Here is a 72,089-nt window from a genome sequence, read left to right on the forward strand (position 1 = left end):
CAAGCGTTTAAAAGTTCCCTGTTGTTCCATTTCATATCGGCCCTCTTTTCCTTTAAAAGGAAAGGGAGCAAAAAAAACCCTGATCCTGGGTAAAATTGTTCTCAGAGGAACACCCCCTATAAAGGTACCGATACTGTACTGGGGTGGGAGAAAAAAAAACCAGACAAGTATGGGCAATCGTGCCCTTGAAAAAGAAGGCGCCCTTGGCGCCCCCGTTTCAGAGTACCTCTTCTTAATCCCGATTGGTCGAGCATGCTTCCTTAATAAGCCAAAGAGGTGGCGGTGACGTCACGTTTGCCCTCGGCTACGCCAGTACCGCTCAGCCAATCACGATTAGGAGAGGCCAACGGTGGTTGCCGATTCAAATTGAACGGCGGGTGGGTCGCGAAGCCGTTTCTGCTGGAGTAGATGCGGGCGCTCTAATCCGGTGGGGTCCCAACGGCCTTTCCTCTCACGCGCCTCCTGGTAAGTTAAAATGGGGGAGGTAGAAAGAAAGCGGCGCCGGAGGCTGGCTGGGATTTCAGGCGGCGTTTGGGAAGAAGCAGCTAGAAAAACGGTTAATGTTTATCAACGTGCTGCGTTGTTACGGACTTTGCCGTTTTCCTGGAGTTCCCCGGCTCTGTTAAGGGAAGAAGGCGGGGGTTGTTTTTATGGCCAGTGGTGACATCCAAATTTTTTTACTACCGGTTCTATGGGCATGGCTTGGTAGGCATGGTAGGGGAAGGATACTGCAAAATCTCCATTCCCACCCCACTCCAGGGGAAGGATACTGCAAAATCCCCATTCCCACCCCACTGTGGGGCCAGCCAGAGGTGGCATTTGCTAGTTTTCTGAACTATTCAAAATTTCCACTACCGGTTCTCTAGAACCTGCTGGATTTCACCCCTGTTTATGGCCGCCCTGAATCGTGACGACGATTTTTTAAAAAATTTTTACACTGTCCTCCCTCATTTAAAGCACGATATTGTGGTTTTACCGGCATCGAAACGGTCAATCTTTCCTGTTCAGCCCTCAAAGGGAGAGATTACAAAACGGCGTAAGGACGACGACGAAGCAAATACAATACATTGACAGAAATACAATCTATTGTAATACTTTTTGTTGTTGTTAAGATTCCTTGTAATGTGCAGTTTGTGATCTGCTTTTCCTGGGAAAGCAGCTGAAAGCAGAGGAGTATAGAAATGATTCAGATGAGGTTTATTCTCAGGAATGAGATCAGGTCGGAGGCTTTACAAAAATAATAGGTTTGGAGGAGGGGGTTGAAGGCAAAGGAGGCACGAGGGGAGTGAGGCATTTTAAAAAAACAGGGGCCATTTAGGTATCTAAAGCAGGGCTCTCCAACCTTGCCAACTTTAAGCCTGGAGGACTTCGACTCCCGGAATTCTGGGACTTGAAGTCCACCAGGCTTAAAGTTGGCAAGGTTGGAGAGCCCTGATCTAAAGGCAGCAGAACTTTGGAAGTTGAAGTTAGCCAGGTTTAAAGTTGCCACGGTTGGAGTCCCCTGATCTAAGAGGGGACTACCTTCAAAGTCTTCTGAAAGTTTGTTTTGGTCAGACCACCCTCAACATATACCTACTGTATCACCACATTTGCTCGTTTCAGTTCTGCTGCCTCTAGATCAGGGGTCTCCAGCCTTGGCAACTTTAAGCCTGGTGGACTTCAAGTCCCAGAATTCTGGAAGTTGAAGTCAGCCAGGCTTAAAGTTGCCAAGGTTGGAGACCCCTGTCTTAGATTAAAGAGTAAACAAAAACCCAGGGAGGAATTTTAACATGATCTGCTCAGGATGGCAGGTGATAGGTCAGTTGACTTTGGTTAGATCAGTGGAAAATGAGAAAGAACTTTAGTCACAGCTGAAAACATGAAACTGCCGTTGGATGTGGTGCAAAGATGAAATTTGGACATTCCTCCTTTTGGGTAAAGGACTGTGATTTGGTTGCTACAGTATACAGGAGGAGGACTTAAGGAAAGGCAATTTTGCTCTTGGATTTAATGGTGGTGAAATATTTAAACAAATATATTAGGGCTTAAAGAGATTTGGGGATGAATGGAAGAGGAATGTTCTGTAATTGGAGCTACAGGTAATAAATATCTAGGACCTGATGTAGGCCCTCTCGGGTGACTAATTCATTCATGGATATGAGAGCGAATATACAGGATACAAAACACATCCTTAAGAAATGCCAATGGAAAAAAGAAAAGCAAGAGCCTTCCTCCATCCAATATTATAATCTGGTAGAAGGACAGCATTACAGCAAGCAGCTGAATGTGTTAGCTGGTACTGAAAGCAGCAGTGCTGAAAACATAGAGGTCATTTAGATAAGAACAGTTTAATTGGACCATAGAAACCAGAATCAAATTTTGAAGACACAAATGGGGAGGGTCAAAAGAGGTGTTAGGGAAACAAAACTAAGTCGGACATTTAAGGAGCTCAGAGGCTAAGGTAAAAGGCAAAATTGGACAGTGATTTAAATGGGTCTGTTTGTTGTGCCTTCCAGTCAGATTTGACTCCTGATGAATGTCTGGACAAGTCATTGCAGGTTTCTTCCTACAGTTGAGAGTGACCCAAAGTTATGTAGCTGGTGTTGTGCGTAAGGCAAAACTAGAACTCTAGCCTGATACCTTAATGAGTACCCCAATCTGGCTTGTGCTTTAAATATACGTACCTTCATGTTATTATTGATAATATAGTGGCATGATTAAATACATTAGAAGAATTGATAGCTAATTATTATGTTGGAGGATGATAATAGTACGGTAGATATAGAATAAAAGCTGGGAGGTAAAATCAGTGGAATGCCTGTAATCAGTTTGTCTAATGTAAGCTTTGATGCTTCTTGTTCCCTTTCCTTTTCTGATCAATAACAATAATAACTCCTTCACTTCCCTCTTACACCAAATCCCTTGGCCCTAAGGGCAGCAATCTTGCTTGCAATTATTACTTCCAGTATCTGATAACAGCTACTTTTCCATGTCTTTAGAAAATACATTCTTTTAAGTCCTTATCTAGTAGGTGCTTGAGGCTGCGGGAATGTAGGAATTGAAAATCATGTTTTGCCTGTGCTTCTTTATAACTGAAACCATGGAACATTATAATTTTAAATTTGTGATTCTCGAAATAAGCATTTAATAATGGATATTTCAATTATCCCCAAAACCACTCTGAATCTAATCTGCCAAGAGATAAAGGCACAATAGTTCTTGTCCTCTTACCAACAACTTTATTTCTCAGAAAATGGAAGACAGGACAAAGGGGGGGGGTCTGCTTATTCTAGAAGTGATTCTCTCACCAAGGGGAGGTAATTGGTGGACAAAATGATTGGGCAAAAGATTACCTTTTGAATTTTAATTGAATATTACCTTTGAATCTGTGATATTTGCGAACGACCTAAGATGAACCAAATCTATATACTGGATTTTAGAAAATAGGATTTTGATAAGCTCCAGTGGAAAGTAGATTGAATCCAATAGTTTGAAATCTTGAAGAAGAAAAGTGTCCAGGAAGAATAAGAAATCTTTTGAAAAAAAATATTGAATACATAGTCACATTTTTAAAGAAGAAAAAATAGGAGTGATCTATAAACATATTGAGAGCCAGTTTGGTGTATTGGTGAAGGCTTCAGGCTAGAAACCATGATCTCCTGAGTTTGAATCACACCTAAGGCACAAAGCCAGCTGGATGATATTGGACAATCACTTACTCTCAATCCTAAGAACAAGGCAGTGGTGAACTATTTTTGAAAAACATTGCCAAGAAAACTGCTGTTCTGAATGAATTCCAAGTCTTCAGGGCCTAGAGAGGCAATGTCCCTACTTTCAAGAAGGCAAAGAATGAGGACCTGGGAAACAGCAAAGTTGCTAGCTTGATATTCATATTGAGTAGGATCCTTGAACAGATAATCAACAGTACATTAATTAGGACTTGAATAGACGTACAGTGATTTACAGGAACCAACATGGAATTATCATAGATTGTAACAGGCTAATTTTACCACTTTATAGACCAGGGGAACATTTAGACCTAGTGAATCTGAACTTTGGCTAAGTTTCAAGTTGTTTGTAATATTCTCCTTGGTAAAATTATGCAATATAGATTAGGTAGCGCAGTTGGCTGAGAAACTACACTCAAGAGTACTTGTTAATGGTAATCATTCATCATTTCTATCAGTGACTTTGATGAGGTAGTTCAGAAGTTGCTTATCAAGTCTGTAAATGATACAAAGCTGAGAGAGATAGGTTTTCTCTTTGCAGGAGAAGGAATATATTTAAACTCTAGAGAGGTTTGGGTAATGATTGAAATGAGTAGAATTTAATCAGAAAAAATATAGACCCCTCCATCTGGGTAGGAAAAATGGAAAAACAAAAGCAAGGAATGGGACTTGGCTTGGCCAATTACTTCATGTTTGCTCAGTAGAGATGTAGTAAATCCTGGCCAGTCTTTCTTAATGGGCACCAAATGTCTGCTGGGGGCAGGGAGCTGCTTTCTGTCTTTAAAACATGTTTCTCCTTTAGGAAAATATAATATTATGCCTTTTTAATATTTCTCAAAATATTTCATTCTTTTAAGAGAGGGGGAGGAATAAATAGTGCATGTGAGTTTCTAACTACTTTTTTTTTTTGCCTTTTAAAAATGTATGTTGAATAAATAAGGACCCTTTGAATATATTAGACCCAGTGGACATATAATAGGATTAACCCATCTAGCAGCAGAGCTCACCACATGGCACAATCTCCTAAGGGCATTGCATCACCTCAGCAAACTTCGACCAAACTTATCTCAAACAAACATGACCCCACATGGACCCATGGGAGTCTGACAACAGCCAATAGAATACAACTTCTTGCACAGGAACAGGAAGCTCAAGTTCAAAGCCTAAGAGAATGTATAAAGACCCCTTACTCAACTCCATGTGGTCAGCTCCACCAGAATCACTCAGGTGCTTCTGCTTCATCAATAAACCATCTTTCCAATCAGCCTGCATATTTTCAGTGTCTTTCTCCTAGCTTGGAACTGAACCAGATGGATATTTCTTCCAACACTTCTACATAACTAAATTAGTAGAATTAATTAGGTATAAAAGTCAAGAGGTGGACATTTGCAGAAAGATAGTAGGAAACTGGCAATGCTAATACTGACCTATGGTATGTCCATACTGTGTTTTCCCGAAAATAAGGGCCTTATTATCAGGGTTTTTATTATTTTGGGGGTGCTCATGGTTGTTCTGTTGTGCTGCTGCAGCAGCGCAACATAGCCACTTGTCAGCTGTTCGCCCGAGGCCGTGCCTGTGTCCTCACGTCCCTGTGCCCGGCTCTTTGGGAGCCTGCTTGCAAGAGAGCAGCGGCCCGGCACCTCTTGCCACTTGGTGCCCACCCAGCAAACACACACCCCTCCGGCCAGGCAGAGGCCACTCACCGACCGAACAGTATCCCATAATCACGATGTGGGCGAAGCCAGTGAGCACCAGGTCCTTGAGGAGACTGCGCCACTGCCATCCCAGCACTTCCTCTGCAGCTTCCAAACCCAGGTTGAAAGCTGCTGGAAGTGGAGAACAGGCTGGTCAGGCCAGCCCCCTGCTGCTGAGTCTTCCGGGAGCTGGGGCAGCTGCATGGACCTGGAACCATAGAGCAGGAAGTCTAGACTCCCCATGTGGGGCTGCGGCTCCCTTCACCCTTTGCCGGCTCCCTGCCCCAGCTGCTGGAAGACTTTCTGCCCTGGCTCCCGAAGACTTGGCAGAAGGCGGCTGGCCCAACTGGCCTCTTCACGGCTTCCAGCAGGAGTTTGGAAGCCACAGAGGAAGCAGCTTCCAAAGCGCCTTCCTCAAGGACCTGGTGTTCACCACCTTCACCCACATTGTGATCCTGGGATACCACTCGGTTGGTGAGTGCTGCTCTGCCTGGCCAGAGGGGTGTGTGTCTGCTGGGTGGGCACCAAGTGGTAAGAGGTGCTGAGCAGCTGCTCTCTTGCGAATGGGGTGAGAGTTTTCAGGCGAGATGGATGGATAGATGGATGGAAGGCGGGCGAGTGCCAAGGATGCTGGGGCAGCTCCCAATTAGCTCAGCTGATCCGCAGGTTGCCATTAAGAAGCCCAGTTGCCATTAGCTGACCAGGGAAGGGCTGACTTCTGTGCTGCCCATGCCCAACCCTTCACTAGGGCTTATTTTCGGGGGAGGGCGTATATTTATGCCCACCCCAAAAATCAGGCTTGGCCTTATTTTCAGGACATGTCATATTTTCAGGAAAACACGGTAGTAATAGCACTTAGACTTATACACCTCTTTACAGAACTTTTTACAGCCCTCTCTAAGCAGTTTACAGAGTCAGCATATTGTCCCCGACAATTTAGATCCTCATTTTACCCACCTCGGAAGGATGGAAGGCTGAGTCAATGAGCCTGGTGAGATTTGAACTGCCAAATTGCAGGCAGCGGAAGTAGCCTGTAGTACTGCACTCTAACCACTATGCCACCATGGCTCCTTTTTATTGCATAAAATGGAAAATAAGTAGCTTCAATTCTAACATATAAGTTGCGTGCATTTTATATAACCAGATTTATTTATTATTTTTATTTATAATTGAATTTATATACCGCCCTTCTCCCGAAGGACTCAGGGCAGTTAATAGCCAGTTTAAAAAACACAATATAATACAAGTTAAAAACACTATAAAATTAATATAATTTATGGCCAAAATACTAAAAACTAACAATAACAATAAAACTAAAACCCCATTAAAACTACATTTTTAGGCTAGCCCTGCTCGATGGAATAAAAGAGTCTTCAGCTCACGGCGGAAAGTCCAGAGGTCGGGGAGTTGGCGAAGCCCCGGAAGCAACTCATTCCAGAGGGCAGGAGCCCCCACAGAGAAGGCCCTCCCTCTGGGGGCCGCCAGTTGACATTGTTTAACTGACGGTACCCCGAGGAGGCCCTCCCTGTGGGAGCGCACAGGTCGATGGGAGGCTGTTGATGGCAGTAGGCGGTCCCATAAATAGCCTGGTCCTAAGCCATGGAGCGCTTTAAAGGTGGTAACCAACACCTTGAATTGCACCCGAAAGACCACCGGAAGCCACGCAGGAGAGGTGTCACATGGGAGCCACGAGGTGCTCCCTCTATCACCCGCGCGGCCGTATTCTGGACCAGTTGGAGCTTCTGGGTGCTCTTCAAGGGGAGCCCCATGTAGAGAGCATTGCAGTAGTCCAGGCGGGATGTAACGAGGGCATGGTTGACTGTGCAAAGGGAAACCCGGTCTAGAAAGGGATGCAACTGGTGAATCAGGCGGACCTAATAAAAAGCCCCCCTGGCGACGGCCGTCAAATGGTCTTCTAGAGACAGCTGTGGATCCAGGAGGACGCCTAAATTGCGAACCCTCTCCGTGGGGGCCAATGACTCGCCCCCAACAGTCAGCAATGGAGTGAGCTGGCTGTACTGGGAAGCCGGCATCCACAGCCACTCGGTCTTGGAGGGGTTGAGCCGAAGCCTGTTTCTCTCCATCCAGACCCGTACGGCTTCCAGACACCGGGACATCACTTCAATGCCCTCGTTGGGGTGGTCTGGGGTGGAAATGTACAGCTGGGTGTCATCAGTGTACAGGTGACATCGCACCCCAAAACCACGGATGATCTCACCCAGCAGCTTCATATAGATGTTGGACAGAAGAGGTGAAAGGACTATCTCATGTGGCACCCCACATAGGAGGCGCCTCAGGGTCGACCTCTGCCCCCCTGCCAACACCGTCTGCAACCGGTCGGAGAGATAGGAGGAGAACCACCAGTAAACGGTGCCCCCCAACTCTCAGCCCCTCGAGCCGCCGCAGCAAGATACCATGGTCGATGGTATCGAAAGCCGCTGAGAGATCTAATAGGACTAGGACAGAGGAAGAACCTCTGTCCCGAGCCCTCCAGAGATCATCAACCAACGCGACCAAGGCCGTCTCCGGGCTGGAAGCCGGACTGGAATGGGTCTAGATAGACAGTTTCATCCAGGTACTGGGGGAACTGTTGTGCGACCACACTCTCAACAACCTTCGCCACAAAACGAAGGTTGGAGACAGGACGATAATTTGCTAAAATGGCTGGATCCAGGGAAGGCTTCTTGAGGAGGGGCCTCACCACCGCCTCTTTCAAGGCGGCAGGGAAGACACCCTCCATCAAAGAAGCATTAACGATTCCCTGAAGCCAGCCGCGTGTAACCACCCAGGTGGCCAGTACCAGCCAGGAGGGACACAGGTCCAGTAAACATGTGGTTGCATTCAGCCTCCCCAGATTCTGATTTAAGCTCAGAATTGCTTTGTGACCTCACAGAACCTCTGAATCTGGGCATTCCTAAAGATGTTTCTCATTTGGAAGAGGAGATATGTTTGTATTTGAGAGGTTAGCTTTGATTTGTAAGACAACTAGTTGTTAGTTACTATTCTTTTTGTGTGTGTGAATATTGTGGGGTTTTTTCTTTAGCTCTAAGACACATGGATACAGTATATTAGTGATAAATATCCAAATTTATACGAACAGATTTCCACTTATCATTTGAAACTACTTATCATTTTCTATCTGAAATTTGTTTTGAAGGGTTTAATTTTGAACTATTAGAAACATATTCGGAAGATGGTTAAATATAGATTAGATTTAAGAATATTTAAAGAAGAGATGGATTAGATGACAGTGGACTAGAGTAGCGGTCCTCAGCCTTTCTGGCTTGGGGACCTGGGGGAGGATGGTTTTGTGTGAGTGCTGGGCGCATGCAAGTGCGCATAGCTTCATTTGCACAAATGGGCATGCATGCCGGCCACTCAAATGGAGCTTTGTGTGTGAGCACCCATCGCTCACAGAAGTGGAACACACACACACACGCACACACACACACACACACAGGGAGAGGGAAGGAGGCTGCAGTCCATTAGTGGGCTGGGGCTTGGGGACCCTTGGATTAGAGGGAGAGTGCGCTTACTCCAGGAGAGCGGAGCAGCCTCCTCAAATTACCCATTGGATACTGCTATTGCTTATATAAGTAGTCCTTGACTTATGAACATAATTGATCTTAATAGAATTAGTCACAAATCATTATGGTTGTTAAGCAGGTCAGTGTTTAAGTGAATGTATCCAATGGGTAATTTGTGCCAGAAACTGGGTGGAAAACATTGAAAGTTGTGGTCATGGGGGCTACAGGATGCTGCATATGGCTTTAAAGGTTGCCAAGTGCACAAAATACGATGAGAGCTTCAAAATCAGGTTGTAAGCACCTTTTAAACAGTCTGATAAATTTGAACAGTTGCTAAACGATCAGTTGTTAAATGAGGACTACTTGTATAGAACTGTAAATTTAGTAATACTGGGTTCTGAAGTGGTTAAACTGCATAAATTGTTAATAATTTGAGGTACTGAAAGAAACAGCTCAATTGTTTTTGGGTTTTTTTGCTTCACACTTCCCAAATTATACACTTTAGTGGCAAATTTAGTTCACGTGTAAGCAGAATTTTGATTCACTGAGTTTTTCTTATCTTGCAATATTTATATGTCTTCAGATTGAATATTAATAGACATACAACCTGACTATATAGACACACACACACACACACACACACACACACACACACACACCCCTTCCCATTAAAGAAATACGTTTATTTTTAGCTACATGGGAATTTTTGAAACAATATATTTTTTCATTTGTCAGAAGTGTTCAGGTTTTTTATGTTGTCATTTAAAAGGCTGCAACTAGTTATGCAAGCAGATATGTTTTTAAATTAATGGCTTAGAAGGGAAAGGTCAACTATGCTTTTCTTTAAATGATTTGCCTTGCTTTGATATAATATAGTCTTTTCCACCCTGATATTCATTGGATGTATTGTTTTATAGCTTGCTTATTTTCTAGCCAGTATAGCAAACTAATACTTATGGGAACTGAAGTCCAGTGATGGAGAGAAAACTAAAGGTCAGAAGAAAAAAAGTACACAGAAAAAAGGGACAAAGGAATGGATTAAGACAGTTTGTGGCCCTTGAAGCTGGCTTATGATTGAGGAATTATAATTATTAAATGTATGTATTTAGCCTGACTCCTAACTATTATAGACAGATACAATTATCTATGAGGTTTAGGAGCACGGTAATTCAGTAATTAATAACACTGAATGGTATTAATTAATATTCATGTTAAGCCTCTAGAGTTTAGAATATATTTTTGCTAAGCTCCCTCATTATGGTAGATCAGAGGGAGGTTTTCCTTGAGGGATGAGTGAAGAGTGCCAGGAGTGCACCAAGAGCATAGACTTCTCAGCAAGGTCATCCCAACTGTCCAGCTAAAGTAAGAAAGTATCTCTGTTGGGATGTATGAAGATGATGGATTCAGATTATCACTTCAGTGTCAGTAATAAAAGCATCATTTCATACTACGCAGGAGAATGCAATAGTGCACCACTTCTGTATTTTACCAAGAAAATCACATGGCTAGACAATAAAAAAGTGATACTGTGTCAGATGATAATTGGCCCCTCAAATTGGATGGCATTCAGCATGCTACTGAAGAAGGGCTGAGAATCTTTGGGAATACTAATGATGTTTATGATATGCCTGGATTGAAGCCTTTGAGATGCCTGATTCCTGATATTGCCATGCAGGAAAAGGAAACCCAAAGCTATAAAGACAAAATTGCACTGGGTACATGTATTATAATAAGCATGATTGTGCTCACCACAGTGAAAGATAAACTGAATCAACTGTCAGTAACCTCTTCAGGTCAACCAGTTGAAAGTGACAGAAATCAAACGCTTTTGGTCAGAATATCATGCTTTTTACTACTGAGCCCATGAAAAGCAAAGAATGAATGGCATTGCTTTCAGGGTCAGAAAAGGATGAAGAGAAGACTGTACTTGGGTATAATGCCATCAATGACTGAATAATAGCACTTAGGCAATCTTGAATATGACAGTTGCTCAAGTTAGAGTAGCAGAACAGGAGGAAGTTCCTGTTCATGGGCAAGTTCCAAGTCAAGCTAAAATGAGAGAACATCAACCAGTTTCCATGATATGATGTTGAACCTACAATTTCAAGGAGAACTTCAGGGATTGATTGGAAGTCTTGAACTTCATAGGTAGGGAAGAAGACCAACTGTTAAAGGAAATCCAATAGGTTGTTACAGATAAATATGAAAAAAGATTGCTGAAGATTAAGAAACATAGATGTCAGAACAGACAGTAGAAAATTGCCTAGAAGAAAAGCCAAGAAAGGCAAAAGATCTCAGGGAATTTCAAAAAGCTGTGAGAAACAAACGACATTACAATGATATCTATAAAGACATCAGAGATGAAACTGACTCTTCCAAAGAGTCAGTTTCATCTCTGGGAATGCTATATGCAGAACAGAAAGCCATAGCGCAGACAGAACATGGTCAAACAGACTGACTCCAGTTTGGCAAAATAGCGAGACATGCCTATATACTCTTCCTTTATTTATTCAACCTGTATACAGTATATATACTGAGGATCAGAAGAAGATGAGTATGTTTTTAGAATTGGAGAAATATCAATCAATCTGTATTATGCTTAAGATACTTCTCTGATAGCTGAAAATGCAAATGATTCACAAGCTCTATGTCTATGGAGATTCTCAGTCATCCAGGTCATGGCTGTCCCAAAGGTGTTTTTTCGGGAGGCAACTGGACTTCCTTGTTTTTTCTTTGAGGGCATTTCGCTTCTCATCCCATATGCTTCTTCAAGAAGCTTCTTGGATGAGAAGTGACACGTCTGCAAAGAAAAACAAGGAAGTCCAGTTACTTCTTGAAAAAACACCTTTGGGACGTTCACAAGCTCTAATAATGAAAGTCATGGAGGACAGTGAAAAAAAGAATGGTACTAAGATTAAATACAGGTAGTCCTCAGTTAATGACAATAATTGGGACTGGAATTGCCATTGCTAAGTGATGTGGTCATAAATGACTGTGGGTCTTTAAGTGAGGACATCATATGCTTGTTGTTTGCAACCACATGCCAGCTCCCTCTTGGTCTTTGCTTGTCAGAATCTGGCAAATAATGTTGTACATGGTGACCCCATGATTACAGGGACACCAGAACTCTGATGACTGATCATATCATTTTTCAGCACCAATGCAAGTTTGAACAGTTGCTGAATGAGTGATCATTAACCAGAGACCACCTGTATGAAGAAGACCAAACTAATGACAACAATTCAGCGACCAATAAAAGATATTGATATGATAGTTTTTGACGTTTAGGATCAACAACCAACATCAAATGGTCCAGCAGTCAAGAAATTTGCTGCAGACTAGTTTGATATGGTAAACGTAGCTTTGTTTTGCCATTGTTCAGGGTCCCTCTTTCTTATAAAACAAGTATCCAAGGAATGTTGTATTCCTTCTTCAAACAGAATCCACAAGACTATGTAATATGTGATTGAATACTTATGCTGTTTTCTATGAGTAGAATAGATGGCAACAATCTTCCCTATTTTGCTTTCCCACAGAGAGGAAAATGCCTTTTTTCTTTTGGCCCTCTTATACTTTAAAATATTTGTATTTACATTTTGATATAGTTAAGGCACATACATTTAGTCTGTTAATAAAGTACTTTGTGAAGCTGTCTGCAGCTGGCTGCAGTGACTAGCTCTTGAAACTGAATTGAAATCAGTTATGTGTGAAGAGTGTGATTTGTAACATCCATTTTTTTGTAATTTAATAACTAACTGGTGCACAGACAGAAATACTTCAGTTTCCAACAGTGATCCATGCAAACATTGTAGACAAAAGATAAGCTAATAACCATCTCTACAGGAAATTGTGTGACCTCATTACTTTATATATAATTTGATTTGAAACAATTTTGCATATCTGCATTGTAGCATATTGTATACTATTTCATTAGTAGTGGCAAATATGCAAAACATAACATTCGGTCTCTTTTATTTTCAGCAGGTTAAACCAGATGTTCTTTGAGAAGACACAGCTTTTAATTCTGAACCTCATGCAGTACAAAATTTAAGAATAAGGTATTATAGGTATTACTAATATCCATATATTTGTATACCTTTACAAACTATTCTATTCTAATCTTACACTAATGTTTATTTAAAAACAAATGTTAGCTAAAATGTTATAAAGAAATATAACTTAGTTCTTGTCAGACTTCTCAGCAAGCTCAGCTGGAACAAATAACCAGTCACGCAAGAATATAAATATTTCTGATTATGTAGGAGATGAAAAGCCATTACAAAAGTATTCCACTGACTGTTCTCTTTGACTATAATCTGTGTTATATTCTTGAAACACTTTCTCCTGCTTGCTTTATGTAAGGTTACAAATGACTTGTTTTGGGGAGAACGGACAGGAATCATTTAATTTTTTAAAAAGAACACGGGGGGGGGGATGATACAAAGATATACTATCAATAGGTGACAAAGATGCTGCAAAAGTTAATGCTCAGTGTATCATAAATAGAATATAATTCTTTATTGGCCAAGTGTGATTGGACACACAGAAAATTTGTCTGGGTGCATATGCTCTTGGAGTACATAAAAGAAAAGATACATTTGTCAAGAATCTTAAAATACAATACTTAATGATAGTCATAGGGAAATAGTCAATGAAAAATTAACCATGAAAACTGGGACTAACTGTACGGGGTATGGAAGAGCTGCATATCTGAAGTTTGCATCATGAGCTATTCAAAAGATAAGCGAATTGGAAAGTCCTTCAATTTGATGACAAGACCGATAATGTCCAATTTGGGAACAAGCTAATCCCGACAATTGTAAACCCCTGCACTAGAGAATCAGGTTCCACTTTTTGAAACATCCTCCATAGTCTTCACCTTTTAATTTGAGCAGTTTCAATGAATAGATGAATGCTATATGCTGTATCACATTTTTTTGTTTATTTACAGACTTAACCCAAATGTGACTCAATGCAGCATACAATAAAATTGAATGATTAAAAATAAAACGTTAAAAAACATTAAACAATTAAAACAACCACAAGAAAGTACCTTCAAGACCTTACATTCAATGTAGTAATTTCATGGGCTCTCCACTTAAATGGGATCCCCCAAGCCTGCTGACAAAACCACAATTTCTGGAAAACCAGGCTTGCAGCCAATCTCACCTTCGTACTGTGTTTCTCCGAAAACACGACCCACCCCAATAATAAGCCCAATCCTAATTTTTTGGCGGGACGGGACGGGACGGGCTAATATTACCCCTACCCTGAAAAGCCTGGGAGGATGGGCGTGGCCAGCATGAGTTGCATCATGGGGAGGGTGCAAGTGTCCGGCTGCAGCCCACTGGCCCCTTGGGTTAGCGCAAATACCACTTTTGCCTTTCTCTTTCTGGGCCCAGCACTTCTGCTTGTTGGGCCGCTTTCCTGAAGCCGGCAGCTCCGGAACCAGCTGCTTTGCTTTTTCCCTCTTTTTAGGAGGCTCGCAGGAAGCTTTTTGGTGAATGGGAGGAAAATGCGGAGGGTTTTTTTTTCCTGCCTGCCATCCTTTCCTCAGTCTGTGGTGAGCTTGAGGAATGGATGACAGGCAGGGGAAAAAAAAAAACCCACCCCATTTTCTTCCCATTCCCCAAAAAGCCTCTATTCCAAACACTGAAGGTTCGGAATGGAGACGACGGTGCATCCAGTTCACCGAGTCTGGCCTGCTGCACCTCAAAAAAAGTAAGACCACCTCAAAAATTAGCCCATGTGCTTATTTTCAAGTCTAAATGAAAATAAGACTCGGTCTTATTTTCTGAGAAACACAGTAGAAGGATGAGGAGTCATGGTGCCGCAATGGTTAGAATGCAGTATTGCAGTCTTAACTCTGCCCGCAGCCAGGAGTTTGACCCTGACCGCTCAAGGTTGAAACTCAGCCTTCTATTCTTCCGAGTTCTGTAACATGAGGACCAGATTGTTGGGGGCAATATGCTGACATTGTAAACCACTCGGGAGAGTGCTATAAAGGGTTATGGAGTAGTATACAGATAGTCTTTAGTTTAAGACCACAACTGAGCCCCAAATTTCTGTTGTAAAGTAAGACAGTTGTTAAGTGAGTTTTGCCCCATTTTCTTGCCACAGTTGTTAAATGAATCACTGAAGTTCTTAGTAATATGGTTGTTAAATGTTACACATTTTCTTGTAAATATTTACTTCCTTAACACCTAAAGCTTTCCGCTTTGCAGTAGTAGTTCTATATGTTTTCTAGAGATATTCAGATATCAAGTACCCCGAGGCTTGTCCACTAAATGAAAGAAAGAACAGAGTTGGGGTTTTTTTCCCTCCTTTTCTTTATATTTGGGGATTTAAGTTTAGAGGAGCTGAAAGAGTTTTCTATTCCTCCTCTCCCCACCCCCTGCCCCGGAGATTGAATGTGGTAGCTCTTATGTCAGAAATGCAGTGCCTAAAGACGAGAAGTTTTTCCAAGGTCTGAACTCATTATCCAGTGTTGGAGGGGGGGAAATTCAATCTCACATAAGTCAGTCAGAGATCATTGGATTGTACCTAGATCTTCATTTCCAGCTACTGTACAGGACAATTTACATTATTTTTTTGCTGGCTGGGAGCCTTTCCTATTGCCTATTTCAAACTGTAACTCCTACATTGCTTATATAATTTAATGAATCTCTTTGTGTACAGTTTTGAAGTATACTGTTCATAATTTTTGCAAGATTTCTGATATTAGTTTGAAAGAGAAAACATAAGTATGCAGTTTGGCATCTCAGTCATCAAAACTTTATATATATAAACAAGTGAATATTGAATCAGAGGCTGAGTTTTTCATATTACAATTTGTTATAAACCCATAGCATGATTATACTGACTTTAAAATCTGAAATCATTGACAAGGGTTGCTGTGCCTGACAGAAGAAAAGAAAAGTAATCTTATCTCCAAATTATTTCAGTTTCATATGACAAAGATGGAGACGACAATTCTGAATTTACGGAATTTCTTTGACCAGCTCATGTGCCAAGCAGAAATTCTAAATGAAAACAGTGAATACCGTAAGTGATCACTTTTTATGGATGTTATACAGGTGAATCATGTTAGTCACCTGCAAATGTTAGAGACATACAAATAAATATATTTGAGGGTTCCTTCCTGCTCTGTAATTTTCTTGAAAGATAGGCGTGAATTTTTCCAAATATCTCAGATCACCTAAGAAATGTCTGTAAAGTAACTCAGGAAGCAGGATTAATTTGTTGGATGTCTTATGTATAAAACTAATCTGCATAACAACTAGTAGGTTTGCACAATGTGGTTTCTAGGCAACAGTGTGGAGCATGTAGTTAAAAATATTATGGTTCCAGTAGTTACACTATGTTCTTCCAGCTATTGTCTCAGGAAATCAGATTACCTTGCTATATATTTCTGCGGTTCTCAAAAGTGTCTCAAAGTCTATGCAGTGTTAGAGACACAACATCTGTAATAATGTGTTGGAAGGATTAAGAAGAAAATACTGCTTAATGAAAAAATTAGCCAATGCTTTATGAATATCACTTATCAGGATAGAAAGTTTATATCCACATTAGGCAGTGTTGAGCACCTAACAAATTAGAGTCTCTCCCCGCCCCCCGGTTCAATATTTATATCAGGGGTAGTCAACCTTTTTATACTTACTGCCCACTTTTGTATCTCTGTTAGTAGTAAAATTTTCTAACCGCCCACCGGTTCCACAGTAATGCGCCATGTATCCGACGTCTGCAAATGCCTCTCGCACATCGTGGATTGGGTTGGGGGGGGGGTGCCGGCTACCAGCTCTGCTTGTCTGTTACAGCTGGGTGGTGGTGGTGGGGGAGATGCGTGAGCTATTCTGGGACGAGGCTCTTTTGTTTGCGGTCGCACTATAGCGCCATTTAGTTTCAGTTACATAACGTGAACTAAACTTATGCACGGGCAATACAAATAGTATATTTTCAGAAATTTAAATTGTCACGAGGAATTTTAGAAAACCTAATGAAAATGTTTTTAAATAATGCTATGAATTTTTTTAAAAAAAGTCAATTAAATTAAAAAAAAGGAAAGTGCTTCAGCATCGGACAAAACCCCTACCGCCCACCATGAAAGCTGGAACGTCCACTAGTGGGCGGTAGGGACCAGGTTGACTACCACTGATTTATATAATTATCCATCAAGTTGCAAATCTAAACATCTATGATACTAATCAATGTCGATGAAGCATATTTTAAACTTTTTGTTGAATGTCTTTCTAATATCATCATCATTGGTTGTAATATAATCTGTTCACAATTTTGCTATAACTGCAGTTTTGTTTGTATGACAGGTGTCTCTTCATATTATATACATTGCTTTAGTAAGGTTATTGTTTATTATCACATGGTGTAACTGATCATGCTTAACATGGAAGTACACTGAATACCTGAACTGAAATCCTTGAATTGGATTATCGGAGGAAATGTGTTGACTGAATTCATGTTTAATCAGTAAGTTCTATTGTCTTCAGCTGGATTTATTGGCAGGAAAGCTTTACTTTTAGAGATAACTATTTCTCTTTCTGCACTGTTTTCTGAATAATCAGGGTGTGTGTGTTTTTTTTTAGCACCCTGGCATTATCTATTTACATCAGTGGATCTCAATCTCTTCTTCCACACAGATTCCTTTTAAATACCTCTTGTGTCCACAGTCCATGGCCCCCAAGCCTTAACTCAAGATTTAAATCATTACATTTCTTTAAGCCTTCGCTGAACCCCTGCAATATTACAGCCCCCCTCCCCCCCCCCCGGGTCTTCGGACAACAGATTGAGAACCACTGATTTAGATGATTATCAAACTGAAAGGATATTTAAGAAGGCTGTAGAAAAAATATATTTAACAAATTAAGTGCAAATGGATTAAAACTTCATTTTTCCCAGAATTTCTCCAACTGGCCAAGAATTTTGAAGAGTTTAGGAGAAAATGGCAGAAAATGGATCATGAGATGGCCAGATACAAAGATTTACTGATGAAAACAGAAACTGAGCGTAGTGCTCTTGATGTGAAACTGAAACATGCACGCAACCAAGTAGATGTGGAGATCAAGAGAAGACAGCGAGCTGAGGCAGATTGTGAAAAGTTGGTATGTACTGTATAACATTTCTGAGCTTCTCTTTCAAAAAGTGGCATCAGATTTGGAGGAGGAATGTAACAGCTTTGTTAAATATCCATTTATGTAACAATAGATATAAGCCTTTTTTTTTTACCAGAGGGTAAAAATATATTGCAATAATGGTATAAATGTAGGCTTCTTATCTGGCTGGTAAATCTATAATCTCTTGGTTTAATAGACCCTAATTTAGTATATTTCAGATATAATTTTTTTTAAATCCTGCAGTACACTAAAATAAGGATTATTTGGGGCAGCAGTCTTAAACAGTAGAGACTGCTTCCCTGAAAAATGGATGAGTTTCTATTTGAATTCTAAATGAGGGAGTGAAGGTACTAGGGTGATTGGGTTGCTAATGGAATATTCATACATTTAATATTTGAATTTTCATTGAGAAGAGAGGAATATACTAGAAAGATCAGACAGCTGGATGGGTTTACAATGGTGGCTTAGTCAAGGGTAGGAAGCAAAAGGGTTAATACTGGGAAGATCAGCAAGTAGCATGCTGGGCAGTGACTGGGATAGGAAAAACTCCAGGAAGAGAAAGAAAATAAATGGCGGGAACATTTGGATTTAATAGATAACCCTTTTACCTGAACAGTCGGTTTAATTAAAAATTTCTTGTAATGTGATTACTTGACTGCAATGGATAAATGTGTAATTATTTTAATTTCATTGGTGACATGGACTGTTTTCCAGTTTGTAGTACAATAGGAGTTCTTTTATGAAAGGGAACCTTTTGCTCAAGGCAAAGTAAAGAAGCCGTTTGGAAGCTTAACAATGATGAATGGATCCTTCTGCACCTATTTCTTAGATCCCTCCCATCTAATGTGAATTGTAGTTTCGAAGTGGCGTTTACAAGTTTATTCCACAGATACAATAGCCGCAATTACCCATTGCAAAAGGCTTCTTTTCTCTTTTGTGGGACTAAAATGGTGAATGCTGTTGCGATTAGTCAATGGAATTGGTAAGATACCAGCAAATTGCTTTATAGCTGAAAGAAATCTATTTGGAGTATATGAGCTTTCATACTGGTTAGCAATTGGCTCCAACAAAATCCCTTGGCTGTTTTAATCTCATGCTATAACTTGAGAGATCAGTGTATGTGCCTTGCATAGGGATTAGTATGGCCAGCAGCATAGTTGTGTTTCTCGGAAGGTTTTGCATATTATGTGCTTTCTGTGCTATAAATGTAATATAAAGCTACTTTTAATGTTTCTCAATTTGTAGGAGCAGCAGATTCAGCTGATCAAAGAGCTTCTCATGTGTGATTCATCAGGCAGCATACAGCTGAGTGAAGAACAGAAATCGGCGCTGGCCTTTTTAAACAGGCCTCAGATGTCCATTGGTGGTAATAAAAGGTAGATTGCTTGTGGTTTATTTCAGGTGGATCAGATTGTAATAATGTAATGGCTAATCTCTTCCTTCATTTTGGCTAGGGAACATTTTCCCAATCTGTTGAATTTTTTTCTTAAGAATCAGAAGTCAGAGATTCAACCCTATGTAAACAGAAGGTGCTTAAAATAGCAAGATGCAGTCCTTAACACATTTTTGTGCGTTTTGTTATTTTTTTATTATTATTATTTGCATTTATATCCCATCCTTCTCCGAAGACTCAGGACGGCTTACACTATGTCAAGCAATAGTCTTCATCCATTTGTATATTATATACAAAGTCAACTTTTATTGCCCCCAACAATCTGGGTCCTCATTTTACCTACCTTATAAAGGATGGAAGGCTGAGTCAACCTTGGGCCTGGTGGGACTTAAATCTGCAGTAATTGCAAGCTGCTGTGTTAATAACAGACAGACTTAGTCTGCTGAGCCACCAGAGGCCCTTTAAAATTTAAAATTTTCAAATATTAAAGTACCATGGGTTGGTTGCAAGTGGCATTATTAAATTTCAGGATGTCTTCTCTGTTTTTACTCTTAAATTGTCCTGACATACGGAGTGTCCTGACGTATGTCATTCTTGCATGGTATGGGAACAGCTCTGTAGCGGACAAATAACCTCTACAGAGAATCGTTAAAACTGTCCAGAATATCATTGGGCTCCAGCTACCAGCCCCTGGACGACATCTTTACATATCGCTGTTTGAGGAAGTTGCATAACATTCTCAGAGACTCTCCCCATCCTGCTTACAATCTTTTTGGACTGTTGCCTTCTGGCAGAACAGTTAAAACTCAGACCACACGTTTTCTGACTAATTTTTATCCCAGAGCTATAACATGCATTCAACAATGATCCAAAGGGCCACCATCAGTGAGCTGTTGGACAGCATTACTTGGTCTGTTGTGTGGGTGTTTGGGTGGTTTAGGTGTGGGGAATTTGTGGTGGGTGGGTGGGTGTTTGGGGATTGTTATGCGTGATGGACCTGGTCTTTGGGTGTTAAGTGAATTTTATTGTGTGGGTATACTGTGTATATACATACAATGACAATAAAGTTATTATTATTAAATTGTGGTAAGATATAGAGAAAAGTCACGGGATATATAGCTACATGAAAAAGGTAAAGAACTTACTTTATTGGAAGGTAGAAGTCAATCACAAAACTCTGGTTTTATTTCTTGAATTATATCCAAGAGGTTCTGTTTATCAGTATGTTAGCTTATGAGAATTGAATAGAATGGGACCAAATTGGTTGACAAAACTCAACAACTTTTGAGTTGGGAAAATGGCCTAGATCTAGGCAGGGGCTGCAGAGAAATATGTCCACTTCCTACAGAAGAGGCAGTAGGGCAGTAGCTCAGATAGTTGTTGACTGTCCCATTATTAGCCATTATTCCTGCTTCCTTCCAGTTCATGTAACTCATATTTTTAAGACATTGGAAAGAATTCCAGAAGCAATGTGCTACATTCTTTTATCTTGTTTTTCCTGGAAAATAGGATTTTCAGAATTCCAACTTGTATCTCAGGAAATATGTAGTTTTATATACAGGCAGGATGAATCCATTACTGCATAACTCTGGGTATGTTTATTCATCAGCTACACAAAATCTACCCAAATTCTATAAACGTATGATATGGGTTTTTTAAAAATAGTTTTTCTCCAATAGGGTTTTGGTGGTATCAAGACAAATTTAGGGGATTAGAGGGCACAAAATATAAACATATTAAATGTTTTATTTGAAGAAAATTTGCCTCCCATTGAGTTAGACAGTGGCATAAAGGACAAAGACCGTGTTGTCCCACTGAAACCACTGAAATGTAATGTTTAACCTGAGCTGTTAAGAAACTTTAAAAACGAATCTGTGACTTTTAGTCTTTTTTTAGTATTACTACAGTAAAGTTTTTATATCAAGATACCAAATCCCATGTTTTTCATGACAGAATGTAAAGAATTCTGAATATGTTATAACATTCTTTTCAAACTCTGCTATCTTATCAAGTACTAGATTACTACTGTATCTATAATAAGATGAGATTTTAAAATTTATGTGTGATTTTTATTTTAGGCTGTCAACAATAGATGAATCCGGTTCAATTTTATCTGACATCAGTTTTGACAAAACTGACGAATCATTGGTAATGTAACCATTATCTGAATTCATTTCTTGTACTGTCTTACAATAAATTTTTTTAAATGATCCTTTGTAAGATGTCTGTTATTGTGGGTGAATATTCAAAGTTAGGCATAAAAGAATGGACAGACTGAAAATGCATGTTTGCCATCTGTTTGATACTAAAGAGGTTGTTTTTTCTAATATCTAGGATTGGGATTCCACAATGGTAAAGACTGTTAGGTTGAAAAAAAGAGAAAAAAGGGTATGTATAGGTTTTTAAAAATTTATTTGTATTATCTAATGCAAAGAGCAGATTTCATTTATTATTGAAATTTACATTAGTGATTGTGGGTATGCCTATAATGCAAATGCTTTCAGCTTGGGTACATTTAAATCATATTTCAATGTACATAATTGTTATTTTTTCATTAGAGTTATACTTTTAAGTCTGAAACATTTTTTTATGCTCACAGAATATCCTAACAGCCAAGCATTATGTAGAGAATCATTTAATTTCCATACTTGTTGCTTGTGCAATAAATAGGACAATTCTGGCAAATATATTTAAGAAAATCTGATGTAACAGAATAACAGTTGGAAGGGAACTTGGAGATCTAGTCCAACCCCAGCTCAAGCAGGAAACCCTATACCATTTCAGATAACCATCCAGTTTCTTCTTTAAAAACTTCCTGTGTTGGATGTTGATGTGGAAATTGCCATCAGTTTTGCCAAATACCACGAAATCTTCAGGACAGTAAAACCTACAAACTTGAAATTTGCCACGTATGTTCCTCTTGCCTTCTAGGTGCTTGCTAAGAAAGGATTTTTCAAAATGACCATTAGATCATTAGTATTTCATATACAGTATTATATTCACATGCTAAGGAGTTAGACTTTCTACTCCCCCTCCCCACCTGAATGGAACTCTGTCCCAACTGCACTTATATTATAACATGCTCTGATGCTAAGGAGCTAAACATTCTACTCTGCCTCCCCACCTGAAAAAGAACTCTGTTCCAACTGCCAGTTGTCTTATATTAACACGCTCTGATGCCACCCCTTTACTAAACTGGGTGTGGGCATGGCCAGCACGTGACTCATCTGGTCTGTGGGCTGGGACATTCTACTCCCCCTCCTCTCTGTTCCAAGTGCCAGTTGTCTTATATTAACACTTTCTGATGCTACGGATCAAGCCCGAGCACATAATTTTGTAGCGAAGCATGGGCATCTAACTAGTACATTTAATATATACTTGAGATAACCTACCACCCTTCCCATTTAATTCTCTCTACTTTCATCTGTACAGGTTACTAGGTAAGGTAGCCAAAAAGTGTGTTGTCTCTGCATGTTCTGAGTGGGAAATGATAATTTGGATAAATTAATCACTTCATATTCTGCTTAGAATCTCTATAAATATAGAATTTAATATTTCTGTAGCATTTTCACTTCACTCAAGAATGCTGTCATGCTTTCACTCAGAGACTTACAAATGTGTTTCCTTTACAGCGCTCTTCTAGACAGTTTATTGAAGGTCCACCTGGTCCTTTAAAGAAAACTCGTTCCATTGGCTCTACAGTAGATCAGGTACGTGCTTTTACAAAGACTATTAGATTCCTTCCAGAAGTAGGTCTCTGATCTCTAAATACCACATATTTAACTATAGAGGGGATGTTCATTAGTATTCATTGCTTCATAGCTTTTTACTCACTGCAAATTCATCAGCAATTTCATGTTGCCAATAGGGCACTATTTGTGTGTGTGAGAGTGTGTGTGCGCTTTTGTTTTATTATGCCCAATTCTTGGAGAAAACCTGGACCACTAGTCCCTACAGTTTTCTTGGCAGGGTTTTTCAGAATTGATTTACACTTGCTTCATTCCTAGGGCTTTGAGAAAGTGACTGGCCAAAGGTCACCCATTGGCCTTTGTGCCTAAGGTGAGACTAGAACTCACAATCTCCCAAATTCTAGGCTTAGCGCCTTAACCACTGCACCAAACTGCCCTTAAAGTTATAAGTTAGTGTTCTCTCAGGTTCCTGATGTTTCCTGATGTGATGATAGCTATTCCTAGATATGCTTTCAGGTTTTAATTATGGTGACTAGGAATTTTGGGGTCTGTGGTCTGGACTATACAATGTATCGAGTATACAACTGTAAGGAATCTGTTGGGGAATATGGGATTTATTGGTATCATGTGGAAATTTCTCTTTTCTCATTTGAAACCAGAGTTTTAAATTTTGCTGCATAGGATGCTGTGTAGATGTCCAGATGGCACTATTAAAACATACAGGTCTTAAATATTCTGAAAGAGAGAGCTTCTTCCTTATGTTTCCTACATGCTTCTTGCAAATATTTTATTTCAGGGAAATGAATCCATAGTTGCAAAAACAACTCTCACAGTACCTAATGATGGCGGCCCAATTGAAGCAGTTGCCACTATTGAGACTATACCTTACTATGTTGGAAACCAAAGAAAGGCAGGTAAATGTGTCTATGAAATTTAGACTATTATGATTTCTTCTTTGTCACAGTTTTTAATCTGTGTTTGCCAGTAACAATGCAGATGCTGATAGAAATGAAAGCAAGGGGTTTCTGACAGTGGTCATCTTGAATTACAGTTGAAATTTGTTATCAATCATGTAGGACCATATTTTCTTTCCATGTGTAACACTACATATTTTTAATTTTCAATCTTTTCCTTCATTGGATTTTATATAACAGGAAAAGAAGAAACCTGCCAGTGTAAAATGTATTCATTCTGTTAAATCCATCCCACGCACCAGTTCTTTAAGAAGGTTTAAAATATCCTTTAAGCTTGAGCTCTTGTGCTGAGGAAAGGATGTAAAAGTAACTATTTGCTCCCCCCCCTCAAAAGTGAAGTATTACCTATTGTAATAGAATTGAGAAAAGAGAGAAATAGCTTTATCAGGCTAACAACACAGGTTAGAGTAGATTTATTAGTTTAAATTGGGAGTACCTGCTGTCAGTTTAATTCTGTATCAAAACCTGATTGTTCAAATTGTCTTTTTTTCCACCCAAGCCATCCTACAGCCTTGGAACAGTGACTCAAGCCTGGGAAGCAGGAAGGTTGGAAACAAATCTGAAACAGATGGATCTAGCACTCCTGGAAGCACTGGGACGAGACAACACGAATTTGTGTCCAAAACGGTGAGTGAAAGAGGCCTCTCAATTCTAGGCCCAATTCAAAGTTCATATTATTTTGGGTCTAAGATACTAGTCAACTGACTTTTTGTAGTCAGTCATATTCATTCTCTGATTGTCAGCTGAGGTTATGTTCTGAAAAAAGAGAATGAAACATGGCAGTTGCTATAATAGACACTGTTCCTGACACAGTGCAAATTTGTTTAATGACTTCATAATACATCAAATTTGACATAGAACCTTATCTTTCTTTGTAAAGGCTTGCCCAGAAAGCCATGTTAAGGGAGACATTTGCACATATATATTTTTTTGCAAGAAGTCAAAGGTTGGAAGGAAACCACTTTTTCCAAATGTTTAACCATACAGCTGTAAACTCATGCCCTATTTTCATTTCATTTTTATTCATTTCATTTCATTTGTTAATCAGATTACATATGAAAATATAGTTGAAAAGCAATCAGGTTTACATTTTGCATAGAGTTTAAATAATGATCCTGCCATAGTATTGTTCCTAGCTGCCAAATACCACAAATGCCTAGGTAATGTAATATAGCAATCTTGCTGAATAAGAAGCTGGTTAAAAGAGCAGTACTGTGGCTGCTACAATTTGCTTTTGTTACTCATAACTGGGATTTTAACAGTTCAGAATTAGTTATGATTAAATTTGTGTTTCAGAAGGTGGGTCAGGATGAAGTGATACACACCTACGCGCGCACACACACACACACACACACACACACACAATAATTAAACAAATTAGGGCTTGTATTTTGGATACTACAATACTTACTTTAAAGAAGCAACATGATGTACTCATATATACAAGTAAAATTATTTACAAAACCAATATGTTTTGCTATGTATGTAAAGAATAGAACAATAATTATACCGTGTTTCCCCGAAAATAAGACCCTGTCTTATATTTTTCTGAATCCTGAAATGGCCTTATTTTTGGGGAGGTCTTATTTATTTTGGGGCACATGGAGTAAGATGGGGCTCTTGCCGTCTTACCTGATTTCCAGCTCTGCGTTTAAATATTTTCGGGGAGGGCTTATTTTCAGGGGGAGCCTTATTTTAACACATGCACTCAAAAGCCCAATTGGGCTTATTATCAGGGGATGTCTTATTTTCGGGGAGGGGGAAATCAAGTCTTGACTTACTTAATTTTTCTCACCCTTATGTTTCTTTCTGCTTATGATTTATTGTAAGTTCTTCTTATATCAGTTACGGACACTGGAATGTGTATCTGTTTTCTCCTGGTTGCCTTTAACTCACGAATGTCTATATCCAGCATCTGAACCTCACTGTATACAACACAGTCCACCTTCCTGGTCTTTCCACACACTCACAAACTGCTTAAAAAACTGCTTTTTCTTCTGGTTTTCTTCCTTGTCCTAGAATTGGCATCTGTAAACTTGGCAGGCCAGGTCATTCCTCTGCTGAGCTGTCCATAAACCAGTTGATGTGCTCTCCAGCAGCATGTCTTGCAGCATCTGAAATGTATCCCTGCCCCCTTTCTCCACTTTCCCTTTCTCTCTTTTTAAAATGCTTTATACCTAAGTCATGTATACACCACTTTACAGATGCATTCTGCCATTTCCCCCTTTTCTGCCTACTTGTTCTTGGTCTTGTGAGGGCATCTGCCTTCCCTTAAAAGAAAACTACGTGACCTTTGTAGAGACCCAGACACCTTCCTCCAGCTAGACATTCAACTGGTACAGATAGATAATTTAAATAAAATAAATATGTATACAGTAATGACTTCACATGAATGTATCTTAGTGGCTAGTTGTCTGTGCCTGTTTATTGAATTCAGAATATTTCATTGCTTATTCTCAATCAAATTAGTTTACACATATTCTCTCTAGGTTATTAAACCTGAGTCATGTGTTCCATGCGGGAAGCGGATAAAGTTTGGAAAAATGTCCCTGAAATGCAGAGACTGTCGGGTAGTTACACATCCAGAATGTCGAGATCGCTGCCCCCTGCCCTGTACCCCTACCGTAGCAGGAACCCCTGTCAAAATTGGACAGGTACGCTTCTAAATAAAATACCTTAGTGCCTGATGATTGTATATAGGACCTCAAAAATAATAATAGTATTGAAGATTTAAATAGGTGAAAGACTGTTAGTTTGCTGTGAAAATGTTTTTTCTATAAGCAGCAGCAATGTTTCAAGTTATTTTCTGTTAAATAAAGCTACTGTTGATACAGCTACCAACTCTTCTTATGCTAGAATTTAAAGAAGCTCTTTAGATTCTAGATGCTGATAAGAAAGAAAAGAAAGAGACCGGAGTTTTAATATAAGTGCAGTGTGTATGTGTAAAAGCTTTCTTGCGATGTGTTTTTAATGCACATTGGTAACTAGAAATGCAAAATAAGAGGAGGACAGAAGAAAAAAAGAAACTGATATTTTGGAAAGGAACCTGTTTACTTATATCTTAATATTTATTGCTCATGTCTAAGTTTTTTCACAAGCATGTAATGTTTCAAATATAATCTAAGCAGTGAAGAAGTAATATGTAACATATGCTAAAAAACCTCACACTGTTACTGTCATTGTTGTACTATTAACATATTACAGTGCTCAGAAATATGTTAAATTTTTATTCTTGTATCTCTTGTATTGAGTTACTGAACATTTCATGCCATGTTTTTTCTTTTCGTAATAGCGCTATGGTACATTGATTTAGTTGATGGATAGAGTCTTAACATTTAAGCTGTAAAATCTGGCACTTGGTCACACAAGTTAAATGAGTTCCTTGTCTCTTGTTTTCTTACTATGCACTTACATGATGTATTTCCTAAGTGATTCTTACTAGTTTTACTGTCAAATTATATATTAAAAACCGACAAGACAAACTCTTGTTATTTCCCATTTCCCATACTTGTTCCTTTCTCTTTAGGGAGTTCTGGGGGATTTTGTACCTCTGACGAGTCCAATGATCCCCTCCATTTTAGTTCACTGTGTAAATGAGATTGAGAGACGAGGCTTGAATGAGGTAAACTAAACTTAAAAGGTATAAATCTTATGGAATTATTTGGAATGCAGAAAATATATATGCTTTCTGCTAAGACCTTCTATATCAGGGGTCTCAAACTGGAGGCCCATGGGTCATGCGTCATGTGCAGGCTACACCCACTCCAAAGGGAAAAAACATTGTGATACATCACGTGATGGCAATTTGACATGGCGAGTTTGAAACCCATGTTCTATATCCACCAAGAAGAAGCTACTTTTAGAATTACTGGGGTAGTGATTGTGGAACGCTAGCATGTTACATTAAAGCTGGAGGGATTTCAGAGAAACAAGTTTGGGATCGTGCTTTAAAAATCTTTGTTTCAACAGACGGGCCTCTACCGAATTTCTGGCTGTGACCGCACAGTGAAAGATTTGAAGGAGAAATTCCTTAGAGGGAAAACAGTACCCCTACTTAGCAGAGTGGAAGATATCCATGCTATATGTGGCCTTCTTAAAGATTTTCTCCGCAATCTTAAGGAGCCTCTTCTTACTTTCCGTCTCAATAAGGACTTTATGGAAGCAGCAGGTATTAGTAATATAACACATTTGAGTATAAATGTTGAATATATTTTTCTTCACTGGGCAAGCTAAAATGCTGGCTCTTATCCTTTTAATATGTTTTTATCCATGATAATAAAAATATTTGTATCCTGCATTTATTATTTTTACAAATAGCTCAATGCAGCAAGTATATCCAACATGTACTCTCTTTTCCCCACAACAATAACCCCTTGAGGTGGGTTGAATTGACAAAAAATGACTAGATTTATAGTACAATATCCCTTTAGTATAGATGTATAGACTTTTCCCCAAAAATGCTAAGTGCTGTGATTTAGCACTTATTTGCAAAAACTTCCTTTGAATTCCTATATATTGACTTCATTCTATTTTTTACTTTCCACGCTGTTTGAAAATCAGTTTCTGTTTTTGTTAATGGATCAAAAGAGGCGAAGACTAAAAGAGTACAATTATGCATTAGAACCGGGGTCTCCAACTCCCACGCTGTGGCTCACTACTGGGCTACGGCCTGTTACAAACTGGGCCACACTAGCGATGGGCAAGCACATGCGCGCAGCTCCATTTGCACAAGCAGCAGGCAAGTGCGCATGCGAAGCTCCACTTATGCGAGCAGAGGGCGCTCACACACAAAGCTGTACATGTGTGCCTGCCATTCACCCTCACACTGGGCCTGGCCACCAAGGTGTAAAGGTTGGAGACCACTGCATTAGAAGTCCCTTTCTTATTTTTTTCTATTACTCAACATAATACTTATTTTTTAAAATTTCAGTAGCTCAATTCTTTATTTCAACAATGTTTATTTTCATAGAAAGCAATTTTATTTATTTATTTATAATTAAACTTTTATACCGCCCTTCTCCCGAAGGACTCGGGGCGGTGTACAGCCATCTTAAAATACAACAAATAAATAGCAAATTTAAAAGAATTTTAAAACAAATATTAACAAGGCCATCAACTAAAACCCCTTAAAATACAGTTAAAATACACATTAAAATATACTTAGGCTAGTCCCGCCCAATGAAATAGTAACATCTTCAATTCCCGCTTGAAGGTCCGGAGGTCGGGAAGTTGGCGTAAACCTAGAGGCAACTCGTTCCAAAGGGCCGGTGCTGCCACAGAGAAGGCTCTCCCCCTGGGGGCCGCCAACCGACATTGTTTGGTCGACGGCACCCTGAGAAGGCCCACTCTGTGGGAGCGCACAGGACGTTGGGAGGCTATAGGTGGCAGAAGGCGGTTTCGTAAATATCCCGGTCCTAAGCCATGGAGCGCTTTAAAGGTGGTCACTAACACCTTGAAGTGCACCCAGAAGGCTACCAGCAGCCAGTGCAGGCCACGCAGGAATCAATGTTAATACGTTATTGATAGAAAGACATAGAAATTATTTGGTTGGGAAAACACCTTGGAGGTAAAATGCTATGTAATCTTCCAAACTACAGACTAGTCTTCTTTAGCTCCCCAACACAATTTACAAATATAGATTAGAGGGAGACACTGTGTCTCCCATGGATTTTGATCGAAGACTTTTTTCTTGCCCCAGATTTGGAGACTTATATCATTGTTGTTTAACAGTTTACTGTTCCTCTCTCTTCCCTCCCTCCTTCCCTGCTAAATGTTTTACTAAAACTTGAGCTGTGCATCACACATCACAGAGTGATTTCTTTGGGATTCATTTAATGGTTGTTTGAATCCAGCCAATTGCAGTTTATTCCGATAATAATAATTAAGCAAACAATAGGTTAGTATGATATATGAACATACCTATATGTTAGGAGAGGCCTAATATGTTGCCATTTTAAATTAATTCCGTCTCCCTAACATGGAGACCAAAGACTTAGAAACCTAAGCAGTTATAATTAAAGTACCTGCAGAAAATTCATTATTTTATCCATTGTAATAAGTTGGAACAGATCATAGAAATTCCTTTTTTTATGTTTCCATGTAAAGAAATTATAGATGAGGACAACAGTGTAGCAGCCATGCATCAAACTATTGGAGAGCTACCACAGGCTAATAGGGAAACGCTGGCATTCCTCATGATTCACCTGCAGAGGTAAGTTCAGTTGTGTTACAAATTCTTGAAGAGGTGATTAAAAAAAAGTTTCTTATACTATAATTCTGTTCATCTTGTGGGATTGGGGTGACAATGAAAGGAATAGTTCCTTTAGACAAAATTTATTGTTCCTTTTTGCACAAATGCTCCTAGATGTCTGTCTTTTCTCTAGAGTGGCTCAAAGTCCAGATACCAGAATGGATATTTCCAACCTGGCTAGAGTCTTTGGGCCTACCATTGTTGGCCATGCTATCCCAGAACCTGATCCCATGACACTACTCCAGGACACAAAAAGGCAACCTAGGGTAGGTCACAAGTGTGCATAACAGAATGGAAATGTTCAATATTTCAAATGATTGAGAATGAAGCCTGTGTTTGTAAATGTTTAGCACTGATTTGAAAGAGTCAATGAAAGAAAAAAAATTCTTTATATGTCAATGTGAATTTGTAGGTTGTGGAACGGTTGCTCACTTTGCCTGTGGGTTACTGGAGCCAGCTTATCATGGTAGAACAGGAAAATATTGAGCCAGCTCACATCATTGAAAATGCCAATGCTTACTCCACACCCTGCACACCTGATATTAAAGGTAATTATGCCTTTGAATTATTCGCTATGATCCAACACGTGCTAATTGAAACTTGATAATGTGAACAGTGGTGTTGCTTTTTCACACCAAAATGTGAATATGAGTGTGATGATACCCAATTATGTCATCAGTATACCTTTAAACTAGATCCAGTGAGAGATGTTGTAGAAGTTCTGTCCAAGTGTCCAGAGACAGCCACAGTCTGGTTGGGGAAGCCAAACAAGTCGGAGTAACTGTTAATTTGAAAACGTCTGTAACGTTTGATGGGAATCTGTTCCCCAGAAAGAGCAGATTCACAACACAAAAGTTCCTCCCATTCTCACCATTCCTACTACATTAGTAGGGAGAAGCTGTGATCAGGGGACCCTTCAACTGGTACACCATTTGCACCTTTGTATGGAACAGGACTGAGAAAGATCACTCATGTCACTGTCACCTCCCAATCAGATTATTGTAATTGGTTCTACTTGGACTACCCACAAAGTCTATCCAGAAACTTCAACTGGTCCAGAATGCAACCGTCTACATGTTCACAGACCAATCTCTGTACTGCCACATTTCAACGCTGTGGGAGCTGTCAGTGTATTTCCAAGTGCAATTCTAGGTGCTGGTTGATATCTTTAAAGTTTCCCTGTTTGGCTCACGTTCTGATATTTAAGGGACTGATTCCACATAGTCTCTGCCCATTCCATCCTGATAGCTAGAGTATGTTTATTAAGAGGTCCCACCTATCAGTACATAGGTGGCAAGAGGGAACTCAGCATTGGACTTTCTTAGTGGCAGTTCCCCTCCTGTGGACAACTTGTCGTTTGACACAAGAATCGCCCCACATGTGTTATAGAAATCAGTAGAAACTTGGCTTTTCTGGAAGACTTATGGGTGCTGATTGGAGAGCTACAGGTACAAATGCATACACACACACACACACACACAAGCACATTGAATGTGAATGTATGTGGATTTGTAATTTTTCTTATTTGATGTTATAATTTTGCTGAAATTTCAAAATGTAGTTTTATTTTATGGTTATTTTAATCTCTGTAAACTGCCTAAGGCCTATGAAGATTGATGTGATAGATAAATTGCAGAAATAAATAAATTCAACAGGGTTGCCATTCTTAGTGAAAAACCTCTAATTGTTTCCTTTCACATACTATCTTAGTCTCTGCTCCTGTAGTATGTAGTCCTCAGCATATGGAGCTTATCTACCCATTTTCTGTGTCTGCTACTTCAGTCTACAAAAATTGGGTTTCAGTATTCGGGGATTTTGCTTGCAAAAAAAATTGCAGGACAATAGTATGACTTGAGTTACTTGTACTTTAGCTTATTTTTTGAGCAAAGGTTGAAAACCTGGCGAGAATTAGATTCAGATTAATTGTCGTATTATTTGAGAGCCAGAAAGTAAGCCATTCTCATTAAGATTTTTCATCACTTTTCTAATAATAATGCTGAAGCTATTTGAAACATTGTAGCTTAAGAATATTAACTGTAATTGTTCTTATCACATAGTGAGCATGTTGGGACCACTCACTACTCCAGAACAGCAATTGGTAAAAACTTCTTCAAGCAGCTCACTGTCTCAGAAAGTCAAATCTACATTTAGCAAAACCACTCCCAAGTAAGTTTAATTATTTATTTGGCCTAATTAGCAAAATATCAAGTCAAATCCTTATTGAGGTCACAGACCAGAATAAATTAGCAAAAAAATGTTTTTTTCTATCCTTCCTTAGTGTTTTGGAGCTATAAATTGAGTTTGTCTAATAGCTGATCACCAATTAGTGGGTGATATCAGAGAAAAATTTGGGGGGAGGGAATTCTGATTCTAAACATATGATTTGGAGTACTGGGGAATGAAAATTGGTGAGACTTTGAGATAGAAGAGAATGTGAGGAATAATTGATACATATCCAGATGGAAAAATACTCCAAATGAGCAACACACTATTTGCGAATACTTCCGAAGAAAAAATTCAGCTCAAATGGTTGCAGTTTTTAATTTGAAATATAAGGCTATTTTATCAGTTTACTTCTGAATTGCAGACTCCTTACATGGACTTTTGTGGGGTTGTGATTTTTCCTGAATGTGTTCTATAAATACAACACAGAATAGCCCAACTGTCTCTGCTGTACAACTGCTTGGAAGCCAAGGGGAAGGTTATTTGCATTAGTTTCAGGGAAGTTGAGTTGTATATTTTTTTGTATGTCGAGGAAAGTGGAAATATGGATCAGTTATTAATGAAAGATGTAGAGAGGTACATTTCAAGAGTAAAAGGTTATTTTTCTATCAAGCAAATGCTAAAACATACAGATATTGGCCACTATTGCATACTGAAAACTGCTCATGATGAATCTTTCTACTTATTTCCTAGATTTGGAAGCAAAAGCAAGTCTGCGACAACTCTTGGACGGCAAGGAAACTTTTTTGCTTCCCCAATGCTGAAATGAAATATCCTGGTATTCTGATTATCTGCTTAGTGCAATTATAAAGACCAGCAATAAAATCTCAAATTGTTCCTTCACTTCCTAACAACAATGTGTAATAGTTTCAGTAATATATATCTGCTTTTTTGCTTTTTTTAAATTTAGTTGAATTTTATTCAGTCTAAGATTCTAGTCATATCACATTTATTGTAGAGTATAACTGGCATAATCCACTCAGTGTGTAAGTAGGGAATTTGCAAATTTGCTTGCTTGTTTTTGAAAATATGTCTCTAGCTGGGAAGCTGCCATCACTGGAAAGGAATGTAGTTTGAAAAACTAATGGTTTTCTTCATTTCACAAGCTCTGGATAAAATAAGTGCTGATCCATTACAAAGGGTATCTACTTGAAACTATATAAATTCAAAATGTGATCATGTGAAAAATTGAAACCCAGTGGTCCATTAGTGCATATACACATTGTATAAGGTATTTCTTTTTATATCAAAGGAGGAGATAATAAACTAATTGAGTAAATGAGATAATAGTATGTTGTCACTTTAACTCTAATTTCACCCACTTAGATTATATGAATTATATACATTTGTTGAAATCATGTGCTTTGCATTGGGAAGACTGTTAAGATTACAGTCATAGCAATGTGAAATTATTTTTGAATATACATCTACAAAGCTTTCTGATAAAGGGAATTCTTAAAAGAGCTGTCATTAAATAGAAGTTGAATGTAATATCTGTTGATGGATGTATGGGATAAATCTGTCCTTTTGGCTTTTTAATTATTTTCTGTTTTATGTTAAAAACCACTCTCTATTTAAGAGCATGTTACTTTGCAGCATCAAAAATAGCATAGATAAAATGACAGATTAGAACGAGGAAATTAGTAAACTTGGATAATCTTACCAAACAAGAAAAGAATGGGTGCAAGAAAATTTATTGCACAACTTCCATTCTATAGATGTTTCAGATTGAGGCATTTTCTGCCGTGGTAAATGCTGTTACTATCAGGAATCTCTGTACAATTGGAATGTGGAGATGGGTTTCAAAATTCTCCCCAAGTATCTGGATGGTGGGGAGGAGAGACTTTTTTTTTGCCTTTACTTTGTTGCCAAATTTATTTAGAGATATTTGATAGGAATTTCCAGTACTTGGTTCTAGATAACTTTGAACAGGTGAGGGAAAAAATGGTCAGGGACCATTCTCTCAAATTTGTGTAAATTATGAGGAAAGATTACCATGGGGTTTTATCTTTGAGGATAACCCAGGGGTGAAATGCTCCTGATTCGGACCAATTGGCCGATCTGGTAGCGATGGCAGCGGGTGAGTCGAAGAACTGGTAGCAAAAATCCCTGCCCCCCTCCCCCCCCCTGCCATGCCCACCCAGTTGCCCGCTTGCCGGTTCTTTTAAAAAATGCCTTTAAAAGGTAAAAACGCTCTGACGATCACAGCTGAGCCACGCGATCGTCAGAGCCTCTCTTTTTTTTAATTTTTAAAAGCATTTTTTTCAACCTATTTGGCCCAATAGGTTGTAAAAAAAATGCTTTTAAAAGGTTAAAAAAAGGGCTCTGATGATCACAGCTGAGCCGCGCAATTGTCAGAACTTCTTTTTTTTTTACTTTTAAAAGCATTTTTACAACCTATTTGGCTGAATAGGTTGTAAAAAAATGCTTTTAAAAGTTAAAAAAAAAAAAAGATCGTGTGCCACAGCTGATCTCACACACACCCCTGCACGCTGTTCTACTTATCCCATGCCTCCTTTTGGCTTGCACTGTGTGTGCACGCATGCCTTGCATTTGGTGTGCACTGCGTATGTGCAGCGCGCATGCACAGCCAGCGAACCGGTAGTAAACCGGTTCAGATTTCCCCATTGGGAAATCTGGTGGCTGAGCCTCTGGTGGCTCAGCAGACTAAGTCTGTCTGTTATTAACACAGCTGCTTGCAATTACTGCAAGTTCAAGTCCCACCAGGCCGAAGGTTGACTCAGCCTTCCATCCTTTATAGGGTAGGTAAAATGAGGGCCCAGATTGTTGAGGGCAATAAAAGTTGACTTTGTATATAATATACAAATGGATGAAGACTATTGCTTAACACAATGTAAGCTGCCCTGAGTCTTCGGAGAAAGGCGGGATATAAATTCAAATTTAAAAAAAATCTCAGTATATAGGAGATCCAGAAAGTTCTATTGACTCTAATGGGTTACCTGTGTCTACTACTTTATTTAAATGAGATTTTGATATAATGTTCCTAGACAATGTACATATAGCTTTAATTTCTTTGAAAAAGCACAGCTTTATGGTGAATCTGGAAAAGAATATGTTAAGAACTGCAGTGTCTCTAGAGCATTTGGATATAGTTCTGGACACTAACCAAGTCAAGATTTTTCTTAATATGAAGATTGTGCAGGATGGTGTCTTCCATTCTGGCATAGAGCTGATGTGCATAATGGATTTTGCATGCCTTCAAGGTATGACGAGATAACAAGGTCTGATTTTCTTGGTCTTGGTTATCATGATCAAGAAAATGGTTTTGAAAAGAGTAGCAGTGATTTGTTCTAAGGCTCATTCATTCATTCATTCATTACTTAGAAAGTAAATTGGACTTCATTTTGGGGATTTCCCCTTTGACCTCTACTTGCACTTAATCTTAAATTTTCAAGGTTGGGAGAGAATGATGAAAGTGTATTCAAGTTGGGAATACAACCATCACAGGGGCATCAAAGCACATTTCAGAGGTTGCAGCTTCAGCAACTTTCGAGAGGAATTCTTTTAATAGAAAAGATTTGTAGAAATGTGATTTGGAAGTCAGTGCATATCTTTACTAAACATTATAAAACCAATAAAAGTATAAATGGATTTTCCAGTGATAATGTAGTCAGCAATTTTAGAAGTCTTCCTGAGGGAATATTGCTCTGATATATCCTTAGGTTAAGAATTGTAGTACTTTATTAGTACTACTACACTCCAAGAATGTTTTTTACATATTATTTCCAGAGCACATTTCACCTGTACTGGTAGATTTGATTTCTGCTTCTTAAATAAAGTTTGTATTTATGTTAAATTTTATTCTATGATATTATAGTAATATGATATAATATTTGATCCACTAACTGAACAATAGTATTTTAATTTTTGTTTTTAGCTGATTTTGTGTTAACAAAATTCAATAAACATTCCCTATATCTTTGCATCTAAGCTGCTAATATACATTTTGAAGAATAGGACTGAATGTTAGCATCTATTCAATATCTCACTCCATGCATGAAATTTTTGAGCTATCAATGTACCTACTAGTTATTGGCATTCATCCCACATTCAGCTAGCTTTCTAATTAGAATGCTGTATTATATGGTAGTCTGCTCAGGTGTGTACTAACATCAAGATAAGTTGTTATGTACAGCACTCCCATGATATATTAGGAAGATTATCTAGTTCTTTAAAAATTGATAAAATTAGTTCATTAGAATTGCTCGATGTTAATTATTGTGATATGGCCAGACCACCAACATTCTAAAATGGATGTGATCTGGAAATTCAAATAAACAAGTATTCCCTGACTATGGAATACCAAGTTTGAATCCTACCCTTTATTCTGTTCATGTGCTTTTTATGATTCTTAACCTCCTTTGGCAACTTCATTCTAAGGTTTAGCTTTCCTGACTTTAAGTTTAAGGACATCTATAAGTACTTATTAAGGAAATGAACTGGGCTTATTTTCCTATGCCTACGTCTCTTTTTTTGGTCCAAATTATTGCTTGTGTGTGTGTGTGTGTGTGTGTGCAGCCATATTGATTTTTTCTTTCTTCCTTCCCGACCCCACTGGAATTGTTTTAATTATACTTTAATATCTTATTTCTCAGTAACTCCTTATTTTAGGAATTCTTGCTTTCGAGTGCCCCCCTCCCATCCTCTGCCATGAAATCCTACCTGTCATAGCACTTATTTTATTAGCATTATCTTTAAAAAAAACGATATATGTTGATCTTACGCCAGCTTTCATTTCCCCTAAAATCAAGAAGTCCAGTATTACATTGTCAGTTTCCCCCTAACGTTCCTTCTATTTCCACATTATTGATTGAGTCTTGTAGGATAAAATAAAGTCAGGCATAGCCAACAACCTTGTGATTTCCTCAGTTGTGTGAAGGTAAAAATAGCAGCACAGGAAGTCCTGTTAAGATTTTATTTGGCAAAAGTTTTCTCCCTTCAGAATCAGGGCACTTAAAATCCCTCCCACACCCCTCCCCAACTCTATTTATTCATGCCTATTTTGCTTTTGGAAAGCATGTCTGGTACTCATTTCTGAAGATGTATCTTGGATTGTACTAGTATACGTTAAAGAATTTATATAAAAACCTAGCATGAAGTTATCAAAGTTGGGCACACAAACAAGACTAGTTAGAATCTTTTGCACCTGTTACATGCAATTTTCAAGGGTATCCGAGAATACCTAACACATTCAATCATGATTGGTAAATAAGACTATGGCTTTATTAAAAATGTGAAAGAGAGGACTTACAAGCTTGACTTACACAAAAGAGAATACAGACTTATATGAAATTAGAAGAAACAGAATTGTTCCATAATAACTACTATGTTATCTGCTACTAACCTCGCTCTAGCAAGGAACATTCATGTTTCTACAAAAGCTCAATATACTGGCTGTGATCTCTTTTGTAAATGTGCTGGATTATTGGGATTAACATTTTAGGCAACTAGGCAAGGGGCACCCACTTACCAGAAAGTGACCAAAGCCCTTCAGCTACTTTATGTAATTGAACCTAAAAGGCCAGCGCAGCCTTCTAATCTCAGATTAGTGTTTTCTACCAAACATATGTCTATTTCAGGCAGTGAGAGAAATCCTACTGATGTAGTGTTGATTGGTAACCAGTCTGCATGCAGAAACATTTTTGAAAAGCTATGCATTGGAAGTAGATGCCTCAAGGAGCTTTTGTGGTTCCTTCTACATGACAAGCCATTTTTCCTCTATAATATTGAGGGTTGTAGATTTTCACTGTATATCTGGGTCTGAATGAACCACTGCATACCAAACAGTTTACAGAATTAGCTGTTTTGAAATGTCCAGTATTTCATCCCCTAACACCATTATTTCTTTTAGCGCGTTTGAAAAATGTGGGTGTGCGTTCGCTAGCATTTTTGACGAACATAAGATATAGAAATGTAATTCTGCTCTGCATTTTTCTGGACTTGCTCGATTCTCTTGTCATTTAATTGTTCAGCCCTTTCCCTAGCCAATCACTTCCCTCTGTCTATTGTATAGGCCTGTATACTGATTGTAATGCTATTGTTGATACTGTTCCTTAAAATAATTTTTATAATTCCTGTTCTGCTCCTTTTCTTTAATGGAAATGTAGATTATTTTTTTCAAACACTTTTTTCCTCGGTCATAATTTTGTTAATCGTGGCTTCCTGGACTGCTACTTTACTCCTAACATATTATATGCATTCTGTTAGAGCTTCTATTAGCAGCTTTCAGGCATCCTAAAAAAAATTCTGGAGAATTTTATCCTTTTGGGGTTTTTTTAATCTCTTCCACTACTCCCTTGTAAGCATTCTTTTTTGTTTACTATATAGCGGTGATGGCGAACCTATGGCATGAGTGCCACAGGTGGCATGCGGAGCCATACCTATGGGCACACAAGCGTTGCCCTAGCTCAGCTCCAGTGCGCATTTGCTCACCGGCCACCTGATTTTCGGGCTTTCCAAGCCCACCGGAAGTCGGGAAATGGGCTGTTTCCTGCCTCCGTGGGGTGGGGGAGGCTGTTTTCACCCTCTCAGGCTCCTAGAAAGCCTCTGGAGCCTGGACAGGTAAAAAAAAACGGGCCTTCTAGTCTCACCGGAAGTCAGGAAACAGGCCATTTCCAGCCTCTGGGGGGTGGGGAAGGCTGTTTTCGGCCTCCCCAGGCTCCAAGAAAGCCTCTAGAAGAGGCTGGGGAGGGCGAAAAACAAGCCTACCGGGCCTACTGGGCCATCACGTGCCAAAAGTGGGGGAGCATGGGGGCGGGGCACATTGAATTATGGGTATGCACACACACACAACACACACACCCCGCTCCCCCCACTTTTGGCATGCGATGGCAAAAAGGTTAGCCACCACTGCTATGTAGTATATTTCACTATTTGGGAAGTCATGTCAGCAGACTGGAACTTCTGAAAGTTCTTTCAAGATTATTTTCATCCATAAAACTGTTTAGCTTATCTTGGATAAAATTTCAATAATATACTGTATCGACCAACATGGCAAATCTTATTCTAGGATCCATTTGATTTGTTGCTGACTCAATGGAATTGTTTTCCTACTTTTCTGAGTCACTTTCTCATCATTGTTACGTGAACTAGCTATTTTACCCATCTTTGTCATATAGAGACCAGGAAAAATAAGTTGTTAACTTCTAGCTATGGTTTGTTGAATATTCAGCTGCACAATCAATTTACTTTCTCCATAGATTTTGATTCTCTTGGTACTTCCTCATGTTCATATTTATAATTTGTTTAATGTTTTTAATAATAATGATAATAATTTTAATTATTTATTGTTTTTAGCTTTGTTGTATACAGGCCAGAGCCACTGGCAATATAAATTAGATAGGTAAATAGGTAAGTAAGTACATAAATAAATAAATATGGAATAAGGTATGGTTGCTGTCTAAAGGTTATAGAATGTTCTTGAATGAAATTCTATCCAGAACGCATGTGAATGCCAAATGACAACTAAAAAAAAAAACAGTTAAAAGTCAGCAATAGTTCATCCCATTCCTTAAAAGCTATAAACTCAACTTCTAAATGCTACTTTCACTAGGATATTTTTTTATGATCAGCTACCTTTGGTTTGTATTACTTAACCTGGTTTTAGTATTGTTGGTTTCCAAAGACTTAAATGTTATCAATATAGAGAAAATGTTTGAATTACGTTCATCTTTTGATTTCTTTGCCCTGTTGCTGTCTGTACCTCTATGTATTTTCAGAGAGATGTTGCCTCTTTTTGTTATGTTTCATGCAGACAACTGTATGTTATTAGTGCTATGAATGATGCAAGAGACACTAAATGAACTTTGGGAATATCACAGATAATTTGAAAAGGTGGTTAATTATTTTATACTCAGTGAAATATGTCAACTTTATATTTCTTTAAAAGGGGAGGAGTGATAACTCTTTAGAGGAAAATAGCCATTTTAAGGATGTATTTGTCTTTGAGAATCAGGTCAGGAGAAAGATTCCTAATCTTACCATTTCAAGATTGTTGCCCTCCTCTGAGCTTATTCATTACATTATGTTACCCAAAAGATACCTGTGATGCCTCTGATGCCTAATCTTTTAAATATAACATCACATCAAGAGAAAATGAGTTGTCATATCTGTTAACACCTCTGTTGCACTATTATGGTGTTTTAGATTAATTACCGTTTAAAGCTGCAAATACAGACTTGTTATATATAAACACAATTCCCAAAGGTTCAGCTTTAAACATCTGCTCGTACAACACAAGGATTTCACACAATATGTCAAGCCAGTCAGTTAATTTCTAAAGAGAAAGAAAGAACACAGAAAAAACCCAGGTACTTTCTTTCCTAGACAATGGAAAATACGAGAGTAAGAAGCAATTTGGAAACAGCTTGGTGAAGTAGATTATGGGTACTGAATAGTTTACTTAGAGATTGTGTATATATTGCATGGACTCACATCAAAGTGCTGGATTTAGCTAGAAAGTCAATGCACAGCAGAGAGTCAAGCAACCTTACTCTCCACCATGCTGTTTCTTTTATCAGGATCACAATCCTGAAATAAAAACCTATCGGGGTCTTTTTCTCCACAGCATAGAAAGATTTATTATACCCTTCTTTAAAGATCTATAGCAGTGATGGCTAACCTTTTTGCCGTGGTGTGACAAAAGCAGGGGTCACGCACATGCGTGCCCATACCCATAATTCCATGCTCCCCTACATACACACACACCCTCGCATGTGCGCATGACCACCACCACCCCCGCACTCTCCCCATTTTTGGCACACAATGGCAAAAAGATTACCAGTGGGCCCGGTAGGCCTGTTTTATGCCCTCCCCAGATTCCAGGGACTTTCTTGGAGCCTGGGGAGGGCAAAAATGGCCTTCCCCACCCCCCTGAGGCCCTCTGGAGGTCGGAAATGGTCCATTTCCTGACTTCCGGTGGGGGCCCAGACGGCCTGAAAATCAGCTGGCAGCACCCACATGCGCGCTGGAGCTGAGCTAGGGCAACATTCACATGCCCACAGATACGGCTCCGCGTGCCATAGGTTCGCCATCACGGATCTATAGGAAAATGGAGACTCAGAACAGCAGAGAAAACTGGGCATTCTTTTTCAAGTTGCTTAACTGTTTTATTAAAAAATGGTTCCTTTTGGCAGCTGCCATTATGATTTCTTTCAGAAACACGTGGGCAAACAATAGAAAAGAGATTTTCTGATGTAAATATCAGCCTATCTGAGAAAATCTATGTCTGTTTAAAAATCAACATCTGCTAAATGCAAACTAATATTAAATTACAGCTTATTTTATTAGGCATAATTCTGTACCCTTATAATAAAAATGGTTTTATAGGTGAGCAGAAAGCATAAGTAAGTACACAAAGAATTCAAACTCTGCCAATGCTGGATTTCTTAAAATAGCCCATTTGATTTTATGCTAACATCTTTCTTGCAAATATAACTGAAGAACTATCGCAAAAAAGGAAATGTGTTTCATTTTGGCTTAGGGTTTTGTGCGATGAACCCAACCAGTTGTGATTTATTCAACAACAAATCATGACATAGACATGATGTGTGAATACAATCAATAACAAAACATAACGGGGAAGCTTATTATCATACTACTTCTATATTTTATTGGAATCATGTCATAAATTAAACAGCATGTGGGAACCATAGCAGGAGCTGCCATTGTAGCTCTGGAGAGAAAATATTAGTTACAAGCAGCTGAAGTGTGAGAAACATTAATTATATTTAAAAAGGTAAAGGTTCCCCTCACACATATGTGCTAGCCATTCCCAACTCTAGGGAGCGGTGCTCATCTCTGTTTCAAAGCCAAAGAGCCAGCGCTGTCCAAAGACATCTCTGTGGTCATGTGGCCAGCATGACTAAACGCCAAAGGTGCACAGAACGCTATTAACTTTCCCACCAAAGGTGGTCCCTATTTTTTCTACTTGCATTTTTTACATGCTTTCAAACTGCTAGGTTGGCAGAAGCTGGGACGAGTAACAGGAGCTCACCCCGTTACACGGCAGCACTAGGGATTCAAACCACTGAGCTGCCGACCTTTCGATCAAGCTCAACGTCCTAGCCCCTAATGTATCTTTTTATTCTTGATGAATGTATTTTAATCCCCTTATGTACACTGAGAGCGTATACAACACATTTCTTGTGTGTCCAATCACACTTGGCCAATAAAGAATTCTCTTCTCACAACAGAAATTTGGGGTTCAATTGTGGTCGTAAGTCGAAGATTATCTGTACTACAGTATCTCCTTATTTACATGACCCGTATGTTGAATATGCATAGGTTGAGAGAGGCTGGATTGGAAGATACGCGTTGTTTTAAAACGGGAGGAAGATGCATGTAATAACCCATGCTGTTCTGACGACACTGCTCTGAAAGCTGAAAATGCAAAGAACCTACAAGCTCTAGTGAAAGTCAAGGACCACCATGAAAAATGGAACTCAGTTTAAATTTGGAGAAGACCAAACTAATTAGAACAGGTTCAGCAACCAGACTAAAATTGATAACAAAGGTACTGAAATGGTGGATCTTTTCCGCCTTCTGGATTAACTGTCAACAGTAAAGGAACAGCAATTAAGAAATATGCTACCCACTGATGGTAGGGTAGCTATGAAACCCCTGGATAAAATGGATGCTATGATAGGTCTACCTACATATCGTAGATCAAAATGGTACAGACAACAGTTTCCTCTGACAGTCAATGGGCAGAAAATTACTTTGAAGAAGAAGAATAGAAAGTGTATTGACACTGGGTGTTCGAGAAGATTCTTGAGAAGACTGTGGTTCGGCAAGGAAACAAATGGATCATTGAACAAATCTAAACTTCATAAATGATCAGGGTCTGTTTATCATACTTCGAACACATTATGCAAAGACTTAGCTGTCTGGAAGATTATAATGTTGGGAGAGGTGGGGGGGGGGAGAGAATGAGAATGACCAGGAACAAGGTGGATGGGCTCGAGTACAGTAGTGCTGGATGCAATATTGGAAGATACGAAGGACCAAGTTGGAAACAGAACATCCGGGGGGGGGGGGGAATCTATCTCTGTGGTTGCTAAGAATCACTGCCAAGATGATGGTACGTAATCATCAATATTTAAGTGGAGAAAACTGTCCTTTCCTCAGTAAGCTTATCAGTTGCAAGGGAAGAAAAATAGGGGAGGGGTCTCTCCATCTCCTGCTTGCAAGTACCCCGGAGACATCTGGTTGGCCTCTGTGAGCATTTAGGTCTTAGCCTGCTCAACCAAAGCTGTGCTTATCAATGCTTTTCATATTACTTCATTAATTTTCAGTTTATTTTGCAGCATCTTGCCTCCTGGAAATATATTTACCTAATCTCTGCCTCAAAAGCAATTCTTTTTTTTTTTTTACCATCCCTTTCCTACTTTTTTAACACCCTGCCCTAATACTGAACATAAAATTGCACTTACAGAACCTTACTCTGTACATCAGATGTAATAGGCATGATCTACAAAACCTATGTATGTATGGGAAGCAGTGGCTCACTGGCTAAGACACTGAGCTTGTTGATCAGAAAGGTTGGCAGTATGGTGGTTCGAATCCCTAGCGCCGCATAACAGAGCTCCCGTTACTTGTCCCAGCTTCTGCCAACCTAGCAGTTCAAAAGCACATAAAAAATGCAAGTAGAAAAATAGGGACCACTTTGGTGGGAAGGTAACAACGTTCCGTGCGCTTTTGGCATTTAGTCATGCCGGCCACATGAGCACGGAGACATCTTTGGACAGTGCTGGCTCTTCGGCTTTGAAACGGAGATGAGCACTGCCCCCTAGAGTCAGGAACAACTAGCACACGTGTAAGGGGAACTTTACAAAACTTAATTCATTGTTAAATTGTTAGCCTTTAAGGTGTTAAAACTTTGACATAGGTCACCAGGACTACTGCTGTGGGGATTCTTTTAACTTTTATTGCATTAAGAACTAGACCCAATTAGATCTGTCAATACTTTTAAAGCTTTTATGCACCATGTACAGTATATACATGCATGCCTGTCATGACAGGTACACAAAATGCTGGAAAAGAGCAATCAAAAGATAGAGCCAGGAGGTAAGAGCAAAGGAAAGGAAACAATCTGATTCAAGCATTACTATTTGCTTTTTTTAAAACAAAACTAAACTAAATCCAACTCTCTTACTTCTTTATTCAAAGGTAGACGGGTGTTTGGCAAGATGTTTTGAAAATATACAAGAGATGATCACAAAATCTGAGTAGCAGAGGGTTGGCTTCATGGCCTAAAGGGGAAGTTCAGACCAGATGTTGCTCTTCATCACGTCACTGAAAATGTATGAATGTGAGAAAGTTTATGGCATGTCTATGGATAGAAAGTGCATGAGGCACTTGTTGAAGGTGGGTGACTGAGTGTGATGAGTAGAATATGATGAAATGAAAGCATGGGTGGAAATAAATAGAATGCATATTCAGAATGGAACAAAAGAAGAGTGGTCAATCTTGTCCAATTGTCAGTGTAAGCCATGATCTCAAGCAGCAGGGCAGCATGCCTTGAGAATGTTATACAATCAGAATTGGGTAGACAAGTTCCATTAGATCCCTTTCAAGCAGTGGTGGGTTGCCCCCGGTTCAATCCGGTTCTTGCAAACCGGTAAAATCTTCTGGACATCTTCATGGATGAGCCGCGCGATCTCGTTGTGAACCAGTAGTAAAGGTAAGTAGAAGTCACCCCTGCTTTCAGGGGTGTAAAAGATCCAGCCCTATGAGATTCCTGATTTTGGAAGAATTCCACTGTAGAAAGACTGCAGATTGTATTCCTCTCATCATGTTTATTTTATTTTATTTATTTATTTTATTTAATTTTTATTTTATTTGCATTTATATTCCGCCCTTCTCCGAAGACTCAGGGCGGCTTACACTATGTTAAGCAATAGTCTTCATCCATTTGTATATTATATACAAAGTCAACTTATTGCCCCCAACAATATTTTACCTACCTTATAAAGGATGGAAGGCTGAGTCAACCTTGGGCCTGGTGGGACTTGAACCTGCAGTAATTGCAGGCAGCTGTGTTAATAACAGACTGTTTTAGCAGTCTGAGCCACCAGAGGCCCTTTTTTATGTTATCCATTTTTTGTGGGTATTGAGAGATGAATAGGCCAGTTGGATAAAGATTCTGTTAAAATTAAACAAATCTGCTCTGAACATCTTTAGCAAAAGTGCTTTGCCTAGATTTTCACTTTGTTGTTTCTTGTTTTGTATTTAACAAAAGGCTGTAGTTTCTTATTCTTATAAGTCACTACATCAAGCAGAGATGTATGTGCTGAAAACACCTCTGAAATTCAAAGCAGCTGATAAAAATGGGGGAAGTATTTTGTGAGAGTGTCTTCCTAAGATACAATTGTCTCTAGATCACATTTCTTTAAGCCCCTCAAAGGAGCCAAAATCCCAGCTCTGCTGACAGTGTATTCTGCGAATAGTCTTCAATTGGAAGTAAAACTCTCCTGTGCTTTGGTCTGATTCCCAGAGATTCTTCCAGTACTTTCAATACAGTTCATTTCTGGCCATAAATAGGTTACTTTACATGGATATCTGGGCTTATGGAGTGAAACATACTTAAAGCAGTCAATGGGTTACTAATCCTCAACGTGGCTACAAGCACAAGAGAAACCACCCTGTGCTGAGCTGAAGTAAATAAGCAAAAAGAGAACTTCCCTTCAGTGTGTAATAGAATCAAGAATGAAAGAGAGCAGAATTAGTGTGACTGAATATTAAAGTGTTATGAGCCGTAGTACATGAGGTTGTTTCATCATATAGAAAGAATGAAGATGGGCTGAATCACAAATCAACTAATGGAGAAAGAATGAAGCGTTGAAAGAAAGATGAAAGTTATGGCTGAATAGCGTTGATAATAATCACCAAAAGAGGGAAGTTTGAAGAAGAAAAGGCAGTGATATGTTCATAAAAAAGGAGAAAATGTTCACAAGAAGTACAGTATCTTATAAAACAGAGTAAGTACCATGAATTTGCAAAGTCATTGTGACCAGAGATGGTATTCAGCTGGTTCGGACCAGTTTGGGAAAACCGATAATGGAAATTGCCCACCTGCCCTGGCTCCATGCCATCCTATTTAGGCACATTTTTGAAGCCAGGCGCATATGCAGAAGGCATGCGCACAAGCAAAGTGCAAGCATGGAAGGCCGGGCACGTGTGCAGAAGGTGCGCGTGAAGTGAGCATGCACACATGCGAAGAACCAGTGCTAACAAAATGTGAACCCCACCACTGATTGTGACTTCTAATTATGTTATATTTACATATATAGTTTGAAGTGATCTGTTCTGTGAAAGTTGAAACCAAGTCAATTTTAGTCTTTCATGATAAGTTCATAGATTTGAGATGATTGGCAGTGATAGATATCAACCCGATGTTTAATAAGTATACTGGGCTTTTTAAGTACACAAAAATACAAATCCCAATAATTACTATAAACATATCCCACACAAGCAAACTTCATATAAAAATTAAAACAAAAACATACAATTAATGCTTAATTTGTGATCCTTAACTTGCTAAATTATAGTTCCCAGAATCCTTCATTGTTGGTCATATTACCTGAGCATGTTGGAAGCTGACCAACAGTTTTCAGAAGCCTGCATATTTCCTGTTTCTTCCATTTGGGGGTAAGAAAATATCAAATACTACAACAAATAAGGGAAGTTAGTTTGGTGCGCTGCCTAAGAAATTCCAAACAGAAAGCTGGATATCAATCCTTGCTCTGTCTTGAAACGCTCTTTAATCTTCATGTATGTAATATCACTGCCATGTCAAGTGAGGGCATGCAATTTGTCCTATATTTCTTAACCTGCAGAGAGTTATTGCTAAGTAAAGACTTCGTGTTCATTACAACAGGTCATGCTGTTGGAGCTAATTGGTGTTGGACTCCAAGGATATTGATCTGGAAGATGGCAAGCTCCCTGTTGCTACCATAAAGAACAGTGACTAAGAGCCTAATCCGTACATTAATAATATGTTCGTTCTGTTTATCCCCATAGAAAAAAAATTACGTTGTTCTATCTAGAAAATTCAACAAGGACCTGCGAAGGAGATGGAATTAAAACCACAGTACTTTGTGTTGGTGTTGTTCTGCGTTTAGATGGAATGATGAGCTTTAACTAGGTGCTTGACTGCTGCTGCATTCTGTCTCTTTAGGTGGATCATTTGGGCCTTCGGTCATTCTCATACTTGAGATGAGGCCTGTCTTAAGTACAAGGCAATGGTCATTGTAAAAATGGTGAACGTTTTGATGAGAATCGGGTTAGAGAACTAATCTACTTTTAACAACTTACACTGGGGCATGATTGATGATCAAAGGTACCCAACTGCCTGATTTTAAAACAGGGGTCTCCAACCTTGGCAACTTTCAGACTTGTGGACCAACTCCCAGACTTCTGGGAGTTGAAGTCCACAAGTCTGAAAGTTGCCAAGGTTGGAGACCCCTGTTTTAAAGTACGGATGAATAAAACCAACTGTGGGTCTTTGTTTTGTTTTTTTAGTGATTAGCTAAACTCAAGCTGGGGTTGCTCAGTTCTCTATTATCCTGCCACTTTTTCCTAGACAACACCCTGTACTAGAAGAAAACTTCTAAAATAAACATCTTAAAACCCATACATTGGATGCTTTGTTCCTAGAACCCCATTTCCCCCCAATAATTGCCTCAACCATCTGTTTAATCTTATACTGTCAAATAAAAGCCATTCTTAAACTTCTCATTAGATTCTAATCTGGCATATATACAAATATTTGCCCATTTTTTAAAAAAGACTATAATTTACTCAAATACAGGCACATCAGGGGTGAAATCCAGCAGGTTCTGACAGGTTCTGGAGAACCAGTAGTGAAAATTTTGAGTAGTTCGGAGAACCGGTGGTGGAAATTTTGAGTATGGAATACTGTCAAATACCACCTCTGGCTGGTCCCAGAGTGGGGTGGGGGTGGGGATTTTGCACTATCCTTCCCCCAGGAGTGAGGTGGGAATGGAGATTTGGCAGTATCCTTCCCCTGCCACGCCCACCAAGCTACGCCCACCAAGCCACATCCACAGAACCGGTAGTAAAAATATTTGAATTTCACTACTGAGGCACATGTAGCTATTGCCGATACCATGCATTGCATAAAATCTTGCCTATTAAAGGTCTGAAGAGAAAGAATAAAAAGTTATTGATGTGACAGAATTTTCATTATTTCCTGTATTTGCTTAAGGAGCGGGGGAAAAATCTGAAGGATCCATTATTGTTGAAATACATCTTATTGAATGCTCTTTGCCTTGAGTCAGTGGGAAATAATAAGGTCACAGAAAATGGAAAAAGGGATGAAAAGAAGAATGTTTGGTGAAAAAAGTTTGGGTTAAAGAAAGGCAGACACTTTTGATATGGTGCTTATTAATCCTACACCTCTGGTGCCCCAGGAAAGAAAAATGAATAGAGTTCTCCCACTCGGAAAAAAAATAACTTGGAAAGGGAAGCTCAAACCTGCTTTGTATGTTTTTTTATGCTGTCTTCATATAATAATTATTATTAATAATAATAGTAATAATAACAAAAAAACCCACAACCAAAACCATCTGCACAAGACAAAAGAGATTGAAAAGGAGAGAAAATGAATGCTGCAGCTCACAGACAAGTAGCATCTGGTAAGCTTCCCTTATGCATCACTATTATCAGTAGTCCTCAAGTTCATTTAGTGACCTTTTGAAGGTACAAGGGCAGTGAAAATAGTGGCTTATAATCAGTTCTTGTACTTACAACTGTTGTAGCATTCCTGTGATCATAAGATCAAAATTTACTAGTGTGTATTTACAATGGTTGCAGTCTCCCAGGGTTACATGATCTACATTTGCAATCTTCCCAACCATCTTCCAACAAAGTGACAGACAGACAGACATATATAATATACTTATATATATTTGAAAAAAAAATGTATAGAAATGGCTTCCCCCTTCATCACAGTAAATACAAACAATTTCAGTACCTTATCACTTTCATGATCAATAATATAACAAAAGCTCTCTTTTTCTTTTTCCCTTATCTCATCTCTTATCTATAAACAAATTCTCAAAGCCTCATCATTTAATCTTAATCAGCAAAATTCCATTAAATTACCAGAGATAACAACGTATACATTTTAACCTTAAATAAACCAATATGCCTTTCTCTTACTTTTAAAATAGTAATTTATCACTTTCTCAAAAAATACAACAAAGAATCTCTTCTTCCCATATCTCATCTCTTACCTATAAATAAATCTTTAAACTCTCTTCCTTTGGTCCTGATCAGCAAAAATCCATTTAAAAAGTTACCAGAAATAACATATATATTTTAATCTTGATGAAACAAACCTTTACTTTCCTTCTCCTTGCTTTTCATAATCTTAACTTTTAATCCTTCTAAATCATGTCCAATACATGTCCCATGTAAATCCGAAATAAAAAAAAAATCTAAGTCTTCTGGTTTGTTATTTGCATATCCTTTTTAATGATTAAGTCATCAGCCAGTTTCATTTGTAAATTCAATGTAAGAATCTTTCCATGTCATTTCCTCTGTCATTTTTAAATCCATATTTGAACCAGCCTCAGTTTTATCTAGTAAAGCATGTTCCTCTTCTATAGACTCTTGAATCCAGTTTTATGATAACAGACAGATTTAAAAGTAACTTCTAAATACATTGTTCCTAAATACCCTTGAATTCATTCCAAATTACAGAATTTTGCTCCATTCTGTATTTGTGGATCTTTTCTCCTTTAATCTTTATTTGTTTCTGTTCCCTCTAGTGTCCAGCCCTCAAATTCTCATCTTGTCATGTTTTTCTCCCCTAATCAACAACATTTCCCCACAGAAACACTTCTTATAGTTAATTTCAAAACCTTCATTTTTAAATAAAATTCTAAACAGCAACATTTTTCCGCAGGAAGGGTTTTTATAGTTAATTTCATCTTATTTCAAGTTCATCTGGCCTATTTATTTGTTTGTAACTTTCTAAAGTTAATATCGAAATTACCCTTTTGCTGTTTACTCCAAAATATTTTTTAAAGTCCTTAAACTTGTGTAAACTTTTTTTTTACCAAGGATAAGAAGGAAATGCCTTTTCTGAAGGTTTTTAAAATCCAAAAAGCCATTCGCAAGGAACTTTCAGAAGTGATTAAGAAATGAAATTTGAGAATCCAGTGTCCTTTTAAAGGCGCCAAATGACAGCTTGAGCAAAGGTGGCAATCTTTCAATTCCCAGTGCTTTAAACTTGCCAGAGACTATTGTTTCTGGGGTGGGGGGAGTGTTGCCACTGTCTGGAGTGCTTGCGGATGATCCCATACCTTCTCCTTGCTTAGAGCGGAATTCTGATCCATTTACTGATCCTCTCTCTGCCACAGTTGTTGGCTCCACTGTCAGCAGAGCTGTTTTCAATTTGCCATTGCCCTGGCAGGGGTGAAATCCAGCAGGTTCTGACAGTTTCTAGAGAACCGGTAGTGGAAATTTTGAGTAGTTTGGAGAACCGGCAAATACCTCCTCTGGCTGAGAATGTTCAAGAATAAATCCAAAAAATGTTGGAAATGTCATCAGATACCCGGTTCCTATTACCATATGCAGTGGACTTACGTAGAAGCTAAAAGATACTGGGCTAGAATCCACACATGGTTGGAAAAAGTGATAAAACAACACATAGACTTTAAACCAGGGGTGAAATGCTCCCGGTTTGGACTGGCTCGCGCGATCCGGTAACAATGGCGGCTGCTGGTTCAGAGGACTGGTAGCAAAAATCCCTGGCTCCACCCCCTGCCCCTGCTGAGCCGCACCATCAGCAGAGGTTTTTTTTTTAACTTTTAAAAACAGTTTTTCTTTAGCCAAAATATGCCTTTAAAAGTAAAAAAACAACAACAACCCTCTGATGATCGCGGGGCTGAGCAGTGATCATCAAAACCCTTTAAAAGTTTTTTTTTAAAAACCCTCTTCAGCCGAAGGGGGGGGAAAGGGGGGGAAAAAGAGGTTTTAAAAGCCTCCTCTGGTGATCCCAGAGGAGTTTCCTGATCCTCACCGGCTTTTAAACTCAATTTTTAACAGCCCCCACTTACAAGAGCCCCACCCATGCCCAGCCAATTCCCCCTCCTCACTTACCTATAATTACTGCTCCTTTCGGCAACGGCATGCTTTTTCTTCAGCTACTGATTACAGCTTGCTTTGACTTCCTGCTTTGCTGGCTGAGGAACTCTGGGAGTTGAAGTCCACAAACTAAGTTACTAAGGTTGGAGACCCCTTATCTAAAAAAATAAATAAAAATAATAAAATAAAATATTTGTGCAGCTTTCTGAGATTTGGTGTGTTTCTGTAGTGTTTCACTCTAACTACACAAACACACAAAATCTCACAAAGCTGTATGTGGCATTGTGTGTGTGTGTGTGTGAGAGAGAGAGAGAGAGAGAGAGTCAGTTGTGTTGTGTGTGTGTAAACTGTGAAAGTGTGAGGTTCCTGCTTGTTGCAGGGGCCATTTTGGGTGAAGTGCAGCTGCTTTTACATTGTGTGAGTCAGTTGTGTTGTATTGTGTGTGTGTAAAGTGTGAAAGTTGGTTTTTGGTACCTCTTATTGTTTTGTATACCTTATTTATTATTTTTATTATTTATTGTTATTGGCCGCGCCCACCCAGTCATCTGACCACTAAGCCACGCCCACCAATTAAGCCACACCCACAGAACCGGTAGGGAAAATTTTTAGATTTCACCTCTGCTTTAAACCAGAGGTTTTTTAATTGGGGATCATACCTGAAACCTACAATAGAGAATTGAGATATTTGATTGTGAATGTAATAACAGCGGTCAGGATTGTGTTTGCTAAAATTATTAAGAAAATAATGGAATGTGCAGAAATGAGTAGGTTGACATTTGAAATTAGAGAGCAGGAAGATAAACAATATAAGATATGGGATTCATTTCATCAATGGTTAGAGAAAAAATATGTTAATGATGTTTGAGAGAGGTTTTTATAATGGAAGAATTGTTGAAATACATACTGATTTAAGATGATGAAATGAATGATGTAATATGATTAACATATAATATGATTAACATAAAACTTAGAATACTTTACATGAAATGAGGGAAGAAATACTTATAGTTAATTAAAAGAAGAGCATTTGACGGCCGTCTCCAGGAGAGCGTTCTACCAGGTTCGCCTGGTACGCCAGTTGCGCCCCTTTCTGGACCGGGATGCCCTATGCACGGTCACTCACGCACTCGTGACGTCCCGCCTGGATTACTGCAATGCTCTCTACATGGGGCTCCCCTTGAAGGGCATCCGGAGGCTGCAGTTAGTCCAGAATGCGGCTGCGCGGGTGATAGATGGAGCCCCTCGTGGCTCCCGCATAACACCCATCCTGCGCAGACTGCACTGGCTACCTGTGGCCTTCCGGGTGCGCTTCAAGGTTTTGGTGACCACCTTTAAAGCACTCCATGGCATTGGGCCGGGTTATTTACGGGACCGCCTACTGCTACCGAATACCTCTCACCGACCCGTGCGCTCTCACAGAGAGGGTCTCCTCAGGGTGCCGTCAGCGAGGCAATGTCGCCTGGCGGCGCCCAGGAAGGGCCTTCTCTGTGGGGCTCCCACCCTCTGAACGATCTACCCCGGACTTCGTCAGCTTTCGGACCTTGGACCTTCCATGGGCTTAAAACATACTTATTTAATTGTGCAGGACTGAGTTAGATTTTAAATTTATGGGTTTTAAATTGGGTTTTATTTTTATACTTTTTAATTAGTGGGCTTTAGAATAAGTTTTTAAATTGTTTTTATATTGTATTTATATTGTATTTATCTGTTTTTAGTGCCTGTAAACCGCCCTGAGTCCCTCGGGAGATAGGGCGGTATATAAATATGATTAAATAAATAAATAAATAAATGATTAACTGACCAAAATACTTGGATATATATCAGATTGATAAAATATAAAACTAGATAAATCATATGTTATGTATATGCTGAAATTGCACAAAAGATTTGTAATCAACCAACCGACACACTGTATTTGTATTGTAGATGTTTTCATGTTTGTTTGTCTAAAAAACTTTCAAAAAAAAATACCCCCTCTGCCTGGTCCCAGAGTAGGGTGGGAATTGAGATTTTGCAGTATCCTTCCCCTGCCATGCCCACCAAGCCGTGCCCACCAAGCCACACCATGCCCACCAAGCCACACCCACAGAACCAGTAGTAAAAAAATTTGGATTTCACCACTGTTCCCTGGTATGGGGAACACTTTGTTGCCTATATGGTCTTTTAAAATATTGGCAAGTCACTTCCTCATCCTAAAATATCCTGACATGCATAGTGGTATAGTACCTTGGTTGCCTTGTACATTAACTGTCCATTTAGAGATAATGGAGAAGGCCAGGGGTGAAATGCTCCCGGTTCAGACCGGATCACACGATCCGGTAGCGATGGCAGCTAGTTCAGAGAACCGGTAGCAAAAATCCCTGCGCCCTCCCCACTGCCCACGCCTCGCTGTTCCTCTTCTCTGTCCCTGAAGCTCTCGGTGGTGATGTAGCTGCAAACGGTCTTAAATGACTGCCGAGGCACTTCAAAGGGCCGCACTACAGCTGATCAGTGCTGTAGACAGCTAGTAGACCACTGCCTCTATTTTTAAAGAAGGTAGACCGGTGCCTGCCAAAAAAAAAGGCATTTGGTAGACTGGGGCCTCTATTTTTAAAGAAGGTAGACCGGGGCCTCTCAGTAAAACGCAATTGGTAGACTGAAGCTTCTATTTTTAAAGAAGGTAGACCGGTGCCTCCCATGTTTTATATACTTTATTATTTATTATTATTGACTATGCCCATTCAGTCACCTGACCACCAAGCCACACCCACCAATTAAGCCACGCCCACAGAACCAGTAGGGAAAATTTTTAGATTTTACCCCTGGAGAAGACTCTTTATTTGTCTCCGTATAATTGGTTTGGTGGCCAGAGCTAGGCTTTAATCTTAATAAAGGGCTTGTGTCATCACCGCTTAGACTGCCACTCTTATGTACAAATGTTTCATCTGTGACAAAATTTCCCCTGTATTCCTCACCCTCTTCAGCTCCAAGGCAACTTCTTTTCTTGCCTACTGTAGAGGTTAGGGAATTCCCCATGACCTGAGTGGGTCAAAGGATCTGGCTGGATTCATTGGACAACTGGGTAATAGACCTAAGAAAATGCGAAGAGGCAAATGAGGTAAGTCATGTAATTTTCACAATATGAAACTCATTTTATTTGGCACTAAACTTTTCTGCTTCAGCTGTGAAGGAGGATTGTATTGAACACATTTCTATTAGTCCATGACAGCATGAATTATACATCTGCCATGATCTAATAAACCATGTAATGTAGGAACAGAAAGGTAACCTTTACGCTAGTATATCAAGTGCCTACCATATTCCATATTTTTCTCCCAAGGCTTACATAGTTTGGCTTCCTTCCTTTCAATCAAACGTTTCCAGATATGTTTATTAACATAGCCATTTTTCTTCATGAAACATTTTTTCTCTGCCCATGTACCTACTTTTGGGAATAGTAATTGGACATGCTTTTTCAAAAGTACTCAAGCAGTAATCAGTGATAGATCAGAATAGTACATTTTAACGTAACCACAAAATTGGAACCATACAGAGATAACAGAATAATAGAGTTGGAATGGACCTTGGAGGTCTTCTAATCCAACCCCAACTCAGATAGGAGACCCTATACCATTCCAGACAAATGGCTGTCCAGTCTCTTCTTAAAAGGCTCCGGTGATGGAATACCCACTTCTGAAGGCAAGCCATTCCACTAACTAATTGTTCTCATTGATAGGAAATTTCTCCTTAGTTCTAGGTTGCTTCTTTCCTTGTTTAGTTTCCATCCATTGCTTCTTGTCTTGCCTTCAGGTGCTTTGGAGAATAGCTTGACTCTCTTTTCTTTGTGGCAACCCCTCAAATATTGGAACACTGCTGTCATATCACCCCTAGTCCTTCTTTTCACTAGACTAGAAAAACCCAATTTTATTTATAAGAAATTTTGAAATCAAGAAGCAAACTTTTTAGAATAGGAGTAAGGACTTTTCTCTTCTTCCTACATGGGCCTTCTCACTCTGTAAAGTATTATCTATCGCTTCTTAAGCCAGTAGAAGAGTAAACCAGCATGCAATTGTTTGTCTCCACCACCACCAATCCATTCACTTATACTAAATATCTCCTTTATCTCCTGATGCAACACCTGGAAAAATACAGCATACTTCACTTAATCTTCCAGAGAAAGATTGAAGGCAAACAAGGTCAAGGCAGAAGAAGAACATCATGGCTTCAAAATCTAAGGGACTGCTTTGGAGAAAACTCAGCAGCACTTTTTCCGTGCAGCTGTTGATAAAAATTGGATCGCCAGCGTGATTATCCAATGATGGATATGGCAGAAGAAGAAGAAGAAGTATCTCCTTTGGCTTGCCATTAGATGGCAGTATCTTGATTTTGCCAGTGTAAGGCATGCTAAGCAAAGTGGTTAGTTAAACTTTATTTATTTTATTTTATTTATTTGTCACAACATCATACAAAAAGATTATGTAGTATATACACATATAAACATATATAGGAAGAAGAAAAGAAAAACAATAGGACAGGAACGGTAGGCACGTTTGTGCGCTTATGCACGCCCCTTATGGTCCTCTTAGGAATGGGGTGAGGTCAATAGTAGAAAGTTTTTGGTTAAAGCTATTAGGATTATGAGAAGAGACCACAGAGTCAGGTAAAGTATTCCAAGCACTGATGATTCTGTTGCAGAAGTCATATTTTCTGCAATCTAGATTAAAGCGGTTTACATTAAGTTTAAATCTATTGGTTGCCCTTGTATTATTGCAATTAAAGCTGAAGTAGTCTTTGACAGGAAGGACATTACAATAGATGATTCTGTGAGTTAAACTTAGGTCTTGTCGAAGGCGACGGAGTTCCAAGTTTTCTAAGCCTAGGATTTCAAGTCTGGTGGGATAAGGTATTTTGTTGTTTTCAGAGGAATGGAGAACTCTTCTTGTAAAATATTTCTGGACACGCTCAATTGTATTGATGTCAGAGATGTGGTGAGGGTTCCAAACAGGTGAGCTGTATTCTAGAATTGGTCTAGCAAATGTTTTATATGCTCTGGTTAGTAGTGTGGTGTTTTTGGAAAAGAAGCTACGCAAAATTAGGTTTACAACTCTTAGAGCTTTTTTTGCTATGTAGTTGCAGTGGGCTTTGGCACTTAGATCATTTGACTCTCTGACTCTGATGCCTCCCCGTTTCTGAATATCACCAGCCAGGGGGAAATCATCTGTGAATCACAACACAGCTTTGATTAGCAGATCATTTTGACAGCTGGTCAAACCCAGGGGCTTAGCCATCTGCCCAAACCATCACATTTGCCAGATAGTAGATTCACTGAGTGGGTAGTCTATCCAGTAATGTATTCTAAGCAAGGAAGTCATCTTTACAATCACTCATGCCTTGGCCGTTTAACAGATAGCTTAGTGAAGTGTGTTCTACATGGGGCTCCCCTTGAAGACCACTCCAAAACTGCAGTGATGAGCAAGGCTCACTAAACCTATGTAACACTTCTGCTCCATAAACTGCAATGGTTACCAGTAAGCTTCTGGGTGCAATTTAAGGTGTTAACTATGACCTTTAAAGCTCCCAAGGGGTAGGGCCAGGTTATCTGAGGAACTGTTTGCCTTCTGTAGAGCTGTTCAGTTTAATGAAAAGAAGGAGTAGGGGGTGACATGATAGAACTGTTCCAATATTTGAGGGGCTGTCACAAGGAAGCGGAGGTGTCATTCTATTCTCCAAAGCACCTGAAGGTAGGACAAGAAAAAAACAGATGGAAACTAATCAAGGAGAACTAACCTAGAACTAAGGAGAAATTTTCTGACAGTTAGAAAATTAATCAGTGGAACAATTTGCTTCCAGAAATTGTGAGTGCTCCAACACTAGAGATTTTAAAGAAGAGTCTGGATGGCCATTTGTCTGAAATGGTGTAGGGCAATGATGGCTAATCTTGGTCATCGCGTGCCAGCACCCATAATGTAATGTGCGCATGACCATCCCTGTGCTCGCTCCACACATGCGCATGCGACCCCCATGTGACCCCCCCATCCCCCTGCACATGCGTGCGTGACACACACACACCGCCCCTGTTTTGGGCCTAATAGACCTTGCAGCTTCGGACCAAACATGGGCTGTGGGGGGGGGGCGTGCCCCGTTTTGTGCTTAGTCGGCCTCCCTGCAGCCTCCTGGAACCAAAAAACAGTCTGTGGGGGGGCACTCCCTCTGCTCCTCCCATCCCTCGCATGCGCACGTGACCCCCTCTGCATGCACATGCATCTCTCGCATGCGCCCCACCTCCCCGTGCATGTGTGGTAGAGACCCGAAAATCAGCAGGAAGCACGTGCACATGCACGAGGGAGCTGAGCTGCGTAACGGCTCACATGCCCGCCGGGAGGGCTCCGTATGGCAGCTGTGGCACGCGTGCCAAAGGTTCGCCATCACAGGTATAGGGTTTCCTACTTAAGCAAGAGTTTGGACTAAAAGATCTCTAAGGTCCTTTCCAATTCTGTTACCTCTGTCTGGTTCCTTCATAACCAGCTTGCTTCAGGTTCCATTAATCAAGCAATGCTAATATGTCTGCAAGTTAAGTATCGGCTTAGGTTGATACGTTGTTGGTACAATAACACTTTATTAACAAGGACAAGTAATGAGCAACTTCGCGCCGGCTCCAGACCTAAGCAGAAAAACAAACCCAACTGACAACTGCTTAAAAAGGAACTGTCAAAACATGCGAACCAATAGGAGCTAGTATAGTTGCCGGCGTCTCAGTCAATGAGAGCGGTAGGCAACTATCCAGCGGAGATGCAGTTGTTATTATGAGGACATAACAAATGCCATCCGGCAGCATCCAGGAAATGAGCCTTCTCTGTTGTTCCCCTCACAACAGCAATCCCGCCCTTCTGAGATTCATGTGACACTAACCCCGCTTGCCTTAAAACAAGACTAAAAGCCTGGCTGTTTTCCCAGGCCTTGGTTAGTGTGTGATCAGGCCCCTTTTAAGTTAGGGGCGATCTTTTTAATTTGTTCCTTTGGAGCAGCAGCTTCTCTTTTCTTACTTTAAGATTTCCATCTATTTAATTATGAAGTCATCCAGAGCTGTTCTGGAATCAGATGTCCTGGAAACTGAATTGATGAATGAAGGAATGAATGAAGGAATGACTCTAATGCAACACCAAGCAGCTCCCTCCCATTTGCAGAGCAGCTGCCAACATACCAGCTGCAGGTTTTCAGAGCTACAGAACTTCCTGTTTTATCACCCAGGTCACCTATCCTGCCAAGGAGCTATCCAGAAGGCCTGATTTGAAAGTGGGCTTTGCGTCCTTTCAAAAGTACAAGGTTCGGCTCCTCCAGCCACCAATATCTGTGTGTGGCAAGCTGCAGTGAGCTTTCCAGAATGGCAGCTGAGGCTCCTGTCCTGCTTCTTTCAACTGGAAAAAAAGCAAAATAAAAATATGTCGGGGGTATTGTCCAAGGCCACACAGACACCAGCTTGAAATGGCCACTAGGAGCTGGGTTAACCCAATCACTCAAGGGTCACCTGATTGCAGCTGACAGAATAGTTAGCAAAGCACGTCAGCAACTGTCCGTGTTGGTATTACTGTAGGTTACTGCCAACTTAAGGCGCGAAATGCAAATTTAACATCTTTATAACTGAAGACAACTGCAGCCTTTCTTACTCACAGGCTGGGGACAACATGAAGGCGACAGCATAAGGCAATGGTGGAATAAAGAGATGGTTTGTGAAGAAAGGCTCTTGATTTCTCCTCTTGACCGAAATATCCAGGGGAGGGTTTGAAAAAGGGGAAACTTGGTCTCATCTCACGGTTCGGTTTGGAGAGGCATTTGTGAGTTGGCCAAGGGCCATGTGTGAATTGCAGATTGTTGGTGATCGAGTGAGGCTGTAATGAAAAAGGTGCTCAAAAGTGGAGGGGTTTTTGTGTATCTAAAATTCGCCACTTATTGCGTCACAGTGTTGTGTCTCGTCCGATCTCACCACAGCCGGGGTCTTCTTATCTGCTTCCGAACACGGAGGAATGTCCTAGTATGCCTCCCGGCCCCAGCCCTGGCTCCATGCCCAGACTGGCTGAAGAGGAGGAAGTATCTCCAGCCCCCAGCTCTGGCTCCATGCCCAGGCAAATGGAGCAACTAGACCCCTCCCCCTCCTCCACAGCATATGAGCCTGAGGGAGGTCAATTGCCAGCAGCTGCAGACTGGAGTGACCCACGCGTCAGAAGACTTGATAGATGGAGGCAACAGAAGGAAGGGAGGGGCAGGCCTGGATAAGTGCTGAGTCATGGAGCCACACGCCATGGCCTATATAAAGGACCTGCTTTCTGGCATTCTCTGAGTCAGGCAAAGTCTAAACATATCTTGCTGAAGTCACTTTCTGGTCTCCTGCCTGCCCTGAGGACTTTGCTAGGACTTTGGCAGAGCTGCAGAGGCACGCCTGATTCGGATTTCCCTGACCCGGCCGTCAGCGGAGGAGTGGGACACGACACACAGTTCTTCTATTACATAATGCAAAGAAAGTTCTCCTGCTGCAGAGAGTGGGTTTTTTTTTTGGCAAAAGCTGATCACGTGACCCTGGGACACTGCCACCATCATAAATACAGGCCAGTTACCAAGCATCTGCATTTTGATCAGGTGGCCATGGGGATGCTGCAATGGTCGTAAGTATGAAAAACAGTCCTGAGTCACCTTTTTTTGTGCTGTTGTAATTTTGAATGGTTGCTAAGTGAAAAGTTGTAAGTCGAGGATTACCGTAGTTTTTGGAGTATAAGACGCACCTTTTTCCCCCAAAAGAGGGTGAAAATCTGGATGTGTCTTATACTTGGAATGTAGCCCCACCTAGCTTCTCAAACAGAGGTTTCAGAGACTGAAAAAGCATCAGAAACGAAGCTTCAGAAAAAAAGCTCCAAAACAGAGCTTCAGAAGCTTTTTTTCTGAAGCTCTGTTTCGGAGGCTTTCAGAGGCAGAAAAAAAAGCAAAAAAAAAAGCAAGGTACAGAGCTCATAACCAAGGAACCTGTTGCTAAAATTCACCTCTGGGAACAGCTGAGGCCAATCCACCTGCCAATCAGCTTTTTTCTTATTTTCCTCCCCAAAAACTAAGGTGAGTCTTATACTCCGGTATGTTTTATACTCCAGAAAATGCGGTACTTGTATACCATTCTGCACAAAATACGGAGTAAAATACTTTTGAAAATATTTGCATAACAGAGTATTTCTGAAGACTATTGAATAAAGGTGTGGGGGCGGGGAGGGAACTCTGCTGCCATGATTAGGGAAGTTCATCATCACTTTTAAATCTCACACAAAGTAGTGTCTCTGCTGGCTAAGCAGCCCATGGACAGAATCAGGAAGCCCATAATGCCAGTCCTGCAGCTATTTGTGGAGCTGCAAAGACTTGGAGGACTATCTGGTTAGTGAGGAACAGCTCAGTGATCACCATCTGTCCTGGTAAAGTGTTGCTTTGGGGCTAAAAAAATTGGAAATGTCTCCATGTGCTGTAAGTTTCCTGCTGAAAGAAGTGCGTTATGAATGTGCCGTTTCCCCAAAAGTAAGGCCTATCCCAAAAATAAGCCCTAGCATGTTTTTACCTATGTGCCTAATATAAGCCCTACCCCCAAAGTAAGCCCTACTTAAGAGCCTACACAGCCAACCGCCCACCAATTCCGTCTGGTTGCTCGTGATGCTGCGGCCAAAGGTGAGATGGTGTGGTGGTGAACCTGCCCCATGTGCCCTGCACTGGTTTACCTCAGGATCCCCACAGCCAGGCCATTCATGTCCCAACATCTGCCTCGTGGTGACAGCATCAGCATCGATGTGCTACAGGAGCACACGTGGCCGCCAGTCCACTTTTTCTGCTTACTCACAGCCACAACAAATCAGGAGGCTAAGTGGTGTGTTGGCGCCATGGCCGCAAGGCAGGTGTCAGGGCATGGGTGGCCTGCCTGTGGGGACCCTGAGGTAAATCGGTGCGGAGTGAGTGAGGCAGCTCCACATACACACCCCTTTGTGGCAGCGGCACTAGTGTGCCATGCAGCCTCCTGCCCCACAGCAAGCAGGCAGAAGACATGGGCCTCCTGTACATGGGAAAAAAATAAGACATGCCCTTCTGAAAATAAGCCCTAGTGGTTATTTTGGGGCCCAAAAGAAAATAAGACCGGTTTTATTTTCAGGGAAACAAAGGGTTTCACATAAACAATGTAAATTGCATGAAGAAACGTCATTTACTTTATTTTATTTTATTTATTATTTTATTCATTATTTATTATTTTATTTTGGAAACTTATTTACTGCCTATCTTGTATGCTACAACAACACGGAAGCTGTTTCTTGAAATGCAGAGGGCTACGGTGTCTAACGCCTGTGCTATTACCGAAATGTTCATATATATCAAATGTTAAATTCTGCATTTCCAGTTTCGGCTGAGTTTGAATTTGAATTAAGCTCCAGGTTTCATTTCTAGAAAAATAGGGACATGATTCAAGAAGGAAAGAAGCCTATTTGAAAAAGGTAGATGTAGCTTTATTTGATGCATATTATCATACACTGAGAAAAGGGAATCTCTTCCTTTTATCTTCTCCTTTAGTGACACTTAAGTTATCTCTTCTCGATAATCTTGTTTGAAGTGAAGTGAACAGGAGCAAAAACAAAGCAAAACAAAAATCATCAGTGGGGAAATAGGAAGAGTAAAACAACAAATAATGATATTAAGAAATGCAGAGACAGAAATACACCAAAGATTTGAGGGAGGGGGGGTCACAGTTCATTGCCAGATGGTTGAACATGAAAGCAGAGTTAAGCCTGGACTATTTTTGGCTATCGAAAAAAAATGGTTTTATATTTCCTTAATTTAGAATTGCTGCTTCCTCCCAACAAATTTTCTTGACGGTCCAAAAGTTTTTCTTCTTCTGTTGTTGTGATTTGCATATTCCGGAATAGGTTCAACTGTTTGATGGTTATTTTTGTTCCGAAGGCTTTAATGTGACCTGGGATTTGCCTAGAAGTTTCTTCCTCCACTGTGTGCTCTTCAGATGTTTGCGATTACAAACCCCAGGCAGTCTGCTAATACCGTATTGGACTGTAGATCCGGAGAATGTCATTCAGTATGTAACAAGAAAACATTCGGTTAAGGATGTCAGCCAATTTTTCCAAACAGTTCCCTGCCGTTATCGCTACAGTGCAACCCAAGAATCACTGACCTTACAATCCATTTTTCATATCTATCAAACAGCTATCACAATTCAAAGGATAATGGGTGATGGTTTGTGTGTCTTTGTGTATGCGCGTGCGTGCAAGTTGCCCACGCAGAGATGAGACCAGTTGCATTTCAGGCCATAAATCTAGGTCACGTATTGTTCTCTCCAGATCCTGCCCAAATGCCGGCATTCAAACGGTATTTGCTCTCTTTCCTTCTCCCAGACTGACAGTAGCATTCAACGAAGCTACCCATTTCTATTGTTAAAACTGGAGAAAAACATCTCTGCAAAAGCTGTCACCATAAATAAAAAATACACCTCTTTCTTCTGTGAACATGGCTTCTCAGCAATATCCACCATCCTACTGTAGACACTTAACCTATCAAATTACAAAATGTCCTTCTGTAGAAGAAAAACACTTCTATTTTAACAACTAGAAGTGTTGGAAAAAGAGGGGGGAGATGATTCAGTATTGCCTACACATCCAGTAAATTTCTCCCGTCCAGAGATTTTCTGAAATACAAAGGACTAAAAGGACAAGGACATAGTCAAGGTAACCAGGAGATTTGCAGCCTTTTCATCATGAATCAATTTATCACAGCCATAATCTTTGGCGGAAAACAGTCTGCTTGGTCAGGAGCATGGAATCTGATCTTTAGAAAACCATATACTACTCCATGCATTTGATAAAGTTCTTAAGTCTTGAAAGTGCCACTATCGTCTCGGCATGAATTTTTGTTTTGCTACAACTTTAGACAAAGGTTGATATGGTTGCAAACCAAAGAGGAAAGGGGCAAACTCCAGTTTACAAGGCAGATAGCAATTATTGGGCCAACCAAACGGGTGCAAAGGATACGTGGATTATTTATGGTTTACAATTCGCTCTGGCCTTTTCCCCTGGAGCAATAGATGGGATACAGAGCATCTCCTTTTCCATTTCCCCTCCCCACAACCATCACTCTTTGGGTCAGGTGACAGAAAAAAACCTGACCCAAACTCACCCAGGGGTGGGCTTGAATCTGGATCTCCTCAGTGCCAGTCCCGCTCCTTCACCATTACACCATGATGTAATGACCATTTAGACCAGTGGTCCCTAAGCTTTGTGGCTTAGTGGCCTGTCTCACACACACAGCTCAATTTATGTGAGCGGCAGGCCGGCACACACGCCCATGCATCACAACTTGACTTGCACAAGTCAAGCGGTGTGTGTGTTTGTGCACCAACCCACTGTTCATGTGGTTTAGTTGCAAATAGACCATGACCCAGGGATGGACCACAGCCCAGGGATTGGGGACCCCTGCAGCAGTGAAATCCGGCCAGATCTATCCAGTTTGTTTGAACTGGTAGCGTCGGTGGTAGGAAGCTCCACCCACCCTCTGGGATGTCATTACGTCCCATTTTTTACCCTCTGCACATGCGCAGAAGAGGCGCATGCACGCATAGTGCACATGCTCTCCCACATGTTCCTGTTCCCGAACCGGTAGCAAAGGTAATTGGATTTTACCGCGGGACCCCTGGTTTAGTTCACTAAATGGGTCTGATGTCTAACTGCCTTTCTTTGTGGTCAGTCTCACAAAAACAATCTTCAACTTTTATTTTCCACATTTTAAAATCACAGTTGAGGGAAGTTGTGAAAGAAAGAGAGAGAAAGGTATTTGGTCAATGATTCTCTATTGGCCTAGGCATATACACAGAATGGTTTTAGCCACCAGTTACAGTTTAGTTAAAAAGAGATCAATAAAAGCAGTGGTGGGATTCAAATAATTTAACAACCGGTTCTCTGCCCTAATGATTTCTTCCAACAACCAGTTCACCAAACTGTTCAGAAAGTTAACAACTGGTTCTCCCGAAGTGGTGCGAACTGGCTGAATCCCACCACTGAATAAAAGGCAGCCAATTGTAGGAACTGATGTACAACCAGACAGGCCCTTGGAGCTAACAGATAGGGCTCCACAGATTGCTATATTCCCTTGTTCTAGATAGTATACTGTAATTTCAGACTAGGCTCAAAAGATATTGTGAAAGGTCATCAAGAATTCCCTAATAGTAATCTGCAGCTGGTGTTAAGATGGCATAACATGGCATAACATGGAAAAGATGGAAATAAGCTGAAAAAGGTACAATAGTTTAATATATAATTCACTCTCATTAATATAAGACTTATAGGAGATAGACAAAATAGGAGACAGACAAAAAAAACATGTTTGTCAGAAGAATCAGCATGAGCAAAAGGTCACACATAGCACGTAGCTTAACCGCACACAGAACCACAGGAAGCTTACTTAGATGGAAACTGAGATAGCTTTGCAAGATACCTGTGAGTAACAGAACACAAGATATTTAACTTCTGTAGAACAGCAGCAAGGTGGGCAATGGGGGGGCAATAAGGGGACAGCAAGGGGCTGTCTATATTATAATCAATCATGATATGTTAAGTGTCTGTAGAACCATATACAGAAAATTGTTTTTCTCTTACCTGTTTCCTGTATGTTTCTTGTACCTGAAAGAGTATAAGAATGTCTGTATCAGACCTCATCGGTGTTCAGTATTGCTTATCTTTCATGCGACTGAACCTTGCGCAATAAACCGGTTCTGCTCACCCAGGAATTCTCTGTGTATCCCTAAATTCCATAACAGTGTTGGCAATGGGTCAGACAGAGGTCTGCCTGGGCCTGTGATATATCCATCTGCCTGCATGTCCTATTCTTTGGAAATGTATAAAAGAGCCTAGCTTCTGAATGAAGAGCCTCAAAATGTCCTTACTCCAGTCGTAGGTAGGTAGTAGGTGCGTAGGTAGACTTATAGATAGATAGATGACTAGCTAGGTAGATAGATAGATAGATAGATAGATAGATAGATAGATAGATAGATAGATAGATAGATAGATAGATAGATTGATTGATAGATAGAGATGGATGGTAAATTATAGGACATTTGTGCTTCCAAATACATACTGGTACATAGATATATTCCACTTATTTCTTCACCACAATCTTATAATGTAGGCTAGGATGAATTGTACCTATCTGAACCACAATCCTGCTTACAGTGAAATCGAGTCAGACTCTCTGAGTATAATGGTCCATACATAACTGGAAACACATCAAGGCCTTTAGCCATATAAACCAAAGGATGAGGTGACATCCTTTCTCCATTCCACCTGCGAAAGTTATTAGGCTTATAGCTGATGGGACAGCTTCCTCTAATAAAAGTGAGCATTTGGCTAACTCCAGGAATTCAGGATAGGCAACGTAGTTCCCATAGAGAAAGCACACAGGGACTCAGGGGGAAAAAATCTGGCTGGGTGCTGCCTATGCCGTAATCTTTGCTGCCTTTAGTGGTTAGCTTCATTCTGTCTAATAATTAGACCAGCCCTGAAATACAAAATACAGATGCACCACATTGATCTGCAAGCCTCTGCATTCCGGTCACTAAATCTTCATACTGCCAATGGGAATTCTCATTTAAGGTCCAAGCTAAAAACAACGTAGCCTGCTTTGATCAAATTCCTTATGCAATTAAAAATATCAACAGATGCTGTCAACACCTTAGGGGGAAAAAAAAAAGAAATCACAGCCTGAAACCTTTAAAAAGCTGGGAGAGCCAAAATAAGCCTGTCTCAAATAGTTTAGCGTCCTCCAAATGTACTGGAGTCCAATAATCCCCCCCCTGAAATCCAATATGTCTATGGGAAGCTCATCCAATTACTACAAGGGAGTTCTTATGAATCCTTAGCACTTATTTTACTATCTTTTGGGCCCACTTCACATTACAGTGCCGATTATCATCGTTATCTCTATTACCATCTCCATCATCTCCATTTTCCCCTCAGGCCACAATATTCTTTGCGGTGCAGTGAAGCTTATCTCCTCTTACTGGCATAAACACACCTCAGTGCAGCCTGTCCCAAGGGCCCTGCATTTTCAGAAAGGCCAAACTACTAGCATCACAAGGAAAATTCATTGTCAGAGCTCTCCAGCTGCCTGGATCTCAGTGTATGTACGTATTTGCTTTAAAGCAAGGATGGGGAACCTTGGCCCTTTTATGACTTGTGGATTTCAGCTCCCAGAATTCAGTTAAGCAATGCATGCTGGCTCAGGAATTCTGGGAGTTGAAGTCTACAAGTCATAAAAGAGCCAAGGTTCCCCATCGCTGCTTTAAAACAACTAAGGCTTCCAAGGCTGACACTCGGTTTGGGCCTTGGGGGCAGAATGTGGATAAACTATTAAGCAAAATAAGTGTATTTTTGGGGCACCAAGGGAAGGGGGGACCCCACAGATTCCCCCCCTACTTATTCCACCCTTACCCTTTGCACCGCTTGACTTTAATTTTCTTTTTAATATATTTTTTATTAAAGTTTACAAATGCAAAGATGAAAAAATGACCGCAAACTGAGAAAAAGCTTTGTAACCTATAACCTGATCTTTCAGAGTTTCCCAGATGTCTCCTGTTCATCCGCCATTGCTGCTTGCCTTCCTTCATTTGCACTGACAACCCCACCTTCCTCCTCTTTGCTACCAAATTTCTACCTTAACTTTAAGACCAGTAATTTCCACCTTATTTCCTAATGCTTTTCTTCTCCTAATGCTGCAATCAAAATTCAGAGAATTCAGGCAATTAGTTTGCCAAGCAGTTAATAAAAATAAAATCGAAATATGAAAGAGAAGGAACAATTTATTTAAAGATGGATGGGGAAGGCAATTAATTTTAAAAGTAGAGCTAGCTTGTAGGAGGACATCAGTGCATGCTAAAGATGCATGTGGGAAAAACTTTTCTTTCTAAAAGCAGATTTTTAAAAGTGTGATTACATATGCGACATATAAAAAGTATGGGTATTTTGGGGGCAACATATGTATATTGTATACATTGGCTATTCTAGCGCTCTTGTTATGCCCACTCTTCCTGTTATTCTTATACACATTTCCCAAGATTCAAATACAAAAGAACACGCAGAGTGAGGAAATATCAGCTGAAGCTGTGGAGCAGGGGTCTCCAACCTCGGTCCCTTTAAGACTTGTGGACTTCAACTCCCAGAGTCCCTCAGAGCAAAGGGACCAAGGTTGGAGACCCCTGCCATAGAGCAATGTTTCTCAACACTGGCAACTTTAAGGAGTGTAGACTTCAACTCCCAAAATTCCCCAGCCAGCATGCATTGCTTAACTGACAAGACATTAAGGCTCAATAACTGCTGACTTCTAAGGCAGAAATTGAGAACTGAAGATGGCTCCATCAAAAGTAGAGCCAGCAAGTAGGCTGCCTCTTTGAAATCCCTCTCTGGATAAGGAGAGAACTTGAGATTGCTCACAAGTGTTTCAGATAGTTGCTCCTCATGAGAAGACCTGCAAGACAGCAGTGTCCAGCAGGTTTATTGATCTGGGAAGTGAGGGAATAGCCAATTTTCTGCTTAAACTGCAATTGTCCCCTTCAAAAGCATACTGAATTCACACACTTCCTTTTCTAATCACTTTCGGAAACTGCTTGCTAATTGCTTTTTGTCTATTAGGAAACTTTGGATCAATATATTTTACAGCACAGGATGGGTTTTCTTCAATTAGCATTAGCAAAAGAAGCTTTAAACACACGTTTAAAGACTTAATTTCCCCCCCCTAGAATAAACAGAAAAGGAGTGATTAAAACTTTGTTTTTAGAAAGTTAGTGAAATCTTGTATTGCCCTATTTATGTGAGAAAATACCTGTTTTCAATTTTAAACTAAATTACCACAATTCTCCTTCAGGTCTCAAGGTGTCTCAAGCAGTGCACATTTTTAAAGATTTTTTTTTAAACTCTGCCTTTATTATTTTTATAAATAACTCTAAGAAGCAAACAGAGAGAGAGAGAGAGAGTGACTGGTCCAAATAATTGGTTGGATGCAGAATGAGTACTTCTTAATATGATGTCTACTCTGAAAGAAAATTATCGTGGCAACATAAGCACTTTTTTATTAATATAACGACCATTTTAAAAACCTAGTAGTTGCTCAAGTGGAGATGGAGGACGGAAAGTCTATGTAGTTTTGAAAGTGGAGATTCTCAGTCATCCAGGTCATGGGTGTCCCAAAAGTGCTTTTTCAAGAGGCAACTGGACTTTCTTGGGTTTCTTTTTAAAGATATTTCACTTCTTATCAGCTGGTCAGAGGTGAAGAAGCTTCTTGGATGAGAAGCGAAATGTCTTCAAAGAAAAACAAGAAAGTCCAGTTGCCTCTGGAAAAAGCACCTTTGTAGTATTGAAAGTTGTTCTCATCCAAACATACAGTAGTTTGGAAGACCATGGCATTTTGAGGCAGAGACTTCTCTATCTAGTATGAAAGGCTTCCCCTTCCTCAATTTCACAGACACCACTGTTTTGTCAGATTCATAGCTTTAGAGATGACATAAACATAGAGCTGTTCTTTCCAATCATTTCCAAACAATGTGTAGTCTTAATTTGTAAGTGTGTATGTATTTATGTGTGTATACATTTACCCCATTGTACTATATAAGAAATGCCAGTGTGATCACTGCTGGGCAGATGGGAAATATGAAGAGATCATGGATGATCCAGCTTTAGTTGATAGCTGGCTTAGACACTAATTGCTCAAGTTCATCTACCTATATACTTCTAAAACTGTCATGGTCATGACCTTTAACTGGGTGAAACAGTGCATCATAGAGCAACAATTTTTGAATCAAGGTACTTCAAATGCTCTAACTTACCGAATGTGCCCAAAATCTGACTCCTGAAGGAATGCAATTGGGAAAGTTTTGACTGTTTCAATGCCATTGTCTGCTGCTGATCAGTCAAATACAGTAGCCACTATATCTTAGTCTCCTTGCTCATCTTGTTTCATTTTTCAACTGGTCCCTGCTCTGAAACTGAGTGTAGACTGGCCCCTTCTTTGGCCAGTGGAGGTCAGGTAGGCCAATCTTACCCTAGCCTTCAGGAAGTTGTGTGATCCTATTTTTAAACTGTTCCTACAACTTTCATAGAGATTCTAATAGTTTAGAATCACAGCAGGGATTCTAAACTATTCTGAGTTGAAAATGGCAACACATAGCATTGTGGTAAAACTAAAATAAAATAAAATACTGTCGGCATAATTATGCTGTATGGAAAGAGAGGAGGATGTCATGGAGATGAAACCACATGCCATTGGGATGTGTCAAGGATGAGGAGAGATGAAGAACTGGAAGATGAAAGGGCTGCATGTCTCCAAAATCATAAGGAAAGCTACAGAATGAGTAGACAAGAAAAGATGGAGGAGGAAAGGGAAGATAAACTCAAGACTATCTGGTAAACACTAATTACTGTGTACTGTGTACTGCGTTGAGTTCTTCAACTTCATAATACCTGCCTTTTACAACAAGACCTCAACAGAGAATGAAATGCATGATGGAATATTTTTGCTGATGTTGGTGCCATGGCCAAAATCTGTCCTTGTTGTTATGTGTTCCTAATCCCTGGAGAAACCACCAATTTCTGTTGTATTGATGTCAATGTTGACATTGATGAAATGTCAAGCTAGGCAGTTTGCCACATCTACCTGGTGAACCCCTCAATTTAGATAGCAATGATGACTCTATTGCTAACAAGTTCCCGAAGAACATCAGGAAGTACAATTGCCTCTTCCAAATGACATCCTTTGGTGCCAAAGAAGTCCTTCCAATAAGGAATGGATGGAACCCTTGTGTGATTATTCCAGGACAAATCCATCATTACATCAGATATTTAATCTCAGACCCCAACCAGCAAGCCAAATTTATTCAAAATGTACTTCATGAGCCCTCAGGATAGCGTAGAACTGAGAATGGGTATTCTCCACAATAATGTGAGATGATTAAATTATTGTGGAAACTATTATGACAACGAAGCACATATGTTGCATCCTTTCAATTTGCAAAAGAATAAACTCAAGACACATCAGAAGTTTCTACTATCATTGTCAGTCAAAGGACTGGAGACCAGCATTTGAACATGAGAGAAGATTTAATGTACAAATTGCTAAGAAAGTAGCCAACATGGTACCAAACAACACTGAAATTGAACTAACATCAGAGCACACTATGATTTGAGAATGAGGAGATGGTTTGCAAGCAATTTCAGAGAGTCCCATCACTCGTATGATTGCTTTCAGTACCTACTTTATTCTAAGTACCTCTTAGAGATTATGGCTGGTATCATCAGCTCCAGGTGTTGAAAACAAGAAAATAATGGCAACACATTACTATGTATATCGAATAATGAAGCATGAAAATGAGTTTAATAACCTTCTAAGACAATAGCAATCCCCCTGTGGTCACTGTGATTCTTTGTTTAAAGAAGGAAATAGCTCTGAAAGGATGACCCAACAGGTCATGAATTGTCTAGCCTCAATTAATCCCATTGCTTTTAAAAAACTGAACTGCAATACTGTAGCTACATGTTAAATTGTGCCCAATGACTCACTGCTGGCAATGAGAATTACATCATGATTATTAGAACTACAGCCCAAACTTACTTAGTAAATACGTTCTCAAGAAAGTCCATTTTAATTGCTCTCAGCTCCTACCCCTCCTCTAACTCTTTTGTTTGTTTAAAAAGTATGCTGCTGTCTATTTTAAAAACCTCAAGTCTTCCCAAAAGATAGGGATGCCCAAAAGATAGTCAATATGGATGCACCTCTACCATCCTGGAGAAAACATTCCAAATCCGGGAGCTACCACTGAGAAGGCAACTCTGGATAGTCATGCTAGGTTCTCTGAGGATAACCTTAGGGGTATGAGAAGCAACATACATATAGCAACATATTGTCATGAGGCAAAAGGAGTAGGCTTGGTCTGACGTAAGCTAGTATAGGAAAAGTGACCCAATGTCTGACCACAAATTGTAATTAGTAGAGACAATGTGTCATGATTTGCTAAAAACTCCCTTGGAGACAGGAACCTATGCCTTGGGCAAGACCACTATCAGTACGAAAGGAACATCCACTCAAGGTGAAAATTAAAAGTAAACATGATAAGATAGTTGTTGTTAGACAGGAATTGTCCAGATGACCCTTTAAAGTGTAAAACAACGTGGAGAATGACTTAGGAGAATAAGGGGGAGTTGGGAGGACTTCTTAGGCGTGGCATACATGGTGTAGGAGTATAAAATATGTAGCTTGAAAACTGTTTCTTGCGCTCTTTGAACTCAATCCATTTGGGAAGGGTCTAAGAGGCTGCGCTTGCAACCGCATTTTATT

The 72,089-nt window shown here is 39.8% G+C and overlaps 1 protein-coding gene across 2 annotated transcripts; it reads left to right on the top strand.

Annotated features, from left to right (window-relative positions):
• Positions 1-354: 354 nt before the first annotated feature.
• On the top strand, positions 355-34,702 carry RACGAP1 (Rac GTPase activating protein 1). Of its 2 annotated transcripts, none has more exons than XM_058168849.1 (18): positions 355-465; positions 12,910-12,986; positions 15,873-15,972; positions 17,842-18,044; positions 19,302-19,432; positions 21,528-21,597; positions 21,784-21,837; positions 23,082-23,159; positions 23,935-24,052; positions 24,612-24,739; positions 26,602-26,766; positions 27,639-27,734; positions 28,082-28,280; positions 30,218-30,323; positions 30,496-30,628; positions 30,775-30,910; positions 32,420-32,528; positions 33,279-34,702. In XM_058168849.1, the coding sequence occupies exons 3-18, from the start codon at positions 15,879-15,881 to the stop codon at positions 33,352-33,354; spliced, it is 1,896 nt and encodes a 631-aa protein (XP_058024832.1). In that variant the 5' UTR covers positions 355-465; positions 12,910-12,986; positions 15,873-15,878; the 3' UTR covers positions 33,355-34,702. The 2 variants fall into 2 exon arrangements, with proteins under 2 accessions (XP_058024832.1, XP_058024833.1); XM_058168850.1 differs by having other exon boundaries at positions 401-465; positions 12,913-12,986.
• Positions 34,703-72,089: the final 37,387 nt, after the last annotated feature.

Source organism: Ahaetulla prasina, chromosome 2, assembly GCF_028640845.1.
Source record: "Ahaetulla prasina isolate Xishuangbanna chromosome 2, ASM2864084v1, whole genome shotgun sequence".
Lineage (NCBI taxonomy): Eukaryota > Metazoa > Chordata > Lepidosauria > Squamata > Colubridae > Ahaetulla > Ahaetulla prasina.

Coding starts and splice junctions, on each gene's coding strand:
- RACGAP1 (XM_058168849.1), top strand. CDS start 15,879: ATGACAAAGATGGAGACGACAATTCTGAATTTACGGAATTTCTTTGAC. Junction 19,433..21,527: donor TCCATTGGTGGTAATAAAAG/GTAGATTGCTTG, acceptor TTTTTATTTTAG/GCTGTCAACAATAGATGAAT. Junction 30,629..30,774: donor ACACAAAAAGGCAACCTAGG/GTAGGTCACAAG, acceptor GTGAATTTGTAG/GTTGTGGAACGGTTGCTCAC.